Source organism: Natrix helvetica (assembly GCF_964273705.1).
Source record: "Natrix helvetica genome assembly, chromosome: 2".
Lineage (NCBI taxonomy): Eukaryota > Metazoa > Chordata > Lepidosauria > Squamata > Natricidae > Natrix > Natrix helvetica.
Window position 1 is genome coordinate 99,411,471 of NC_138552.1, and position 72,089 is coordinate 99,483,559.

A 72,089-nucleotide genomic window follows, 5' to 3' on the forward strand; every position below is an offset into this window, starting at 1 on the left:
CATAATTAATAATTCTTACAGCCGCCTCTAGCTGTCACCATTCAATTAACTTTCGTTTTCCTTAGGTATTCAGCTGTAAATTAATACTTGCAAATGTTTCTTTCTAAGTTGCTCGAAATTAAAACTTTGACATTTAAGTAGTTCAGGTTATGTAAACTGGCTTAAAGATTGTTAATAGTTAGGGTTGTTTCAGCCGTTCCGCCTTTATTGCCCCAGCTATCAGCAGGTAATTAGCTTTCGTTTTCTGTAGGTTTTCAGCTATAAATCAACGCCATTTTGAATCCTTTGTTCTAAGCCCACGCCTCTCGAACTCAGCAGTAGTGTTCTTTTTAAAGAGATTTCTTTTTTTTTTTTTTTTTTCTTCCCCCAATTAAAACTTAAAATACTTGCAAAAGTCTTGCTTCCTTCTTGGGATGTTAAGATGTTAAGATGTTAAGGCTGTTCCCGGCGACTGGTTCTGCTTTTTTAGCAGAGGTTATCAAAAAGGCAGGAGAATACAACAACTGCGAAGGGGGGCAAACCTCGTCAGACTCCGGACTCCGGAGGGTACACAAGGGCTCAACCCAGCAGCTGAATCTCTCCCTCATAAATTCCAAGAATTTACGAGTGTCCGAGGTGTTAAAGATCGTAAAAAAACACCTCTAACTGTCTCTTGATCTGACAGGCTAAAAAAAAGCCTGCCATCGGCACCGGGAACAAACCGGAAGCCCATTATATGCAGTTCTTAACCTAGAAGGGAAATATTTGTTTCTCTGCACTCTACAGAACAGGTAGAGAAGTGAAATTATACACCATTAGTTGGAGCTGTCATTTTCCACTCTGTTATCACAAAAAAAATTAACCCTGCTTTCTATATTGCTGATGCTGCATTCATCTCTATTACAATCTTGTTTTATAGTCTAAAAGATAATTTAGCTCTCCATAACCATTAATTTTAATGGGATGGCCACTTACCCAATTACCAGATTAGATGTGGGATTGATACAAGAAATAACTTGTTAAAACGGTCCTTTTGGAGGGTGGATGGGGAGGTTCATTAAGACTAAGAAAGATGGAGCGGTAAAGGTGAGGAGGCAAGAAGAAGAAAGGAATAGCCTGGCCAAGACTCAATACTAAAGCAGAAATCAGGTTTATTAGAAACCAACATATGTGTTTGATTGCTCCATTGCTACAGTTTTGTCCGTCTTGCCAATGGCAGTCCCTGGATTGCAGATCATATGTTGTTTTCAGTCATAAAAAGTTTGGACGATGGGATCAGACCAATAGCACTTAGATTTATATACCGCTTTACAGTGTGTTACAGCCCTCTCTAAGCAGTTTACAGAGTCAGCATATTGCCCCCAACAATCTGGGTCCTCATTTTACTCACCTCAGAAGGATGGAAGGCTGAGTCAATCTTGAGTCTGGTGAGATTTGAACTGCCAAATTGCAGGCAGCCGGCAGTCAGCAGAAGTAGCCTGCAATACTGCACTCTAACCCCTGTGCCACTATGGCTCCTAGGGTCTAACTTGCTTTTCTCACCAGCCAGCTGATAGATGGGGCAAAAAGATCCTTGGTTTCTATCAATAGAAATAAAGAAAAAGCTTCACTGATTTCTCTTTCCTGCCAATATTTATCCTCCTTTCCCCAACTTGATCAACTCATTGGCAAAAGAAAGTAGCAATCCTGAGCAGAGGTGAGACAAGCTTAAAGTAAGTGAGATGATGTTTTCTTTTCATTCCCAGAGATTGTGCTCAAAAGTCTCTGTTTTCCACAGTGGGAAACCAGGAATGTGTGAACAGGTTACTGAAGGGGAGGCTTACGTGCATTCATTCCCCTACCATCCACCCACACATCCATTCTGTCTAAGTTTGCTGGAGAAGGTAAAGAACAAAAAATGTGGATGACTGTGTATTGTAGGTTGTCCATGCTTGTCTTGTGACACAGACATATAATAGTATATACAGCCTCTACTCTAGAAAATAATGAAACAATTGGGCCAAAATATTTGTTCATCCCTCAGCTAAATAAACTAAGGATACTGGGATTTACAAACCAGAGGTTAAAAATAGAATTTAGTCCAAGTAAAGCAACAAGAGTTGCTATTAAAAGACTGCTAGAAGGGCAGAAATAATAGTAGGATATAAAATGCTCCAGTAAAACGTTCATTGTGTTATTGTAAAATTGACATAATAATCATTACAGAACATTGTATACAGGCCTGGTAAAAAGAACACACTGGAAGAATTTATGCAATATCTTATCCAGCAAAAAATCCATGGTGAAGCTTCCTTGATGTAGAATAACCAATGTAACTATTCATATTAGCTCCAAGAGCATAGTGATGACCCGGTGTTTGGAAACCGTTGGGGTCTGGATGGGGGACAACAGACTCAAGCTCAACCCCTCCAAGACTGAGTGGCTGTGGCTACCAGCACCCCGGTTCAGTCAGTTGATTCCATCGCTGACCATAGGGGGCGAGCAATTGCCCCCTGTGGAACGGGCGCACAATTTGGGCGTCCTCCTAGATGCCCGGCTGTCAATGGATGACCATGTGGCAGCCGTGGCAAGGGGGGCATTCCAGCAGGTTCGCCTGGTGCGCCAATTGCGCCCCCTACTGGACCGGGATGCCCTACGCACGGTCACTCATGCACTGGTGACGTCTCGGCTGGACTACTGCAATGCCCTCTACATGGGGCTTCCCTTGGGACGCGCTCGAAGACTGCAGCTAGTCCAGAACGCAGCCGCGCGGGCTATTTTTGGGAGTACTAGGTACTCCCATGTAACACCGCTCCTGCGCGAGCTGCACTGGCTGCCTGTGGTCTTTCGGGTGCGTTTCAAGGTGTTAATCACCATCTTTAAAGCGCTCCATGGCTCAGGACCTAGGTACTTTCGGGATCGCATCCTACCACACACTTCCCTGCGACCGATTCGCTCTCACAGGGAGGGGCTCCTCCGGGTGCCGTCCACTAGGCAGTGCCAACGGGCGACACCTAGGAGTAGAGCCTTCTCTGTGATGGGCCCAACCCTCTGGAATGACCTCCCCCCCGATATCAGAACCACCACCGACTTTCTCTCCTTTCGACGAAAACTGAAGACTCACCTGTTCCGTTTAGCCGGCCTGGACCATTCATAACCTTATTATACCTCTTGGCAGATATATTTTAATTGGGTAATTTTAATTGGGTATTTTTAGGATTGTTGATATACTGTTTTTATCTGCTTTACCTGTACAGTGTTGTATTGCCTCCTCTTCTATGTTTTTATGTTTGCATGTTTGTAGTCTATTTTATCTATTCATTTGACTGTACACCGCCCCGAGTCCCTTTGGGGAGAGGGGGCAGTATAAAAATCGAAATAAAGGAAAGGAAAGGAAGTATTAGCTCCAAGAGCATAGTCAGATGGATGTGTTCACATACTATCTTCCTGTTCCACTATCAAGCTTTTTTCTGTCTCAGGAACAAGGCTGTCATGTGGTGTTGTCCTTACAGTTTTATTGCAGAATAAGTTAAGGAAAGGGAGTAGATTCCCCCGACTTCCATCACTCTGAGTGTTACCTGCTGACAGAGAAAACATCAACCAGTCACTTACTTTAAAGTGTGATGGAGGCTATGGGTAAACTGCCTGGGATAAAAATCTCAAACTGCTTGACGGCTAAGTTGCTCTGATAGTAGTAGTATTTAGACATATACTGCTTTACAATGCTTGTCTAAGCAGTTTACAGAGTCCACATATTGTCCTTCAAAAATCTGGGTCCTCATTTTACTGACCTTAGAAGGATGGAAGGCTGAGTCAACCTTGAGCCACTCAGAATCGAACTCCTGGCACTGAGCAATGATCTAGCATGTATTCTAACCAGTGCACCACTGCCATCACTTGGGTTTCTTTCCGAATATGAGGTTAGCGCTCTTTTGAAAGAGTGCTAAACTTATATTAAATGCAAGACTGACTGGCTCATAGGTAACAGTTGGACAGGAGGGATTGCAAGAAGCTCTTACTTCCTTTACCCATACCCTTCCTTCACATCTGCAACCTGTTAGCCCAGCAGGCATGAAGTAGGCAGACAGTAGATGTGAAGTAGATATAAAGTCAACCTGTTAGTCTAGAAGGCATGAAGTAAGGTAAAGTAAGAAAGGGTGATCACTAATAAGCAAGCTGTTATTTATTTATTTATTTAACATATGGTATATCATACATGGACAAGCAATATATATTAACTTTTCATCTAGATTAGTAGAACACAATAAAATATAAATGCTTAAAAGATCTATGTTTAAATACCAATATCTAGGCCATCTAACCATTAACAGATACTGGACCGGTATATGCCCACTGTTTACAGACAGTCAGGGTGTGATCTACAGTTTGACATGGGACCCCACAACAAGCCATATCTTTAGGTATCTACTCTAAACAGAATTCTACATAAGAGATCATTTTCTATTGCTTATGGAGAATAGCATTAGACCAGCACCACCTCTGTGGGTATATTGGAAAGCCATTAAGACCTGGTGATTCCCTAAGGTGTTTTTTCAAATGGCAACTGGACTTTGTTTTTCCTTGAAGATGTTTCACTTCTCATCCAAGAAGTTTCTTCAGTTCTCCAGTCAGAAAACTGAAGAACTCCCAAACATTTTTTAAAAGATCACCAAGAACTGACAAGCACATTAGAAGAAACTGTCAATCATTATTTGGGCAGCTGCTTCTGTGGAAGTAAGGTATGACCACATCATCAGTCACATGGTTGATGAAGGATTCTAATGTCCACAGCAAAAACAGTGTCTGGAGAAGGGGAAAAGTTCTCCTTTAAAACTGGAATAGCTAAAGAGAATTTCAAGATCCTTCAACTGTGAACTGGGGACGAAGCAAGCAAAGCCAACATCATGAAAACTTTGAATTTAAACATAGTTTGTGAAGCATGTTTGTGATTCAGTTGGAGGGACATGAGGAAACCATCCCAAGATCTCTTTTGGAGCCCAAACTAGATGTTCAAAAAGAGTTATTTTTTTAAAAAATGCAGTACAGGGGAAATCAGACATCGGGGCATCTAAACAGTAATTGGATGGCCATTTTTAAGTTGTTACCTTCTATGCCATTCTGATCTAGACTGAGAACCTTGTATGTACAAGATGCTTTTAGACTACAAATCATGCTATTGTTCATCTACTCTGACCCTGAAAAAAAGTGGGCCCGATTTTGTTTAGCCCATTCAATATATTATTCCATTCCTTCTCAGAAAGGAAAAAAAAAATATGTCCATGACCACAGACATTCTGCGACATAATGATACTTACTGATAATAAGATGTTGGGTACTGCGTGATACACAAATTATCACCTGTGGGTTTTCCTCTGATGACTACCCACCTGAATAGGAGTTTAAATTCATGCAAGAGGGGACAGATACCATTCAGAAGGGTTACAGCTACCGAAGGAAGAGCTTTAACGAAACTCTAGGCACCAACCTGTTGTTCTGTTTATATCTGCAAGAGAATTGTGGGGTAAGAGTCAAGTTTGATAACTGTGAATAATGATGCTTATAAGATACTAGAGGGAAATAAAAACAAATTTCTGATTCCTTCGTACAGATACCGTCTTGAAATATGAAGATTATAATTTTACTTCTTTCTCTTTTGGGGCTGACATTCTCCATACCAGTAAGTTACCTTTTAAATTTGTGCATGTGTTTCTTTTGGTGGTGTACCTTCTTAGCAAGCTGAAAGTGTATTATGTATTTCATAAAGCACAGAGCCAAGTTTCACCCTGATGCCAAACAGAATTGTTCTCTGTAAATCTAAGCTTGCACCAGCACCAAATCCCTCCCCATCTTTCAAAATTTGAGATTTTAATTTGTATAAAATAATTTGGTTCTTTATCTGATCTTACCTATTCTTATTAGGTAGCAAAATCTCATGCATTAACAGCTGTAAAAATGTCCAATTACAAACATTTCTAAATAGAATTTCAGTTTTCTTGAGGCTATTCTGGGGTAATTTTGTTCTCCACACATCCTAGGGAGAGAACTACAGATGTCTTTATTTTACATTGTTGTAGGAAGGAGAACTAGGAGCAAGGCATGTGCTGAATTTTAAGCTTTGTCAAGATTTTGTGGGTGTTTACAAAGATGTTTGGAGGAGGAAGTTTGCAATTGTTTCTCTTTCAGTTTGTTTTTCAGATAGCTTGTCTGCCCAGAAGGCATAGATAGATAGATAGATAGATAGATAGATAGATAGATAGATAGATAGATAGATAGATAGATAGATAGATAGATAGATAGATAGATAGATAGATATGCCTTCTGGGCAGCCTGGAACAATCTTAACCACTTGGGTTAACGTGTATAAAATCATCCCCCACCTTCTCTTTTGAAGGAGATATGAGGAAATCACACTCTTATAGTCAACTAGATCCCTTAGATTTCACATGTGAAAGGTCTGGTGCATTGAGAAATATCTAAACAATGATAATACTCCACTATTTGTGCAATGTCTGTGCATGGGCTTATGTACATGTTCAGAGATTGAAAGTAATATAATATTCTGCTGGCTGAATTGAAAATGAGAACAAAAATAATATATTACCTTCACTGGAGGTTTCAAAAAGAGACTGGACAACAATTTGTCTGAAATGGTTTAGGGTCTTTCTGCTTGAGCAGGGAGTGTGGACTAGAAGATCTCTGAGGCCCCTTCCAATTGTTCTATGTTCTGACAGGTTTCAGTATTCTAGGACTGTACTTCTTCTTGTGTTTTTATTTTGTTGAAATAAAGCTAGGGGAGGGGAGAGGAATAAAGAGAAGTTGAGAGGAAAAAGAGAGACTGAATCAGAGCCTCCCTATCTTCCCTTTTAATGTTTTAAGTGCCCTGGAGCAAGCCTAAGAAACTGAAAAAAAATATCTGAAGGGCTTTAAACTTATTTAACATCCTTTAAGGAAGTGATCAAACATATTTATATATTGAGCATTGACTCTATTACAAACACAGAGAGAAGTGTGAACTAGAACAGAAACAAAATACATAATATTAAGCAGAACTATAACCAAGGGGGAGATAGAGAGAAGGAGAAAGATGGTAAAAAGGAAAGAGAGAAAAGGAGAGACACAGAGAGGGAGAAAAAATGGTTAGTGATAAAAGAAACCAATAGCAGACAATATCCATATGCTGAGAAAACATCAAACGTGTGAGTGCATAGAAGATACCAGGAGTTGAGCAAAACTCAATTGAACTCCCAGGTAACCTGACTTTCTTTATTCTATATATTTGTAGGACTAGATCAGTGTTCCCCAATTTTCTTTTCTCAAAGAAAAAAGTTTAAAGCTTTGTAGGTTCACTTTAAGTTGGCCTCCAAGATGTCTCCCATCTTTGTGGCTATGTAAAGTGAGGCCACGAGAAGCAGAGTTGGTTCTTAGCAGCTGCTCTGATCAAATGTTAACTGAAGCAAATGGATGAAAGGAAAATAGATAATGGCCTGGGAAAGGAAATTATCTTATTTCTCACAGCAATTTACACCTTAGTGCCTTTCCTGAGCACTATTTTAGGAAAATAATCAAAAGAATAGTTAGAGCAAAGAGCCTCTCTAGCCATGAATTTTGGTGTCTTTCAAACTGGTGATTGTCTTAGGGTTGGAAATCCCAGGAGAATTTCTCAGTACTACATTAAAATGTTTTGGTGATGTGTTGGCAATTTAACAGTTGAGGAAAGCTGTGAATAGTTAAGACTCTATGATTCTCTTTTACCTCCGTGCTTTTAAAGAACCACCAGAAAAGGAGTGGACACTCATTGAGAAATGAATCATATGTTATGTTAATGTTTCTCTGGCAACCAAGACAACCTTAATATCGCTGGGAATGTGCAAATAACTCCCCAGAGTATTTATATGTATGGTATAACGAAGTGCCTGGTACACAATGTATATCATATATTTTTGCACTCAAAGAATGTAAATGAGGGTTGACTTCTCTGTTTGATTCATTGTGGGTGGTTAATGGAAATCTTATTTTTGTAGCTCCCTAGCCTTGGACAAAGCTGTGAGAATGGTGTAGTATTGTTCCTCCTAGGTGATACAGACCATACTTCTAACACTGAAGTGTTAGAAGGAGTCTTTTTAAGAGGCTACTGCAGCAAATCTTAGTTTGAATAATGACTTAGGTGGAGACTAAATTGCATAAGATTAAGACATATTGGTATGCTTCATTCAGAATTTATGTTCTTTCTCCTCAGATCAACCACATTGGTGGGATTCTGGCTACAAGCAGCAGCAAAGAAGTAAATATCGTAGGGGTGACAATGGGGGGAGGGGGAGGCTGCAGGCCTGTTTGTTGCCAAAACAATGTGTGTGTTTGCATGATCATCCATCGCAGGTTCTGAATTGTTTAATTATCTACAAAATGTTGACACAGTATTATGAGGCCTAGGTTCCTCTACTTTGGTTCTGAGCTGCTAGTTTCCTTAGCCACCTTCCCTGCTTTGGCTCACCTTATCTCTTGTTATTGGCCAAACAAAAGAGTAATGGAGACCCTCATCAGATCTGGGACCTTTTTTTCTCAAATCAGAGTTAAATCAGTGCTCTGAAGGAACCAAGCGAATGATCCAAAGTTACAAGATGAATTGGTAAAGCTCTGCCAAAAATTTTCCCCACTTCTCCTTTGTGGTTCCCTGCTTCCCCTTGTCTTTGCAATACGCCATTCTGAAGCAGATGAATCAGGAATGGAGGCAGCTGTATTGCTGCCATGGAGAAGGCAGAGGGGTAATAGCATTTAGACTTATATACCACGTCACAGTGCTTTACAGCCTTCTCTAAACTATTTAAAGAGTCAGCGTACTGCCCCCTAACAATCCGGCTCCTCATTTTCCGAACTCGGAAGGATGGAAGGCTGAGTCCACCTTGAGCCTGCGGAGATTTGAACTGCCAAATTGCAGGCAGCCGGTAGTCAACAGAAGTAGCCTGCAGTACTGCACTCTAACCACTGCAGCGCCATGGCTCTTGAGTAGCTACAAAAAGGCCAAAACTAATCCAGGACAATTTGGTGCTTCAGGCAGAATATTTCCATAGAATTTTTATCAACTTTCTCACAAATTACTCAAACGTGTCATCCATTCAGAAGTTCAGGGTAATCTTGAAGTACATTAGAAGGGAGCATATATCAGTGTAACAAGACACTTATTTCAATGGGACTTACCCCACATGAATATAAATGCCCCATGAACCAGATCCTCCTACCTCCCACCAATTCTCCACCCATTCTTATAAAGTCATGCCGCTACTCACTGGTTCAATTTATCTTATGATAGAGCTGTCTCCAGACATGGCATTACTTTCCATTATTTCCACCCTTTCTCTTTTAAGATACCCTCTGTTCTATCCACGGAAGGACAAGAGGGGGGGGAAAGGTTAAAAAATAAATAATTGTGACTGCAATCTTATAAATCAGCCTTCTCCAAGGTGGCAATCTCCAGATGTTGTCAACGGCAACTTTCCAAGCATGCAATTAAATCAGTATTGCAATGAGCGTTTTGGTTGGGAAGGTTTTGGAATTAGAGGCCCACACAGGTGGAACATGTCATATTGGGAAAGACGGATGTACGGTGCTGTCTTTGGCATGTTTACTCAAAAGTAAATCTTTATATGTTCAATGGAGTAATTTTAGACTTCCAGCATTAATCCCATAGCTGTTCCTGGAATGTAAGCAGCTGGCGAGCAAAACTGCAGCCAGAATAAGCATATGCAGAACTTCAGGATTTTTTTTTTTCACGTCCTGGAAAAAAATATTTAATTCATTTGTTATAATTACTGTTGAAAATTCTGTATAATCAAAGGCATTGATCAAAACTATTGTCCTTTAAGAATTTTTTAAAATCATGCTGTCTGTGTTCTATTGCATTTAAATTTCCCTGTAGAATTGTCTAAAGTGAGAAGGTCAAGGGAAAAAAATCCACTACTATTCTGCTAACATAATAGATAATTTTCCATAAAAAGGAGCTGTTAAGTATATATGTGCATAGTAAACAGCTCCAGCACAAGAAAATCTGCAAATAATTATATATCTTAGCAGGCAGCTAACCTACAGTGGTCTGATTATGATGAAATATTAAATCATTGTATGAAAAACTATCTGTGATTTATTTCCCAGATATTACGCCTGTTGCAAAGGTATATAGCCATCGGTAATACTCCACAGCAAGCTCAGGTACTGCCGTTTTTATTTCTCTTAATGGAAACACGTTGGTTAAAAAAAGGTCACATTTTAAGTGTCTTGCGCTGCAATTGTTCTGATATATAGTGCTATAAAATAATAACAATTCTATTTATGATATGAAGCCAAATAATACATTCTGAATAAATAAAAATAAGTAAACATTAAAGAAACCAAAGTGAACTAGGAAACAATGGGATAAAAGCAATACAAAAAATAAATAAAAATGAGATAAAGCATTCTTTCCCATGTGAGCCAAGGATGTTTTACCAGGTGTTGGAAGGGCGTGGACAAAATGGAGTTGGATTGCGACCTGATTGGACCATGTGATGGACATGTGACCTGGGAGCAACAATTTTGGGTTTTGATTTGGGTGGGTAAAACTCTGGGTCCTTCAGAGTCAGGTTTTCACCAGCTGGGCCAAATTGACATCCCAAATGAAATTGTGCTTTGAGGAAACTCTTGGCCTCAGAGTTTCAATTGATTTGGGGTTGTCACTTGGAACCCTGACACATGGTTGGCTGGAAAATTCTGGGTGTTGAAGTCCACAAGTTTTAATGTTGATAAGGTTGGACACCCGTGGCCTAGAATCTAAAGTAGCAAAAGCATCCATAGAAGGAAAGCCTGATTCCGAATGGAACAAGAATGTTCTGAGATTCAGGAAAAATGATAGAACAACACTTGGAGGAAGAGGAGCCTCAGAAAGGCCAAATCCTCCTGGCCTACAATGTAGTTTACATTTGCCAGAATCACCTTTGAGGTTCTCTCACTTCCTCCCCTCTCTGCTGTTTACAAATGGAGAAGACGTCCAAGCCAAAGGACTTTCCAGTTGCAAATGATGCCTCTGAGTCCCAAGCATTTTCTATTGTGCCGAAGGGAGAAATTCACTGGGAGCAGGGAGGATAGTGTTTCCCGGTCTCAATCTGCAAACTTTCTCTTTTCTCTGGAATATGCTCCTTCCCCCCGCTTTTCTATTTGCCATAAATGCTTGCATATCCAGAGGGTTTCTGAAATGAATGAGTGGTCCATTATTACCATTAAATCAGGAAAATTCCTAGGGTTTAATCCTTGCTTCAAGTTGCAGCAATTAGTGCTTATGTGAACTACTTCAATGTTGTTAGAATTTTTTTATAATGCTGCTAGCCAATAACCCAGTGTTGCACGGGTATTCCCCCTATTTATAGGGGGGAAATGTCCAGAGTAAATATAATTTCTAATATTGGATTTTTTCCCTTACCTGAGGGAGCCCCCTTGTGGAATACTGTGAAGCTGTTACCATGGCACTACACTGCACTGTACAGTAGAAGTCATTTTACGGCAGTACAGTAGAAGCCATTTTAAGGCACAGCAGGCTGTATTGTAACAGAACACCTCCCCCAAGGAGTGTTAGGGTTTCTTATCCCCACAGTATTTGTTTCCAGAGAGTACGTCATCTGTGTACCAAGTTTGGTTGAAATTGCTTGAGTACGTCATCTGTGTACCAAGTTTGGTTGAAATTGCTTGAGAGTTATGCTGGAACATACATACATACCTACAACATACAGAGAGAGAGAGAGAGAGAGGAAGAGAGAGAGAGGGAGAGAGAAGGCATATATATATATTTTCTTGTCCTCTGTGTGTGTGTGTGTTTTGTAGATTTTCACGGGTGTAGGTATGCTGGTCTTGTTGTATTCGGGTCTTTTCCCGTGTAAGATTGAGATTGTCTTGGCAACATTTCAGCGAGGTCTCACTCGCCATCTTCAGGCTGGGTTTTGGGCTTAAAGTGTGATCGGAGCTGCCATCTTTCTTGGTTCTGGAGATGAGGGTCTTGGCTACAGAATTGATTTGTGCAGGGTGGTGATGGAATTGTGCGTTTCAGTAGAGGTTGGTGTGTGTTTTTTTCCAGTATATGGTGTGTCCTAGGGAGCTATTGGGTTTTTTTGTAGATTAGGATGTCCAGAAAGAGAAGTTGGTTGTTTGCTTCTATTTCCATGGTGAATTGTATTTTGGGGTGTAGGCTGTTGAGATGTGTGAGGAAGTTGTCCAGTTTTTCTTTCCCGTGTAGCCAAATCACAAAAGTGTCATCAACATATCTAAGACAGTGTTTGGATTTGTGTTCGGATTTATCTAAGGCGTTAGTTTCAAAATGTTCCATGTATAAGTTTGCAATGATGGGTGAGAGGGGTGATCCCATGGGTGCTCCTTCTATCTATTTGTATCTTTGTCCATTATGGATGAAGTATGTGTTGGTTAGGCAGTGGTTGGTCAGGTCCAGGATGTGTTTAGGGGGGTTGTGTTTCTTCTGGATACCTGTCAACTTATATATATGCTGGTCTTGTTGTGTTCAGGTCTTTTCCCGTGTAAGATTGAGATTGTCTTGGCAATGTTTCAGCAAGGTCTCACTCACCATCTTCAGCCTAGTGTTTTGCGCTTAAAGCGTGGTCAGAACTGCCATCCCTCTATAAACCTTGGTGGGGTGGGTGTGGAGTGCTGGCCCCATTTGCTGGCCCTAAGTGGAAATGGATAATCTCAATCTTACATGAGAAAAGACCTGAATACAACAAGACCAGCATACCTACACCCGTGAAAATATATGATATATATATATATATATGTATGTATGTATGTATGTATGTATGTATGTATGTATGTATGTATATATATATATATATATATATATATATATATATATATATATATATATATATATATATATATATATATATATATATATATATATATATATATATATATATATATATATACACATACATACATACATACACACATATACACCTGAGCTTCTCATTATCTTGTGTATATATATACACCTGAGCTTCTCATTATCTTTCCTTTTTCCTTGGATTTTGCATCAATCCCCAGCCCGACTAACAAATCTCTTCATATAATTATGGCTGACAGAGGGTGGTGTAGTGAAAGAGCTGTTTCCTTTAACTTCACTGAAATTTAACCACTGACACCATTTGTAGCATTTTGGTAATATTCTTTGTAAGATGCTCTATTCCTGGAGTTTCTTACAACTGAACATCTTGTTGAATATTGAAAGTCTTATGTACAAAGATACTACTGGTCTCAGACTAAGAGAGAGAGAATGAAAATAGTCTTTGAAATCATGTTGGCAAAGGCAGTTGCTATAATGTATAATTCTAATAAGAATTAAAAATACAGGTCAGAATCAGGACTTTGGGATGGAAGTAGGCTTTTTGTTCTCCAAGAAGATTCTTTTCTTTTAGAATGTAAATAATCACAAAATCTTACCCTAAGCCTTTCAATTAATTTAAATTAAATTTCAGTATCTAACCAAGCATGGTATGGTGGTTAAGATGTTGGATTAAGTTCAAGAATTAATATAAAAATTCGAATCCACTTTTAGCCATAGAATTTCCATCTGTAATTTTGGAAATTTCCACCCGTAATTTCACCATCTCTGAATCCAACTTTTCTGATGATCAGCTGTGACGTGCAATTTATATTAGCTAGAAAGCAGGATTCTCTGAATCCAACTTTCCTGACAAGGTTATTGATGATAATACAATTAAATTGATGATACAACTAAAAAAGGAAGTGCAATGCATATTTCTTTGGGTGCTGAAGACTTAAGTATAAATGTAACAAATAAAAGTATTCACTGTATTCCTTTCAAATTGTAGTCTCGGCAAAGAGCTGTACTGCCTCCAGCAAAGCTGGTTCCAGATCCAAACCTACCAGGAAATCAGCCTCCAAATATGGTAAGCTGAAAAAAATTAATGTTCATTATCTTTTGAATAGCACTAAAAGAGAAAACCAAAACTCAGCATCCGTTGGCTGCTATCTGGGCTCTGCCTCTTCTTAAAATCCTCTTCTTAGTTAGAAGTGGGCCGAAACCTAGGAATTCAGAACTCCATTGACCAATGACTTTGGGGTTTGGCATGAGAAAAATCCCCAAAATGCCTAGTTTGATTCTGTTGGTGTGTCACATAGATCCTGCCAAATAAAAGAGAAACTTTTTTTTTAATTTCCCAATCTAGGCCACTCTGCATTTGGCGGGAATGTAGAGACGGGACCTTATATAGATGCCGAAGTCTTGTCTTCAACCCTAGCACCACTGCCACTCAAAAAGACCACCTCACACCATTCCCCAAGGCAGAATTGTCCCTGTGGTTCAGGGACAATCCTTGCCCAGCATCTGCCATGCAATGCTTACCACTCCAGGCTGTGTTGTTTTTGTGTTGACATGCTCTTTATGGCCTACCCTAACCTTCTCTGGATTGCATGAGGTCTTTGTTCTTGAAGGGCTTTGGAGAATGATCTTCCACAGCCTCTGCAGTCTCCAAAAACTGTGCAAAAACACAGGCTGTTTTCATATGATTTTCAGAGACTCCAGAGGCTATATGGGAGCACACATCCCATTCTCATACAGGCTCAGAAAATTGTGTAAGAATAGGGCATGCTTTCAAGAATAATTGCTGTCAGGTGTTAGTGAATGCAGGCATGTCACCCAAAAGGTGGCATGTTACCTTTGACACACACACACATATGTCATAGATTTGCCATTGATTTTGGTCTGAAATAAAGAATGAAAAAAGATTAGCAGGAACAACTAGAGTATTGAATGCATAGAGAGATCCCAGCTGCCTACACCAGAGAAGGAAGCTGAGGGAAACAGTTAAAGATATCTTTCTTCTGGCTTCTTGCTACTATCAGTTTTGTTGAATTGACAGCAGAAAAATGAACTGGACTAAAAATAGTTGGCAAAACTGATCAAGTGTATCGGTTTTCTCCCTTTCTGCTATACAAAGGGTGGGTGGGCGGGCCTCTGAATATAAGAATGATAACGTAACAATCAGTGGCAATTCCTCATTTTTTATTCACCACAACAAGCAGGGATGAAATGCTATCAGTTCGAGCGAACCGGTATTTCCGATGATCAGCTGTGACACGCAATTTAGATTAGCTAGAATCGTCGGATTTCTTGCTTTGTAGCTAATCTAAATTGCGTGGCACAGCAGATCCCCCCCCCCCCCCCGCTGTTCTACTTACCTTTGCAGACTCGGAAGGCTTCAAAGTGTTCCTTTTTTAGTGCACACGCTTTGCACATGTGTGCGCAAAGCACTTGCTCAGTAGCAGACTTACTAAACCGGTAGCAGACTTCAGATGATTTCACCGCTGACCACAAGGCTATGGTTGTCATACCAAATCAGAAGATGATATTTATAATTCAGTGGAGAATTTTCTAAAGTCAAAGGGTTTTTTAAAAATTCCATTAATATTCTACAAATATTATAAATTATTTTCTATCAAAAGATGCTGTCCTCCAAGCTTAAGTGTATATGTGCATGGTAAACAGCTCAAGCACAAGATCTGCAAATAATTATATCTCTTAGTAGGCAGCTAACTTTCAGCAGTCTGATTATGATGAAGGATTAAAATCATTTTGTGAAAAACTATCATTCATTTCCCAGATATTACTCTGCAGATATGCTTTCTATCCCTGAACATCAAAGTGCAAAGTATGAACAACTGTTGCACTAACGCCAGATCTAGCAATTATTTTTTATGCCTTCAGGCTCAGGTTGCTAGAAGTGATTCCAATTGAACTGAATAGCCATGCACAGAATTGCATTAAAACTCTTGCAAGAATCCGTTTTAAAAACCCATCCATTCTTTGTATTACAGAACTTTCCTGTCATCAGCCTACCACAGAATCAGATGTTCCCGATAGATATGAATTACGTAAGTCATTTTCTGCACTAAGCAAGTGTACCATTGTATATGTTTTGTTTTACAGATCAGATGACTGGCCGATCTGGGCTGCAAAGATCCCAACAAACTGGATGGCAGCAAAAAATAAATTTGTGCTGCTAATGGTCATATAGATTTGTGTAACCCAGATCTGATAGCCTTACATATAATCTTTCTTGGCAATGGTTCAGCCATTTTCATTTCTCCATGAGAATGTTACTTCTCCATCAGGAGTTAAATTCAGATGGGTTCACCCAAACCGGTACTAAAAATGCTACCCGTTTGCCTGAACCGGTAGTAAAAAAAATGCTACCGGTTCAGGTGAACCGTTTTTTCTGATGATCAGCTGTGACGTGCAATTTATATTAGCTAGAAAGCAGGATTTCCTGCTTTCTAGCTAATACAAATTGCGTGGCACAGCGGATTCCTCCACTTGCTGTTCGCTTACCTTTGCAGGCACGCTCTGCGCACGCATGCTCATATTGCTACCAAACAGGTAGCAAAGGCAAGTGGATTTCATTGCTGTTCCCCATGATATAGACTTTTTATATCAAGTTTGTCATGAGTGAGCTGAAGGGGAAGGGTAGAGGTAGAGATAGAAGTAGAGGTAGGGAAAGGAGAGGAGAGGAAAGTAAAAATTCCTGAGCATTCTGCTTTCAGTATCTTTAAAAAAAATCAGAATGTTTTTCTATCTTTTCAATATTAGCAAAATTCTCCAAACTTGTCTGAGAGGGCTGGTTCTAAATTCACCCAGTTTTATGCATCCACCTACTAGAGAAATTCATTTTGGAACATTGCAGGACATTGCTGGTTTCTTACTGCTTCTGCAAATCAAAGAACTAAAACTCTCTCAGCCAGAAAATCAGAATGGGATCATTTCTTGAAGAAAAACTGAACGCCACAAGCAGAGAAGAGTCTTTAGCAATATCTAACAGTAGATGCTCTGAGTACTTAGCCAGCAATTGTGACTGCAGAGCATGGCAATTACTACAAAATGATGGAGAATCTCTTCAGCATTTATGAGAGCTCAGATAGTAGGTATTGTGCAACCTGTGGAGTCTTTTTTTTTGAATAGGATCCTTCTTATAGGCAACATCCAGCATGTAATGAATTTTCAATAAAGAAGAGAGGTTTGAATAAGGGAACTATTTTCCCCACTGTCATCTTTGGAAATCTAAGTAATATTGGACTTCCACTCTTGTATGATTCTGTTTTAGTATCTGCACTGCTTCTCAGGGACAATTGAAAGGATTATTATTTGCAAAGGTTTGGGACAAAAGCTGCCTAGAAACATTCTGTTTGTCTTTCTGTTTACCTACCTAACATCTCTCTACAATAGGGGTGTCAAACTCACATCGTCACGGTGGCATCACGTGATGTATCGGACTTTCCCCCCCTTCACTAAACCAGGCATGGGCATGACGCATCTGGCACGCAGGCCTGATCTATAGTATCATATTTGAGAACTGCCCATCTCTGAGTGGCGTACAATAAAATATCAAAAGCATAAAAACAGTAAATAAAATTCAAAAGAGGCAAGAAACAAGGTGATATTTCTTCTCACATTAAGCCTCTTGCCTTCTTAGAGTCAAAGCACGAGTCCCCACGCTCCGTTTTGACACTTTTGAAGGCGAGAAGACAAAAGGATGCCTTAGTGGTTATGCCCTGTTTGTAAAACTGCATCTCAGGTGGCATCCAGGATGAATTTTTATGCGGGACCCTTCCAGTTCTATTGCTTTAGAATCTGTAAGGTTTGGTTTCATAATAATTTTAATAATGTAAAATTTAATAATATAATAGATTATAATGCTTCTAAAAGGCCTGAAGTACCAGGTTGGGGACAAATCCTCCAGGAGAAGATCTATTGATGTGGTTGCTAAGCGTCAACATTGACTTGATGGCATATAATCAATCGATGAATGATAATAAGGGGGGGAAATCAATCAATATATCCTGTTAACATAGATGGGGGGGATTCTGATATAAGAAAGGCCATGATAATAAAAATACAAGCAGAACACTGGAAGTGATATATTTCCACAGGAGTTGAAAAAAGTAGTTAAAAGAGCAGCCATGATGTTAGAATACCCAACTGGAATTAATTCCCAAGGTCTAGGTGGATTAAAATAATTGCCTTGCCAGAGCAAAAAAAGGAGGACTTTTTACAATGAGCCAGCCAACTGAGAAAATGAATTCAGAGAGTGAGCTTTTGTAGTTTCCCATTTAGTTCCCAACTAAAGGGTACTAATAGTACTAAATGGCTCTTAAACCACACTTTCATTCAAGTAGCAATTTTTTTCCAGCTGTACCCTAAGAGCCCCCATCTCCAATCTCCAGGATTTATTGTCAGGGATGGTTAGAATGTGAACCTAATAACATCTGGAAGATCACAGGATTCTTGCATTGTTTTGTTGGTAGAATATGTAAGTCTTCAGAAGTTGCAGAATAGCCAAAGGGCTAACTTTGGTGCCAAAATCCTGACACTTTGCCAAACATCAGTGACATGCGTGAATGGGAAGCCCTACACATCCTGCTCAGGATTATGGTCAGGCCTGAGGAGAGGGGGGTGCAGACGGGTACATTGTTCCGGGGCCATGGAGCTCAAAGGGGGTCCATGAAGAGGAATCTTTTTTAAAAATTTTTACAAAACCAATTTTTTAAAAAGAAAAACAATATTGGATATATACTTCATACTCTATACTTTGTGTGTATAGCGAAAGTGCCTTGCAGCCTTGTTTGATATAACCTTTATGGTCGTGCATTCCCTTCTGCACTCCATTTTGAGCCTACTAGGCTTCCCTGCAGTACAATTATGACATCATTGATTTGTGTCCATGTGTAGGTGAGGGGGCCCATATTAGCCTTGTTCCGGCACTTACCAAACCCCTTGGCGGCCCTGATGATGGTGGTAAAACCGTTGCCCCTTTCTTGTGCTATATTTGACGCTAGAAAGAAACAAAAATATTTTGGTTGAAGATTTTAATCGTGTCACCCAATGCAAAGGAAGCTGCTTTCTTTCTTTCCGTATTTCTTTCTAATCATGTTCTAATCCATTTGCCATGCAGCTTTCTACTCTCCTAGGAATATTATCCACAATGCAAACATTGCCTATAGTTGGTGGGGGAATGACGGTACCACAGCAGCTACCGCCAGGGCAAGCAGTAAGTATTTTATAACTAAGAATCCATGCTGGCTAATATCCTTATCTGTTTCCACTGTTCATCTTTCCCCATTTTAGAAACTAAGCAATCATAGGAAGCGAATATGCTTACCTTCCAGACTTAGATATTGGATAGTAAACATAAATAACTTCTTAATTCCCCTAAATCAGCTTCTGTGATCATCTGTATATGTGGTGTATATTCACACACTATTACTCTCGACATTCCAAAGGTGGTTTTTCAGGAGGCAACTGGACTTTCTATTTTTTTCTCTGAAGACATTTCACTCCTCATCCAAGAAGCTTCTTCAGAGCTGAAGAAGCTTCTTGGATGAGAAGCGAAACATCTCATTTCCCCCCAGAGATGGCTGGAGCTGGTAGGAATTGGAGTCAAACAAATTGGAGGGCACCTGATGGGAGAAAGCTTCATCCCAGTATAACCACAGAAGAATAGTACCAGCTGCTTCACACAAAGTTGAGGTGCAAGAGAATGAGGTTTACACGAGCATTATGGGAAGGAAGTCCAAGCAGAATCATCATACTGGCTACATTGATTTTGTCAACATAAATATGTTTGTGGAAAGTGTAACTTAAAGTGAATCTAAAGAAAGGCTGTCTAATGATCCAAAGCAGAGGTGGGTTGCTACCGGTTTGTACTGGTTCGGGCGAACTGGTAGTGGAAATTGCAACTGGGTCACCGAACCAGTAGGGACGGCAGGCTCGCCATGCCCCTGAATCAGTTCCCCGGTTGCTGCGGCATGTTTTGTTGACATGTGTAATGTTCTGCGCATGCGCAGACCTATTTATAGGCAACTGCATGCGCGTGCACCAGTGGTGGGTTTCAATTTTTTTTAGAACTTCTTCTGTGGGTGTGGCCTGCTTTGTGGGAGTGGCTTGCCAGCCATGTGACTGGGTGGGAGTGGCTTGCCAGCCATGTCACTGAGTGGGAGTGACAGCAGTCATGTGACTGGGTGGGCATGGCCAATTTGTAAAATGTGGTGAAACTCACTTAACAACGCTCTTGCTTAGTAACCAAAATGTTGGCTCAGAAACTCTGGCATTTGAAGCACGCAAGTCTTAAAGCTGTCAAGTTACAAGACCCTTGCAACCCTAAGCCTTTAGGGAAAAAAATCCCAGGGATGTTCAAACTTGACAGCTTTAAGACTTGTGGACTTCAACTCCCAGAATTCCTCCTCTTGCTCTTCATCTTGATGATGTGGCAGACGGGTGAAGGGAGGGAGCTGGAGCCAGTTCTAAACGGCACTGTAGATTTGTGGAACCCCTTCTATAGAAGAGGTTAGAACTGGCAGGAACCCACCCCTGACGTGCACTGAATTGGCAGTAACTCCAGCAGAAACCCACCCCTGATCCAAAGGATTGCAAGGTAGGAATAGAAGCATGTTTTACAAGTACTGAATAGCTGAAGAGCTAAATGACACACTATCCCAAAAGCCAATTCCTTCTTCAGTCTTACCTGTAGTTAACTAAAGGCATAACATATATGCAATTACTATTACTTGTCTTGCAGATGCTGCCAATTATAGTTACACAGATGGGACCACAGGTAAGAAGTGAGACAGAAAGTCTGTTTGAGATTTTCAGGCTCGTCTTCTTCTTCTTCTTCTTTTGCATAATGAATAGTTTTGCTTTTTTTTTTGAAGTGGATGTCTGGCTTGTTTTCGCTGGAACAGCAGTGCTTATTCAGTCCTTTATTGGGAATGCCCATAGCCTGAAGTGGGCTTGGCTAAATTGTGAAATCTGTTTCCCTTAAAGATCATGTAATTCAACCCTTTTCCAATGAAAGAAAAACGGATCGAATTGTGATCCTGGTCACTGCTATCCAGCCATTCTTGCAATTTGGCGCTTTGCCATGCCCAAGCTCTCAATTCCTCAGCATCTGCAAGTGGATCTAGGAAAGCAACCTCTCTGAAACATCTGAAGCAACCAACTTTTTAAAAACCTTAATGGGACTGAATGAAATGGAATAGTGGCGTGGCTTAGTATCAAACAACTTTCTCCCACATTCCTACCAGAAGTGGGTTGCTCTCGGTTTGGCGAACCGGTGGTGGCATTTTTGCCTGGGTAGCAGAACCAGCAGTGACCCAGGCTTGCCATGCCCCCAAACCAGTTCTCTCACTGCCGCTGATGTCATTGCCATGTTGTTTTTAGTGACTGCGCATGCACAGTTCACTGTAAATTGTTCTGAGCATGCATGAAGAACAATTTACATTGAACAGCGCACGCAGGCTCAGCGTGTTGTGCACATGTTGTGAACCGGTAGTAAAACCGGCAGCAACCCACCACTGATTCCTACCATGTGTGAAACGCACTTGGGAAGAGTAGGCAATGGCCTTCTTTTCTCCAGGAGCATATCTGGCAGCGTATCTTTTTCCAGGAGGGTCAGGACTCTGTTAAAAATGAGGAACTGGGGCACCTTTAATGGTGTTGCTAATAGGCTTGACTGAAGTGGAAGTCCATTTCATATCTTGGTTTCACAGGAAATGGGTTTATCTATCTTTCACTAATCCACTTCAAAGCAGTATTGAACTAACATGTTTGTGCTCTTTGGACTAATCTCATGAAATCACAGCAGTGACAACTATTTAGCACTATCCAAAACTATTCTTGTTTTTTATATAAAAAAATAAGAGGATGTAGGTTCTTTTAGGAAAGGCATTTGGACTCTTAAGGACCACAGAGCACTTCCAGAGGGTCCTTCAACTATGCAAATAATTGGCCCTTTTGTGGGAGGTTTTAATGGAAAAAGTGATTCAGAAGTTTTGGTTTTGAGGCACAACTTCTGCTTAAGAGCCCTTGGTGCAGTGGTTAGGCGGCAGTATTGCAGGCTAATTCTGCTGGCTGCCAAGGATTCAATGCTCACCGGGTCAAGGTTGACTCAGCCTTCCATCCTTCTGAGGTTGGTAAAATGAAGTCCCAGATTATTGAGGGCAAAAGGCTGACTCTGCAAACCTCTTAGAGAGGGCTGTAAAACACTGTGTAGCAATAGCCTTAGTGTTATTGCTATTGCTTTCTTAGAAAAAATCAGAATAAGGCATAATCCAACAAAAGGGCCAAAAATCTTAGCCTAACTCACACTGGGATAGTTTGTAGGATGTGGATGTGGGAGAGTTGTGTGTAACTACAGATTGCTCTCCCCCAGACAACATCCATGAGAAGGGGATGTGAAAAAGTACAGAGAAGGAAAAACCCTTTTCAAAATATGAGCTTGTGGAACGGATAGCAAGTGAGGAGGAAATAAATTAAGATTTCCCTGTCTTGATTATGTTTAGTATAAAAGTGAAGAGAAACAAACCGTCAGGCTTTCAATATCCTGTTAACATTTCTTATAATAATAAAGGTGTGCATTTCTTGTAGTGTCTGTTTCCAGACCTAGCCTATCGCAAAGGTCTTATTGAAGAGGTGTGTATGTGTGTGAAAAGATCTGCAGGATGGTGGGCTTGGCTCCATTATTAAAGGCATAGAACTTTGATCACTATTCCATGCCCATAATCCTGTAGATTTTGGAACATCTATGGATACTCCTGTATCTATTGTAATAAGACTGTGCGTCGTCGTTATCATCATCATCATCATCATCATCATCATCATCATCATCATCATCATCATCATCATCATCATTTTTGTAAACCTTTTAGAAATCATTGCTCCATGCCTTTAATGTTGATTTATTCCATTCTGCTCCCTCAAACCTGCATTTTCTGATTGGTGTTCTAGGGTGCAGTGCTCAGCTCTGAGGAAATGGTAAATAATTTACTAACATATTTCTATTTTTACGGGATCGTTCAGAATCATCACCAGCCCAATTCCGAACCATCCAGAATGTGTGATAGATTTACAGCTTCTAAGCCTTTCTTCACAGGGTCAGACAAAATGCCATTAGGGGACCAAGGGCCTCACCAATTCACAGGATATTTCATTTGGGTTCTTATCAAAAAAATTAGGCCTTCCTTCCTGGTCTGCTTTAGAGTTTATACTACAGTTTGAAGTGACAAAACAGGAAGACAAAAGATGATACAGATCTGTATACAATTTTACAGAAGCTAATTTGGATAGATGGATGTAAATCTAGAAACGATTGCTGCAACTTTGGCTGCTCATTTAAAAGTACTATACATGACCAAGACTTGTTCCATATCTTACAGGGTCTTGCTATGTCCTTGCATGGTTCTCTGTCTTGAGAATTTTCATTTAGACTGAGAAGCCCTGTGGAGAATATTTTCAATAAGATTGTTATCCTATTGAAGTAGGGCTAGGGTTCAGGATTTAAAAATATGGTTAGGCTACGGAATCCAGCATTCTGTTTTCCAGGATGCGAAATTCCTTGCATTTTTATGGAGGTGTTGAAAACAAGAAATACTACTTTACATTCTCTCTCTTTTTATTCTTTTCTCTTTCGTCTTTCTCTATAATGTCCAAAGTGCTCCATGAGTTATTTTAATTTTTTGATGCATATTCTCTTATTTTCTTTTTGCCTTGGCAGTCACCTTCACAATTTTTCACTGGGCTTCTCATTCCTGGCATGCAAGGAGCTATGTTCCCTTCAGGCCAAGCTGAACCCCCTCCTGAAGGTCAAGATGGATTTCTTCCAGTGGGCCAGGCCAATCCTGAAGGCACGGCAGCAGGCATCCAGAAGGTCTTCCCCACAGTCACTGATGGACTGAGTGAGATTCCAGGCGAATTGTACCCAACTCCCTCTGGCTTCAGACAGCCAGATGCTGGTACAAGTGGCGTGTTTGTAGAACCAACTGCGGACATCAATATGGAACCAAGTGAGCTTCGGGAACCACCCACCTCTCTTGTAAAATTCGATATGGGTAACATGCAGAGTCCTCACAATCTCTCTCAACCACTTGTGAGAGGAGACAGCCCCATACCCCTGAACACTGCGGCTAGTAAGCCTCTGAATGTGCCCTGATCTATGGGCGACAGCAGCTCTTCAATTCAGGCTAGAAGTGGCAAGAAGCCCTTTTTATTTTGGGTTTAAGAAAATAAAACATGATTTCTTCAAAAGATGTGGGCATTTTTCGGATCAGACATCCAGCATTATCTAATTCCAGTGTCAAATATTAATAATCTGGAATTTTTATTTTATGAGGAAAAAGTTTCTTAGCTTCACATTTATTCCTTAGCAACGTATCTGGCCAGTTTAGTACTCTACGTAACCATTGCTATAAAGTAGTTTTCTCCAAACTAGTATCTTTCAGTTACTATATACTAAGTGCCTGAACCTACATTGTTTTTAAAAACGTTAAATAACACTCTGAGCACAAAGGCAGAACTGTCTGCTCTAGACATGTGTGAAAGAGGATGTGGCATCATTTAAAAAAAATGAGTAGCAAATAGTCCATCTTCCCATGCTTCCCAACCCCTTTCCAGATCATGTCAAGTACTGGAGTGCATCTCAATATTTCAACATGCTTCTTCCTTGTGCACTCCCACTACTATTTTACTTCTACTTTGGGGGGGGGGGTCCTCTGGGCAAATTTCAAAATAGGGAATTTGACACTTTCAATGGCAATGAGAGAGATTATATTCCTCCTTCCCCCCAGATCAAATGGATTAGTACAGCTATGCAATTATTTTTCCAGCTAGATATATAACCTGGAACAAAACTTTATGTACTGTAATTTCTTTTTTAAAATGAATTCTATTAACACCATCAAATAATTAGATGTTGTTAATTCAATCACTTCGTTATATTCTGTGGTTTGATCTGATGGGGGATATTATGCCATCAATTTTCTGTTTTTTCCCTTGAGAATCTAGGGAATGCTATATGTGCCATGCTATACATATTTTACATTTTTCTGAGAATGCATTATGAACATTCTATCAATAAAGGTATTTTCCAATGCCGTTACAATATCTTGGAATTTTCTGTTTTATTCCCTTTTATGGTTACAATCATTATACTTTCCCCCTGAATTATTTATCTAATGATAGTATAGGACAGACAGCTGGCACCAAGGGGTGTGTGTGTGTGTGTATCAGGGGTGAGCTCCTGCCAGTTCTAACCTCTTCTATAGAAGAAGTTCCACAAATCTACCGTGCCGTTTAGAACCGGTTCCGGCTCCCTCCCCCGCCCATTGGCACCACGCTTGCCCTGCTCGCAGCTCACTGATTGGCTGGCTCACCAATCACCCTGCCCACCTCTAAGAGTCCTATCTAAACCTTAAAGTCTCAAAGCTGTCAAGTTTGAACATCCCTGGGACTTTTTTTTCTAAAGGGTTAGGGGTGCGAGGGTCTTGTAACTTGACAGCTTTAAGACTTGTGTGCTTCAAATGCCAGAGTTTCTGAGCCAACAATTTGGTTACTAAGCAAGAGCGTTGTTAAGTGAGTTTCACCACATTTTACAAGTTGGCCATGCCCACCCAGTTACATGACTGCCAAGCCACTCCCACTCGGTCACATGGCTGGCAAACAACTTCCACCCAGTCACATGGCTGGCAAGCCACTCCCACAAAGCAGGCCACACCTACAGAAGAGGTTCTAAAAATTTTTGAAACCCACCACTGGTGTGTATGTATGAATGAATGAATGAATGAATGAATGTATGTATGTATGTATGTATGTATGTATGTATGTATGTATGTATGTAATTCTTTATTCTCTGTTTATAGCTGCCCACCTAAATCAATGAAACTGGGTGGCTTACAGTTCAAAAAATAGATTACAACTAAAGCACTAAAACATTTAAAAACAACAATGAACAATAAAAACATCCACAATAAATAACAGTAGCTGTGATACCAGTTAATCATAAAGTCAGGAAATGGGGCCCTTGACATACTCAGCACCTCAGGTTGGTGGACATAACCAGGTTTTGTGGCAATATAATGATATTACATTATTACAGTATAAGAATATTACAATACAACATACTAACACGGTTTTGCTACAACTCCTACCATAAAATTTTTGCCAACATCTGTGACAATGTCAACTGACCATTTCATCATAGCAAACATATCTGCTTGAAACACCATCTGGTTCTGAGCCTCACCACCCATGGCCACAGGATGGCATAATATAATGAAGCCAAGGCAGCACTTGGGCTGGGTAATTTCAATAGCAGTTAACAATAGCATTTAGGCTTATGTACCGCTTCACAGTGCTTGTTGTGGTCCACTGGTGGCCTGCGGAGCTGGCAGCAGAATCAGAGAGTGAGGAGGTTGGGGGGGGGGGACATGGGCCAGTCCTGGAGTCTGGGGAAGGCTCGGACGAGGGCTCTGTGTTGGAGGCAGAGAGGGGGCCAGAGCCATCTGGGAGTTATGTGCTGTCTCCGGAGCCTCCGGAGTCTGACATCAGCGAGGCAGAAGAACAAGGGTAGCCTGTTCCCAGTGTGCGCATACACAGAACTGCCAGAGAACAGTTATGACAAAAAGGGCGACTCGGGAGTAAGGCTTGGAGATAATTGGCCCCTCCCATAAGAAATAAAAGAGGAGAAAATGGACATGAGCCTTTGCAGGAAGCAACTTTGTTTGTTCTGCTCAGTTTAAACTTTGAAGCTCTGTTTTGATTCTGTGTTCCGTTTGGCCTTGCAAAACTAATTGGCAGTTAGGTCTCTGGCAGCATTTCAAGGAAGATAAAGGTGGGTGCTTATCAGCCTTACCCTGAAGGACTGTGGCAGACTTCAGTCGGACTCTTCACAAACTGTTGGTGACTCATTACAGGCTGTGAATGAACATAATTCACAGCCGTTTAAATAAAAAGAGGGTTTTTGGGACTAAGTGTGTGATTTTTACTGTCTCATGAAGTTTAGGTCAGAACAGTGCTTTATAACCCTCTCTAAGTGGTTTACAGAGTCAGCATATTGCCCCCAAACATCTGAGTCCTCATTTTACCAACTTCCGAAGGTTGAGTCAACCTTGAGCCGGTCAGGATTCAGCTCCTGGCAGTGGGCAGAGTTAGCCTGCAATAGTGCATTCTAATCACTGTGCCATCACTGCTCAGGATGCATTGGCCAACAATATTCTCTGTGGAAGTTGTAAAGCAATGTTAATCTTATTGTGGCAATTCCCTATAATATGCTGACCTTGATCACAGAATTTCACATACAAATTACATCCTATATTCTTTTCAGTAGAAGATTTGACTCAGTCTTCCTTTGATACTGCATTTTCATTTGGCTGATCCTAAGTCAAAGTCAACTTCATCAAGCAAAATTGGTTGGGTGCCAGAAGCTGTCTATAAGGCTTATATTCCTTCTTCCTTTCCCTTTCTCCCTCCCCTTCTGTCTCTATAAAAGGCCATCCTTAATAATGTTCCAGAACTCTTGGGCTCTATTAGAAGGTGATAAGTCACTCTCCACAAATATTAAGACTGTCGATAGATTTGCCTCACCATTGTGTGCATGGTGGAAGGCTTCCATCATTGCAACAACATTGCAACTATTCTTCCTATCAGCCTTAAACCCCTGGATTTGTTCTGAGAAGGTTCCCAATAAGGGCTTCCCCCCACTTCCCTGGAGTTCTTTAGTAAGTTGTCTAGTCAGGACAAGCTCTTACGGGAAATGTCTTGAAGATATTAATCCTTTGAAGGATTATATGTTTCTGGATTGTGTGAGGATTATTTTAAGGAGAAGTTTCCCTTTAAAAAAATGCAGGCTTAGCATTAAACACATAAATAATGCACTTATTTGGGAAATGCTCTAAGTAACCACTTGAATAAGCACTCTGAATTTCAAATAAAACCAGCAAAATCACCTTAATTTTATTTGCAAGTTATGGGCATCATCGGATTCTAGAACCTAAATAGAATTTATATATTCTAAATATTTATTTAGATGTTCTTACATAGTAGTTTACTTGTCTCCTTTTGCCAAAGCAGAAAACCTGCTTCTTAGGGAAGATAATATATTGTCTTGTCCAATTAAAGAGTACATTTCTCCCCTGATATTGAATACTTTCTGGTTTTCTAGTGCATCTTACTTTGTGCAAGGCTGTTCAACTTAATATGCAATCATTACATTATCATTTAAGACAAGCAGCTACCTTGTAGCATAAACTTTCTTAGAGATATTGGATAGAGCGGTCCCTAGTATGCAGGTCATATAAAGTATAATGAATGTCCATCACCATCTTTGTTATGCGTTGCCCCATATAACAGTATAAATCTGTACCACTAGTATTCATCAGACCACATGAATTAGACATATGTTGAAAGAGACATATGTTTAATTCTTTTTCAAGGGTATTCTTCTCGTCTTATTTTTCTCCATATCAACCCTGAGGTAGGTTGGCCCAAACTCACCCAGCCAGATTTCATGCCTGAAGTGGGACTAGAACAGGGGTCAGCAACCTTAAACACTCAAAGAGCCACAAAGGTCCTAACTGAAAGTTTCCTGTTCAATTCTGGACCTGATAAAATCTCCTCCTAGTGCGGCATCCTTTTTCCTCTGCTGACCAGAAGTCCGGTTCCCCCACCATAGTCTCCTTCTAGCAGGGAGTCCTTTTTCCTCTACCTGTCGTAACCAAAAGTCCTAACCATAACCCTATCAATTGAGGAGCCGACAGCCAACAGGGAGCTGCAGCAGAGGGATGAAAGAGCCACATGCGGCTCTAGAGCCACAGGTTGATGATCCCTGGCCTAGAACTCACACACTCCTGTTTTCTAGCTTGGTACCTTAACCCCAGACCAAACTAATTCATCCCACATATGCCAACATAACATTATGGCAGTAACTAAGCACATATGCATATCAGTATTTCGGTCTAGTAAGGATAGATAGCTTTTGCTGTCAAGCTACACTGATGCAGCACAGAAAGAAAACAAGAAGGAAAAGAAAAGTAAGCTTCAGCCTTCCTATAATGATTTGTGGGTTGTTTAGATCAGGGATCCTCAAGCCTTGGGCCATGGATCAGCACTAGTCTGTGACCTGTTAGGAACCAGGCCACACAGTTGGAAGTGAGGAGTAGGTGAACGAGCAAAGCTTCATTTGCAGCTGCTCTCCAGTGCTAGCATCAATACCTCAGCTCCATCTCAGATCATCAGGCATTAGATTCTCATAGGAGCATGAACCCTACTGTAAACTGCTGGTGTGAGGGGTCTAGGTTATGTGTTTCTCCCCACCCCCCACCCCCCACCCGATCCATAGAAAAATTGTCTTCCACCACACTGGTTCCTGGTGCCAAAAAGTTTGGGGATAGCTGGTCTAGAAAGTCTAGACTATTCTACCACCTCCATATCCTGTTTTTCTGCTTCTCTTCTGCACAGAGAGAGAACTAGTAGCCTCAGTGAGGAGGAAAGAAGATCCTCAATCCAATTGGTTTCTTTTATGAGGGAGATAGTAGCTGATCACTTGTATGCTTCTTTCTCACAAGCAATTCTGTGCTGTATTCATCCAGTTCGCCATCTCACCATCTGTCTGCTCCTGCTCCCCTTTATTCTCCTCTGATTTCCCCCAATCTCACATTTATTCTACAAGTCACATTACTCAGCCTCCAGCCATATGTTTCCAAAGGAACAATATAGTGTTTAGGTGAAGGAGAATAGCACAATTTAATAACAGACAACTTCTCTTGGAAGCAGGAAATTCCCGAGCAACCCCAGTTGCCAGGTTTGTCCCCTTCGTTTTTGACTGATCTTTGAATTCTTTTCATTCTTCTTTCCTAAACTCATTTCATTTGTGGAACCTATCAAATATTGGCAGATTATGGCGTTTTATAAACTGCCTGGAATATAATGTTTCCTGGAATTCAAATGCAAGTGATTCTAAGGCCTTTGTAATGCTAAATATGATTTCCAATTTGCTCCAATACTCCCATCTGGTCTGTCTGAGAACCATTTACATGTGTTGGGTACCCATGAGATATCTCCTGGGTAAATGCTAATATTCTAACTTGTTAATAGCAGCTCTTCATCTTTAGAAGCTTTGCTGTTTATAATTAATACTTGCTTCACCATGTCCCCTGGCTAATCAATATTGATTAGAAAAATCAAAAGTGCAGCTGAATCTAGTGTGATCTTTATTTATTTTTTAAAATAAATTGCTCCTCTTTAGGAACTTGCTAACATGCTGTATCTAGTATGCAGAATTACAAGGAAATGTGCAAATGAACTAATCTAGTGGTTAAATTATTTCCATTTCAAAGCCAAAAGGAATGTTTCTGTGAATCTTATGTTGGTGGAGGATGAGATTTTTTACATAGCTATAGTAATAATGAGCATTTTAACTGCTAGCCATAATTGTTTGATGACCCACTCATGCTTTTAACTAAGGTTTGCCAATGGAAAGTTATGCATAGTGGATATAAAGAGGACAAGGAGAAACTATTTCCCCTTTCTCAAAATATTAAACCAGAAGATATTCAATAAAACTGAGTACTGGAAGAATCAGAACAGACAAAAGGATTTTTTTTACACAATGCATAATTAAATTTTGGAATCTGAAAATAATGAACTATTAGCAATAAAATATAATTTTGATATCTAATGTAAAATACTTTATTTGAATGTTAGAGGTTCAGAAAGTATCCAAGTGTTTGTGATTATTCACTCCTTCATAAATAGACGAGAGAATTTGCTCCTTTATTTTTTCTCCCCCTCCTCCAAAGTCCATTTATTTGCCTGCTATTGTGAACGCATCACTGGTCTTTTCAAAGTGGGCTGTCAAGTAAGAGGAAGATCAAATGAGAATCTAAATGAATTCATTCTATGGACTTGACATCATTGAATGACTGTCCACCAGGAAGAACTTTACAAATTCTTGCAGTTGCCTTGTAGGGGAGATTTATTTATAAAATAAATAAATAAAAACCTTAAAACATTTGAATGAAGCTGATACCTGGTAAGGATTCTGAGAATTTTCCATGAATATGGCAAACATGGAGGAACAACATATTAATATGCAGTTGCATACCATGAAATATTGGTCTCATCCAGAGAATATATTTTGAGTATTTGTCATTTTTGGAATGGCTGCTAAGATCAAAACATGAATTGGCCTTTGTTCTAGGCCAATTTCTGTGATTTTGTAACATAAAACATAGTTATACATTTAAGTTGAACATAATGAATGTATTGAAGATGGCTATATTTAAATTGATTTTTACTCATCTATTATTTACTGTGAATGTTTTAATGATTTATATGGTTGCATGCCTTAATTATACAGGTAGTCCTTAACTTACAATCACCATCAAGTCCAAAATTTTCTATTGCTAAACGAAAAACAGTTAAGGGAGTTTTGCCCCATTTTATGATCTTTCTTATCATAGTTGTTAAGTGACTCACTGACGTTTTACATTAGTAACACAGTTGTTAAGTGAATCTGGCTTCTCCATTGACTTTTCCTGTCGAAATGTCAAAAAAGATTATCGCGTGTCCCTGGGACACTGTAGCCACCATAAATTTGAGTCAATTGCCAAGCATCTGAATTTTTTTTTTTTAAATAAATGTTATTAATTTTCTATTGTTTACCTTTGTTAGTGCTTAATAAACATTGTGTTTGTGTATTTAATTTGCTTAACAATACTGATTACATTCTTAATCTCCACCCCTTTTTTCCAAAAACCTCTTAAAATAAATTCCATGTTTGATAATATTCTGTATCTTCTTTCTGTTTAATCTTCAATGCAAGTCTACCCATTTCTGCACAAACATCTTCCTAATTATCTTTTCATCTCAAGGTGTTTCTTCATTTTTCCAATATTGTGTGAATATAATCCTTGCTGCGTCTAAGACATGCAGTATTAAATATATAGTTTGCTTATCACGTTTTTCTGGTATTATGCCTTAATAGAAACAGTTCAGGTTTAAAATCTACATTTCTTCCTATCATCTTTTCTAACCAAAGACATGCCCCTGGGACATTGTAGCCACCATAAATTTGAGTCAATTGCCAAGCATCTGAATTTTAATCATGTGACCACAGGGACGCTGCAATGGTCATAAGGGTGAAAATGGCCATAAGTCACTTTTCTTGATGCCGTTGCAACTTTGGATTGTCACTAAATGAACTGTTGTAAGTTGAGGGCTACCTGTAACCAATATCTATCTATCTATCTATCTATCTATCTATCTATCTATCTATCTATCTATCTATCATCTATCTATCATTATCTATCTATAAATGGCTGTGTGTATGTGTGTGTATGTTCCAGCATAACTCTGGAACGCCTCCAGCAATTTCAACCAAACTTACTCTCTGGATAAAAATACTGTGGGTGCTAACTCCTAACACCCCTCAGGGTGTGTGTTCTGTTAAAATGCAGTCTGTTGTGTCTTTAAATGACTTCTACTGTACTGCTGCAAAATGGCTTCTAATGTACAGCGCAGTGGAGTTGCCATGGTAATGGCTTCACAGTACTCTACAAGGGGATCTCCTCTGGTAAGGGGGAAAATCCAACATTAGAAAATACGTTTGGTCCAAACATTTCCCCCTATAAATAAATGCCTGGGCAAAACCGGGTTATCGGCTAGTGATATATAAGAATATATAAGACAAGACAATAACAAATAATCAAATGGTATGTTTGTGCGTTAGCGTGGCAATATTCTGTTCCTACTTTCCATTGAATTGATGCCCCACAGGAATAAACTACACATAGGATCATAAGAGGTGTGCATTGGCATAAGCTTTCCATCACTTTCCACTTCCACCTTGCCACTTTCCATCGAAATTTAGGTGGTGGGAATAGAGTTCATTCCAAACCGAGTGAGTACAAAGTGGGGGCTGAAGATTTTTATGAAAAGCAATTGGAATATGTTATGATTTCATCTCTCAGCCAGCATCTCACTTATTTCCAGGGATTTTTCAGCTGAAGTCAGACAGCCGCAAACGCCACAAGTTATTCAGAATGTTCCATTGTCTAGCCAGTCCCTTACCTGACTTGCTGTGCTATACAGACAAACCGATAGTTTTCTAACCACCATAGATCATCCTTGTTTGTAACTGCAAGCTGTGCAACATCCATTACAAGCAATTTCACCTTGTGCTCCCTGTCGGCTCCCATTTTAATTACAGTTGGTTGGATGAAATATTGCCAAAGCTGCAGAAATCCTTAGCTCATCATTCTGATCTGAGACACTACTTCAGTTTATATAGAATGCAGCCTTCTAAAAAGTTACCCAGAGATTAAGACAAGCAGACATTCTGTCCTAATTCAGATATTCACAGGGGTTCAGCAGTTTCTATAACTTCCATAATGAATATAAGAGCCATTCAGATGGCAGAGAAACACAACCCAAAGCTTGTGATGGCTCATTTCCAGTTTGTGGAAGACACACTGGTTGTGTATCTTAGAATCCTAACACTGGCTTCTTTTGATAATTATCAAAAGATATCAAGTGGCCAGGACACTCTCAGCCTATTTGTTGTGGATTTCCTATAGAGCTGACACTTCCCCAGTCAAATAGTTTAGGATAAATCTTTGTTTATAGTTCATTTTGCATTCAAGATTGACTGAAAGCAAATTGATCAGATCTTGCTAGACTCTTCCCTTGCCATTGCTCCTTCTTCAGTCACATAACGGGAGCCAATAATATGGATATTGTGTTCACCCAAGTATTTTTAAAGCATGTTTCCCATGGGTGGGTGACCTGCTATGGGGAACCACCCATTTATGAGGGCCCCAGGATGCAGTCTGAGAAGAAAAAAATCAAATGTATTCTTTTGTATCCCACCTTTTATTATTTTTCAAATAACCCAAGGCAGCAAACATATCCAACACACCTTCTTCCTCCTATTTGCCCCATAACAACAACCCTACAAGGTGGGTGGGACTGAGAGAGAGGGGGGAGGGAGGGAGGGAGAGAGGGAGACTGGACCAAGGTCACCCAGCTCTCTTTCACAGCTAAGGTAGGACTAGAACTCACAGACTCCCAATTTCTAGACTGGTGCCTTAATCACTAGAACAAACTGGCTCTCCGCTAAAACAAACTAATCAGGTGGCACTAAAGATCACCAGAGTGAAACTCTGGAAGATGATATCAATTCCTCCATGATCTGAAAGCTCTAAAGGTCTTAGATTTTTTTAAAAGTGTATTTCTTAAAGCCTTTATAGTTGTTATCATTATAAATGTTTGTGAGCTACCCAATTAATTCTCACAATGTTGTACTATGAATCAGGGGTGGGTTCCGGCAGGCATTACTGCCGGTTCACTCACGTGTGCAATTAAAATTGTTCTGCGCTTGCACAGAACTCAAAAACAAGATGGCGCCGCCTATGGCGCCACCTGGAAAACCAGTTTGGGCATATGGCAGGCCTGGGTCACTGCCAGTTCCAGCGACCCAGGCCGCCAAACGACTACTGGTTCAGCCAAACTGGTAGGAGCCCACCAGTGCTATGATTTCTACAAGTCCTTTCTAATTTATGAGCACCATAATAGTTGGATTAATAGAAAGATCAGACGATTATGAGATTCACCATCCCAGATCTTCTAGATTTCAGTTTTCAAGTTTATTTGGCACTTTTGAGGTGTTTTTTGAGAATCTGGCTATGAGAGAAAGTAATTTACACATTAACTCTTTAATAAAAATATGAAATATAAAAGCCAACCCAATCAAACCACATTGGAGGACAAGAACCTGATTGTTTGGTTGTCTCTTCTGATATATAGTACAAAGTTTAGGAAAAGAAAAATAGTGCTATAAAAGGAGTTTAATTTACTTATTGAAACAGAATTATTTATCAGTCACACTACTTATTGAAATCAAAATTAACTTTCAAAGTTTCAAGCCATAGTAAAGCAGTTTTTAAAAGTTTTATTCATTTTTCTGCATGTATTTTTCAAACTTACTTGCCAGAAATATCCGTCTTTGGACTACTATATTCCAGAAAAGAAAAGAAAAATGTAGTAATTTCTGAGGATGTATCATCTTACATCTTGACTTTAAAAGTATTTTGGTAAGAGTTTTAGATAAATTGCATTTATACTTCTGCAACTTATCTTTAAGCAGGAGGAATCCGAATGATCTTGGAATCAGTACTTTGGAATAACTAAAGAACTGGATTGGAAATAGAGAAATATTGGACCCATTTCTCATATTGGATTATTGCATATAATGGGGATTTGAAACCAGCTGCTCTTTCAAACCAATGCACATTGTAGGGTTGAAGGATGATGAAGATTAAAACGAGAGGGTTCACCAATATATACTGTCTTGACCTCCTAATGAAAGGCAGAATATAAGTGCAGCAAAAAATTAATTAACAGACATAAGGCTAAAAAAACCTGAGGATTTTAGGATTAGATTTTAGAAATAAAGTCATAATTGACTGGCTAGCTCCACCTTTTAACATTTTTTAAAATTATGGCTTGCCTCTTTTAAATGTTATATAGCAACAGTACTTAGACTTATATACTGCTTTACAGTGCTTTTACAGCCCTCTCTAAGCAGTTTACAAAGTCAGTCTATTGCCCCCAACAATCTGGGTCCTCATTTTACCCACCTCGGCAGGATGGAAGGCTGAGTCAACCTTGAGCCTGGTGAGATTCAATCTGCCAAACTGTTGGCAGCCAGTGATCAACAGAAGTTGCCTGCAGTACTGCATTCTATCCACTGCGCTACTGCAGCTCTATATATTGTTTTTATGTCTTTAATATTTTATTGGACATTACCCCGGCTCCCTCTATGAGGGAGATGGATGGTATTAAAATAAATGAAATATATAAATAAAATAAATAAAAATAAATAATACTGGGGCTATTTCACATAGCATACTCAACACTTGTTTATTGCTACAAGTGACAAATCATGATTGAGAAATAAGTGCCTTGATCACGGTATCTTTTTTTGACAGGTAAGTATAGAAAAAAGTACAGCAGCTAATTATTACATTTAATTCTATCATATCACTGAATGTTGTTCACATATGCCTTGATTTTGATATCTTAATATTCAATTCTCTTTGCATTATACAACTATCTATTATTTGCTACAAATCATTCAGGCTCTTAGCCAACAGTGAGATATTCCCTGCGCACAAGAGTACACGAATATCCATATCCCCAGCACTTCTCTAATACCACTCCACTTTTACATTTATCCACCAAAACATTAAACAATCAAGTGAATATCATACATTTGTGTCTTATACCCTGCTCAGGGTTTAACCATTTGCTAGACATTTATTGTCACTCATGTTTGATTTCCATTGTACATTATTCTTGATGCGATGAAATGTGGCGAAGAGGTAGATTGCCAACAGGGTGCATTCTTAGAGGCATAAGAAACATCTCAGTCCAGAAATTGTGAGCTCAGTGTGAAGGAAAGAGAGTGAAGACATCACCTTCCTATTTGTTCACAGAGTATATTGTAGAAGCAGATAGTAGAGTCTTCAGTCTGGTAAGATTTTGTCTATAGGAATCAAATAAAACAAAGTCAGCTTAGAAGAATTGCCACATGACATTCTTGGTTTGGGCATGACCCTTATACATCCAGCAACTAAACTTCACCATTTCTTGCTTTCTTTAATTACATTCTTTGCAATTATCCATTCCTTTTTAGAAATACAATGCAGCCACCATTCAATTAACTAAGGTTGCAAGGCCGACACCCAACAGCCTCTTCATCAGATTCTAACAGCTTTGAGATAAAATCTTGACTATATTGCTGAATTGACCCAGGCTTAAGAAATACAAATTCAAAAGAAGGGGACGATAGAAAATGTGGTGGCTGGATGGACTCACTGAAGCAGTCATTGTGAGCTTAAATAGACTCCAGAGGATGGTACAGGACAGGAAGTCCATGGGGTCATGATGGGTCGGACACGACTTCGCAACTAACAACAAGAAATACAACTTGGTAGCATCAGCATACCGATGGACCTGAAACTCTGTTGTCAGATGAGCAACAGCTTCATTTAGATGGTAAATAGGAGAGGCACAGAGACTGACCATGGCAAAAGGGGAACCACTGCAGCACTGGGCCCACTGCTCCTAATCCTTGAACTCAGTCCAGAAGGATACTATAGTTGATGATATCCAGCACTGTAGTTTGCATCACATCGATCTCAGCAACATCAAGACCATCTACAACAGGGCTGTCAAACTCACAGCCTGGGCCAGAGATGTCACACGCTGGCCACACCCTGTTTAGCAAAGGGGAAAATAGTTGCAATGCATCACTGTGATGACGCGAGTTTGACACCCCTGATATACAAGTACAATCAATGCAGTATCTTTGTTATAACCAGGCATGAAAGCAGACTAGAAAGGATATATCAGTAATGGCAAACCGCTACCCCCATAATTTAATGCCTCCCCTGTGTCATACCCCCTGCATATGCTCACGTGACCCCCCTCCCTCAACTGCCCTGTGCATGCACGCATGGCTTTCTTGGAGCCTGGGGAGGGTGAAAATGGCCTCCCCTGCCCCTTGGAGGCCCTCTGGAAGTTGGAAACAGTCCATTTTCCAACTACCAGTGGGCCCAATAGGTCCATTTTGTGCCCTCCCCAGGCTCCAGAGGCTTTCTAGGAGCTTGGGGAGGGCAAAAATGGTCTTCCCTGCTGCCCGGAGACCCTCTGGAGGCCACAAATCACCCATTTTCCAACTTCCAGGCTCCAGAGACTTTCTAGTCTGTTCCTGAACTTCCGATTTTGGCATTGGGTGGTTTTTCACTTCCAGAGGATGAAAAACGGCTGAAAATCAAGCCCAAAAATCGGTTGGCCAGTGTGCGCATGCGCTTTGGAGCTGACAGGGCAATGCCTCCCATGCCCTCAGAAATGGCTCTGTGTGCCACCTGTGGCACGCATGCCATATGTTTGCCATCACAGGGATATAGACTTCTTTCAGGAATCTCTGAAACCTGACCACCAGACTGGAGACTGATCAGAAATTGTTTAACGTTGCTATAACTAATGATAGTTGAGGAGGGGGGTACACCATTGCTGCCTTCAGAGCCACAGGACTACCCCTCATTCATATTTCTCCTGGCACAAACTCTGTTACTGAACCATGACCTAACAGGCAGTTATTTTACTGGCTAATTCTTCTAGAGATGCTGGGCGCCTACATGTGAAATTCTAGCCTTTGGGGGATTTATGAAAAATGTACCACCTCTGTCAGCAGGTAGAGGACTATCTTGAGACATGGTGTCATAAGCAGACTATCACCCTGTTGTTTTGTTGCACATTCTGTTCTGATGCTCATGTTTTATCTGCTAGAAAATGGTTTCTTTAAATACAGGCCTACGAAGCCAATTATAAATAATAAGATGTTACAGCTACAGGTTTTGTGAGACACAGAAAGAATGGGTGGGATGAAGTGAGAAGTATGTAATTCTCTTGCCCTCTACCTTGATTTGATTGGCTAACCAGTCTTTTCAATCAGGTTTATATTCTAGAATGGGAGAAAGAAGCTCTTGTCCCTGTGAAAGCTTTATTTTGTGAAGATTTCTTGAATTGCTCAGCAAGTGTTGGGAGGAAATTTCCAGACGCTTTGAAGGTAATATTTGTTTCACTATTCTGTGTTGGACAAGCTTGGTTTTACAATCTTGTCACTGGTGGGCTTCTACCTCTTTAAAACCTCTCAGAAACGAGGATATTTCCTTTCTTCAATCACTGCAGCAATTGAAAACACGGCACTTCCAGAATTTTCAGCTGCCACAAGTTAAAAATGTACAGAAACAACCCAGGGATCTATGGCAAAGCATCAGTTTGTATGTTGATCTTAAAGGAGTCCCAAATAACTCTATTGTTTGCTGCAAAGATTATCATGATTACTGAAACGTGATCCACAAGAAAGCTTGCTAGCATTAAGACTGAAGTCCAACAGTATATCAAAGAATTGCCAAATTCTTTGCTTCTACTGTGAGTGAATTTGGGGATAATTTGGCTTTGTCCGGAAACCCTCCAAATAGTGAAACATAGCAATTTTACATGGGAGACTTTGATTTGGTTAGATTAATTCATTCATATGAAAAACCTTGAGGTCGTCTGGATCACTGCAACCCAACCATGGTAGGCGTAATTGTTGTTATTATCGTTTTTTATATTTGCAGCTTGTGAAACTCAAAAGATTTTTCTTTTCTTTTTGCTGCTAGCTTAATAATGTCTGAGAGACACTGCTACAGGGCAGAAAAGAAAAGAAATCCTAGGTACAGGATGAACATGGCACGATTAGGTTGATTTTATCCAAAATAACATGTCTGTATCTTGAAGTTCATTATCTGTATTAAAAGGCCTGGAAAATGAACCAGAATTATTTTTTTACAGCACAACTGAATTGTACGGAGGCAATAAGCTCAGCAGAAGTGGGGACAGTTGTCTGTTGATGGGGAAAATAAAGGGAAATCACCATTCTTGCTAATAACTTAAAGGAGGTGACCATCCATTATGGAAGGAATGGTGCTGTCACTGGGATAAGCCTAGTGGTAGAAAACCAGGAGTCCATTTTGAAAAGGGACCACTAGTTTTAATAGAGATGCCACATCTCATTTTGAAGTTAAGTCAAGCACATTATCATTTAAAGAGCTTTTCCTTGCATTCACCTACGCCAGTTCTTTTCATGCCGAATCCTCCTGCTTTCATTAAATTCCAGAACCAGAGGTGGTATTCAGCCAGTTTGAACTGGTTCTCACCCGAACCGGTAGCGGAAATCCCAAGTGGGCCTGCCCATCCACCCCGGCTATATGCTATCCTATTTAGGCACTTTTTGAGGCCAGGCGCATGTGAGGAAGATGTGTGCGTGAGCAAAGCGCATGCATGGAAGGCTAGGCGCACACGCAGAAGGTGGGCGGGTGCGCGCGGGACAAACCAATGGTAACAAAATGTGAGACCCCCTCTGTCCAGAACCACACTTGAGACCATCTTAAAGATACACTGTATTCCTGTTTCATTCCTGTTAAACTGTGCTTTCCTCCTTACTCTGACACAGATTTTGCTTCAGATACAATCTGTTAATGATTCTGTTAATGATACAGTGAGATGACTTTTTTGTGTGGTTGGATTAGCCCAGGGGTGTCCAAATTTGGGAACTTTAAGACTTGTGGACTTCAACTCCCAGAATTCCCCAGCCAGCATGGCTGGCTGGGGAATTCTGGGAGTTGAAGTCCACAAGTCTTAAAGTTCCCAAGTTTGGACACCCCTGGATTAGCCCATCACGTACTTTAGGCTAGTACTCATACAGTCCGGATACCAGTAGTGCCAGGCAATGGCTCCTGAACGATTCTACCTTGGGCAGTAGGAGTGTCTATTTACAGACAGAATAGAATACAGAATAATAGAGTTGAAAGAGACTTTGGAGGTCTTCTAGTCCAACCCCCTGCTCAAGCAGGATTATTTCCATCAGCTTCTCTGTTCCTTGCTACTTACAAGTCTCTCAGCAATTTTTAAGCTTTGAGATCTGAGACAGACTAAACATCTACTGACTTATTGTTTCAGCTGTTATTAAGATGCACACTTAGCGCTATTTCAGACTAAAACTATCCCAACATAGAGCTAAGCCATGTCCAAAAAGACATTTATTATCAGCTGATTGTCAATCTTCCTTTAAACAAACCTACACAGGAAACGTGTGCAAAATCAGACCAGGTTTTCACAATTGGGTAAACCTGTGCTGGAAGAGTGAGTAGAGAGAAAGAAGGTTGGGGAATCCACTACAGGTAGTCTTCAACTTACAACAGTTCATTTAGTGAATGTTCGAAATTACAACAGCAATGAAAAAATTGACTTTTTCACACTTATGGCCGTTGCAGCATGTCCCTGGTCACATGAGTTACATTCAGATGCTTGACAACTGGTTGCAGTCTCCCAGCATCATGTGATCAACTTTTGTGACGTTCTGACACACAAAGTCAATGGGGAAGCCAGATTAATTTAACAATCATGGCTTGTGTGATATGCTGTCGCTTGGGAGGTGGGGGTGATTTTATTATATTAATTTATCTGATTCTTTTATTAGTTTTGTTGTTCTTTTACTGTGGTTTTAAATTACGTAAGCCGCCTTGAGTTGCCATGGGTGAATCGGTGGCAATATAAATTTAATAAATAATAAATAAATAAATATTACTAATTTAACAACTGCAGTGATTCCCTTAACAAATGTGGCAAGAAAAGTCGTAAAAAGGGGGCAAAATTCATTAAACAAATTTATCATATAGCAACATAAATTCTGGGCTCAATTGTGGTCATAAATCGAGGATTACCTGTAAGTATGCCCTACACCTATTGCTCTACAATAAGGGTATTAGATTATACAACATTAGTAAATTAATGTCTGGGCAATACTGCATAAGATAAGGATAGCATAATTTGCCAGCACTGTGGTAGTGGAGGGCAGCGGTTGCTGCAGAGCAGCCAATGTTATGCTGGTCTAATTTTCTACCAGCTTAAGGACTGGTGGATAACATTTGGCACTCAGCTTTGAGGAAGAAATAATTAAGAAGGCCAGTTTGGTCTAGTGGTTAAGGCACCAGGATAGAAAGCTGGAGACCTGAGTTCAAGTCCTACCTTTGCCATGAAAGCCAACTGGGTGACTTTGGCCTAGTCACTCTCTCTCTCTCTCTCTCAGCCCAAGTCAGGGTTAAGGAGGGGATACAAATCAATAAAAATTAAGTTCAAAGGCCCATCTTCAGAAATAGCTTCGTTTGCACGATACAGATCCATATCTGTGATTGCACTAAGGTCAACAGGCAGCTGTGTGGTCACTTCTCGTTCCCTTCTCTGCCACCTCCAATCACTTTCTGGCAGTGAGTGAAGGACACCTTGGAAGACTTTCCTAAAGGCCTGGTGTGTTTGCATCAGTGTTGGAAGGAAGCATGCCCAGAGCATGCCTGTCCTGGTTTAATTGTTTTTCTTCTTAAGGTCATGGCAATCATTTTATCACCGGTATTGAGGTGACTACAAAGACAAATCTTCCTCTGTAGAGTACCTGCTTTCTTAGGTCTAATATCCCTCAGTAACATTATGGGACATAATAATCCTGCTTTATCTTCTAAGGTTGTTGTTAAGGCGATGAGAAGCTAATATAACTGATGGCTGTGAATATTAAAACTGACCTACTGCGAACATTGCTTTTTTCTATCCAGGGCACTTGCCCTCCACTAAATACTTAAAACATTTTTGATGGACATCAGAAATGCACTAACTGAGCTACCCCGAACTTGCCATTCAACTGCAATTTTTAATGTGACAGAATTATTAATGCAGTTAAGAATTTTAATGTGGAAGAATAGTTGATGGGACCAAATCATCATCCATCCTACTATCAAACTAGCAGTAAGAATGGGAGAAATAATAATAGGATGTTTGTATATTGGTGATTTTGCTGTTTCATTATATACAGTATTTTGTCTTTTTTTTCCCTCCTTGCAGGATTTCATCACCCTCTACAGATCCTTCTAGTCCTTTTATGGGCTACATTCCAATTATGAAACAATGGACATTTGTCATATGCCTTTTAGGAACATGTTCTGCTTTGCCGGTAATTCTTACAACTTTATCTGAAACAATTACTTATACAGAATAAAGTTAAAATGAATCAGTTTCTTTAAAAAAAACAAACAGAAATATATTATGTGGTCAACCATTTTGTACAAAATTGTGTTTCTCAACTTTGACAACTTTAAAATGTGTGAATTCCCAGAATTCCCTAGTCAGCATGCTGGCTGGGGAATTCTGGGAGTTGAAATCCTCATCTCATAAAATTGCCATGGTTGAGAAATAGTGTGCTAGGAGATCATTTTTTTAAAAAAAATATCCAATCTACTAATTTCCAAATATAGTTCCCAAATCCTAGCTTTGGGTTCTTTTTCATATCAAAATTACAGTTTATAACCATGGTTTTAAAAAAACTGTTTTAAAAGGCACTTTACGGCAATGTCCTGCTCCTTTGAACTTCTAGCATTAATTGTGGTTTTTGTATTTCCTGTAATGGGGAATTCTACTTCAGAATAGTTTATTTGAAATTTTCATCTATTGTTTTCAATATGTAAAGCAAGTCCTCATTTTCTAAATCTGCTTTACCTTCCTAATGGTTTTAATTAAAGATCCACTGAGAAGGCTGGAGAATCTCTAGTCCAGTGGTTCTCAACCTGTGGGTCGGGACCCCTTTGGGGGTCGAATGACCCTTTCACAGGGGTCGCCTAAGACCATCAGAAAACACATATTTTCAAAAAAATATGGAAAACATAAAATAATGTTATGGTTGGAGATCACCACAACATGAGGAACTGTATTAAAGGGTCACAGCATTAGGAAGGCTGTAGTCTAAAATATTTTGTCCCAGTGATGGAGACCTGAAGCCCTATACTTTAAAAATCCAGAGTTCATCTTGATGTTTGGTAATTTAAACCGAGCCAGTGGAGTGCTGGCTTTTGCTTTTTGTGCCCCACAAATTACTCTAGATTGCTGAAATATGACAGCGGTTTCCTCCACTAACCGAGGAGGAGGAAGAATAACAAAGAAGAAATCACATTCAATGTCATACCCCAATCCTCCAATGAGGTCATCATGTCATCACCCAGCCCACCACAGCAGTTCTCAGTAATAGTATTAATATCCTCCCGATCCGAATTGGACCGAGCACAGGTACGAGCCCATTTAAGGACGTACCTAGTGGCATTGAGAACGGCCAAACGTCGATATTGTGCCGCTCTCATTGCATCCGCAGAGAACCGCCCTGCCGCCCTGTTTCGGGTGTCCCGCTCCCTTCTGTTCCAGAGGCCGCGGGAGGCCCCTCTACAGGGTAGAGCAGAGGAGTTTGGGAAATATCTGCTGGATAAAGTCGCTCAAATCCGGAAGGATTGGGTCCCCTTCAGTGGCCCAGTCGAGACGCCAGTGGCGAGTCTTGAGAAACCTTTTTGGGAGGAGTTTGACTTGGTTGCCATCGAGGATTTGGACAGATTGCGTGGACGACTGCGACCTACCACATGTTTGCTGGACCCGTGTCCCTCCTGGCTTGTACTGGCTTCCTGGGAGGTTACACGCGACTGGCTCCTGGGCCTAGTGAACGCTTCGTTGGGTGAGGGGTCTCTCCCGGCCGCCTTGAAAGAGGCGGTGGTGAGACCCTTGCTCAAGAAGCCTTCCCTGGACCCTACGGAGCTGGCCAATTATCGTCCTGTCTCCAACCTTCCCTTTTTGGCGAAGGTTGTAGAGAGTGTGGTGGCTTCTCAGTTCCCACGACATCTGGAGGAGAATGATTATCTAGACCCGCGCCAGTCCGGCTTTCGCCCTGGGCACAGCACTGAGACGGCCTTGGTGGCGTTGGTAGACGATCTCTGGAGGGCCAGAGATAGGGGTTGCTCCTCTATCCTGGTCCTATTAGACCTCTCGGCGGCTTTTGATACCATCGACCATGGTATCCTGTTGCACCGACTGGAGGGGTTGGGGGTCCGGGGCACCGTTTTGCGGTGGTTCGGCTCCTACCTCTCCGGCCGGACGCAACGTGTGTTGGCAGGGGGGCAGAGGTCGACCCTAAGCCCCCTTACTTGTGGGGTGCCACAGGGGTCGGTCCTCTCGCCGCTCCTGTTCAACACATACATGAAGCCGCTGGGTGAGATCATCCGTGGTTTCGGGGTGGGATATCATCTGTACGCTGATGATACTCAGCTGTACATTTCCACCCCGAACCACCCCAACGAGGCCATCGAAGTGATGTCCCGGTGTGTGGAAGCCGTACGGGTCTGGATGGATGACAACCGACTCAGGCTCAACCCTTCCAAGACGGAGTGGCTGTGGGTTCCGGCCCCCCGGTTCAACCAGATAATTCCATCTCTGGCCATTGGGGGCATTCAACTTGCCCCCGTGGAGCGGGTGCGCAATTTGGGCGTCCTCCTGGATGCCAGGCTGTCCATGGATGAACATGTGACAGCCGTGGCCAGGGGGGCGTTTCACCAGGTTCGCCTGGTGCGCCAATTGCGCCCCCTATTGGACCGGGACGCCTTACGCACAGTCACCCATGCGCTGGTGACGTCTCGCCTTGACTACTGTAACGCTCTCTACATGGGGCTTCCCTTGAAATGCACTCGGAGACTGCAGTTGGTCCAGAATGCGGCCGCGCGGGTGATTATGGGGAGTACCAAGTACTCCCATGTGACACCTCTCCTGCGCGAGCTGCACTGGCTTCCTGTGGTCTATCGAGTGCGTTTCAAGGTTTTGATTACGATCTTTAAAGCGCTCCATGGCTCAGGACCTAGTTACCTGCGGGATCGTATTCTGCCCCATACATCCCTACGACCCATCCGCTCGCACAGAGAGGGACTTCTCCAGGTGCCGTCTACCAGACAGTGCCATGGGGCGGCGCCTAGGAGCAGAGCCTTCTCTGTGGCGGGCCCAGCCCTGTGGAATGACCTCCCCCCGGATATTAGGACTACTACTGACCTCCGCTCCTTCCGTGTCAAGCTCAAGACCCACCTTTTCCAAATAGCTGGCCTGGCTCGACCATAACTTAGTAATGCTCCTGATGGTTTTTTTTTTTTTTTTTAATTTGGTAATTTTATTAGGGGATTTTAAATTGTATTTTTAACTGTCTTTCACTTAAGTCCATCCTCCTCCATGCACATATGTATATGTCTCTGTTCTTTTTTATATATGTTTGTCTTATGTGTATTTTTTATCTGTTTGATTGTACGCCGCCCCGAGTCCTTCGGGAGAGGGTTGCGGCTAATCAAATAAAATTATTATTATTATTATTATTATTATTATTATTATTATTATTATTATTATTATTATTATTATTATTATTATTATTATTATTATTATTTTAAACGGTTTCACCTCTGGTCTCATAAACTATTCTTAATCTTGCATATCTATAGATACTGCCTCGTCATTCTGGTCTTCCTGGAATGGGTAGTATAAGCCTTGAGGTATGTATTTGTGTGTCTATATATCTCTGTCTCTATCTCTATCTATCTATTTCCAAAGATTTACACACACATGCACACACACGTATGTATGTATGTATGTATGTATGTCTGTATGTATGTTGCATTTGTGCTGATAAATAAATAAAGGGAGACTAGTATAGATCTATTTCAAGCTATTTAGCTCTCATCAGCTAGCCATATCCTTACTAGGATTCGAACCTGGGCTGTTTTTACATATTAGGCAATTGTATTAGCCTGTAAGCCACAAGTTCTTCTCCCTTATCAGCTGAGCCAAGGAAATAATTAAGTGTTATGTCAAAACACCTGGTATGCGGTATGCTCCCTCCCATATTTGGGCATATCAGGTGCTTTGACATAACAGTTAATTATTTCCTTGGCTCAGCTAATAAGGGAGAAGAACTTGTGGCTTACAGGCTAATACAATACAATACAATACAATACAATACAATAGTAGAGTTGGAAGGGACCTTGGAGGTCTTCTAGTCCAACCCCCTGCCTAGGCAGGAAACCCTATACCGTTTCAGACAAATAGCTATCCAACATCTTCTTAAAGACTTCCAGTGTTGGGGCATTCACAACTTCTGGAGGCAAGCTGTTCCACTGATTAATTGTTCTCACTGTCAGGAAATTTCTCCTCAGTTCTAAGTTGCTTCTCTCCTTGATTAGTTTCCACCCATTGCTTCTTGTTCTACCCTCAGGTGCTTTGGAGAATAGTTTGACTCCCTCTTCTTTGTGGCAACCTCTGAGATATTGGAATAATGCTATCATGTCTCCCCTAGTCCTTCTTTCTCTTAAGCTAAACATACCCAGTTCCTGCAACCGTTCTTCATATGTTTTAGTCTCCAGTCCCCTAATCATCTTTGTTGCTCTTCTCTGCACTCTTTCTAGAGTCTCCACATCTTTTTTACATCGTGGCGACCAGAACTGAATGCAGTATTCCAAGTGTGGCCTTACCAAGGCATTATAAAGTGGTATTAACACTTCACGTGATCTTGATTCTATCCCTCTGTTGATGCAGCCTAGAACTGTGTTGGCTTTTTTGGCAGCTGCTGCACACTGCTGGCTCATATTTAAATGGTTGTCCACTAGGACTCCAAGATCCCTTTCACAGTTACTACTACTGAGTAAGGTATCACCTATACTGTACCTGTGCATTCCGTTTTTGTTGCCTAAATGTAGAACCTTACTCTTTTCACCATTGAATTTCATTTTATTAGATAGTGCCCAATGTTCAAGTTTGTCAAGATCCTTCTGTATCTTAAGCCTATCTTCTGGAGTGTTGGCTATTCCTGCCAGCTTGGTATCATCTGCAAATTTGATGAGTTCCCCATTTATTCCCTCATCCAAATCATTGATGAAGATGTTGAAGAGTACTGGGCCTAAAACAGAGCCTTGGGGTACTCCACTGCATACTTCCCTCCATGTAGATGCAGTTCCATTGAGAACTACACGTTGAGTGCGGTTGGTCAGCCAGTTACCAATCCATCTGGTGGTGATGCTGTCTAACCCACATTCTTCTACTTTATCTAGTAGTAGGTTATGGTCTACCTTATCAAAAGCCTTACTGAAGTCCAAGTAAACTATATCAACGGCATTCCTCTGGTCCACTAATTTTGTCACATTATCAAAGAATGCAATAAGATTAGTCTGGCATGATCTGTTTTTGACAAATCCATGTTGGCTTTTGGCTATTACTTTGTTTGCTTCTAGGTGTTCGCAAATTCGTTGCTTGATTATTTTTTCCAGAATCTTTCCTGGTATTGAGGTTAGGCTGATAGGTCTGTAGTTTCCTGGATCTAATTTTTTCCCTTTTTTGAAGATGGGAACCACATCAGCTCTTTTCCAGTCCTCTGGTAGTTCCCCGGTGTTCCAGGATCTCTGAAAGATATAATTCAGTGGTTCTGAGATCTCGTCTGCTAGTTCCTTCAGAACTCTGGGGTTCTGCTAGTTCCTTCAGAACTCTGCCTAATATGTAAAAACAGCCCAGGTTCGAATCCCAGTAAGGGTATGGCTAGCTGATGAGAGCTAACTAGCTTGAAATAGATCTATACTAGTCTCCCTTTATTTATTTATCAGCACAAATGCAACAAAAATGTTTTTTTTTTGCCTGGAAGTCTCCTAGGGTGGAGCTGAAAGGCAAAAGGGAAGTAGTATGCTCCCTCCCATATTTGGCATACCAGGTGCTTTGACATAATAATCATATTCCAAGACTCCTTACAACCTCCCCCCCCCAAACTAAATCTAGTTTCCTTCCCTTCAGCATATTTTGGAAATAAACGCATTCACATTAGTTGTGCAAATCATATCTGTTCTCTAAAGCTACTACATTACTTCACAGTTTTCATGTGTGATAACTTAGAATGGGAGTTTCCCAATCTGAGTATAAACACTTAGGGCTTTTGGCATTGCACTTGAAGCTGCCTGACTCCAAAGAATAACCTGGTTGGGAATAGAGCTCTTTCCTCTTTGGCTTGGAATTGGTTGGGTATCTGTTTGCCTGTGATTGGCGGATTTCTCAGTTTCTTTACTCCTCCCTCCTGTGCAAAGAAAGAAAGCAACAACTGCCTTTTCTTTTCTATTTGTTGAGTCCTTGAGGACCTGTGATTTACTTTATAGCTTCTTTGGGTTGACTCCTCATCTTTGACACTTTCATCTGTTATGCCTAATGGTTATGCCCAGTGGTGGGATTCAATTTTTCTTACTACCAGTTCTGTGGGCATGGCTTGGTGGGCATGGCTTGGTGGACTTGGCAGGGGAAGGATACTGTAAAATCTCCATCTCCTCCCCACTCCAGGGGAAGGATACTGGAAAATCTCCATTTCCTCCTGATCAGCTGGGACTCGGGAAGAAGAGAATAGATGGGGACGGGGCCAGTCGGGGTGTTATTTACCAGTTCTCTGAACTACTCAAAATTTCCACTACCGGTTCTCCAGAATGGGTCAGAACCTGATGAATACCGCCTCTGCTTATGCCTAACAGTTCAAAAAGGAACACTATTTTACCTGTCTTCGTGAAGGAAGGAAGGAAGGAAGGAAGGAAGGAAGGAAGGAAGACCAGTGAAATGGAAAAAAGAATAGATTTGGGGGTTGAAGTCACTTCGGAAGGGGCAGACAACCAGGCACCCAGCAGCCCAAGACCAAAGAGCTGTAGAAGGCAACAGCCAGTGACCAAGAAGAAGAGATATTTCCCTACAGTGAAATGAAGCATAGCAGGCAAAGTAGGCAGAGCCATTTTTGCTCAGGCAAGTTGGAAAATATTACTTTCAATGCCTAGTATAAAATGGAGAATATCTTCACAGTTGGTTGAAGGGGCAGTTGAGGACAATGCCATGCATTCTTGCCCTCAAGAAATGGCTACATGGCCTTTACAGTATGTGGACTAGGACAATTTAGTTGTACTGGTCCACCTTTGTTTTCTCCAAAGTAAACATTTTGGAAGTAATTTTCACATAGAAGGACCGATTGCAATACCTCTGTATGAATAACTCTGCTCCCTCAACACCCACCTTTTGAATCAGTTTTGTCAAACAGCTGAAAGAGTTTTTCTTCCCTTTTTTATACAGTAAATGTAAAGGCAGGGGCATCCATACAAATGAGTTGGCATTAGATTCAGGACAGACAAAAGAAAGTGAATCTTCACAGAGTCCATAATTAACTCCTTGTGGCTGCAAAGAACTGAGATGCCTTGTAAAAGGAGATTGGATGGATGTAATAGAATTTGTGTAGATGGGATTGTGATCAGACACTTCTGTTCCAGAGGCAATACAATTCTGAATAGAAGCTGCATTAGGTGGAGAGTGAGTGGAGGCTATTGTTTTTAACTACTCTTTGTGAGCTCCGTGAAAAGATGTGTAAACATTGCAAAATAGAAAATACTGATTACAATAACACTGAGGATTTTAAATATTGCCTTACAGGGTATGAGACAGCTGGGTGGACCAAATGTGCCCAAGGTACTCCCTCAGGTAATCACAGTTATGCCACATATCCTCTTTGCAGAAAAATATATTAATGGTGATGAGAATAAGCTGATGATGATATTCTAGACTTATTCTATTTATTGACTTACTTACATCCAAAGCAAGGAACCTTTGACTTTAGAAAGAATTGGAATTGATTAACTGTCCTGAAATGATCATTGATTAGGGAATTAGGACCAAACCTCGCAAAATTTTAAAAATGCAAGAGGCTTCTCATCCCTAGCTTATCTTGATTGGTAAACCTAGTCTTGACCAAGTTCACAATCAAACTGAATATTTACTTTACTTATTGAGCAAAATGAAATGACTGTGTTTTGATGTATAATTATTTTAATTGGGTTCAATAAGAGATGCTTCTCAATAAACAAGTTACAGATTGCGTTCTCAAGAAATCCTACCCTGTTTCCCTGAAAATATGACCTCCTTGGATAATAAGGCCAATCGGACTTTTGAGTGCATGCGCTAAAATAAGCCCTCCCTGAAAATATTGCAACACAGCAACAGCCATCAGGTGACCACGCTCGCCTCCTCCTGCACCTCAAAAATAAAATGACCTCCCTGAAAATAAGGCCAAGTGCTTATTTCAGGGGTCAAAAGAAAATAAGTCTTATTTTCTGGGAACCATGGTATCCATGTTCCTTATTCCCTATTAAATCTCTATGGGAGTTCAGTGGCTAATAAGTTTAAAATAATAACAATAAAGTGTAGATAAGTCAGAAGTATTCTATTGCTTTCTTAGATATGCAGCTCAGTTTAATACTCCACATTCAATAGAAAGTATTACTAGACTCAGTAACTCTTACTGTCAAGCAACTCTGCAATGTAGTTTGATTTTAATCATAACCTAACTCAATCACACTGATTATTAAAAACCCTTCACTTATTTATATAGTGATCCTGAAGGCACTCTGGAATGATTATGCTATTGTTGTGTTAAATATCTTGCAGTCAACTTCTAGGGTGTTTGTTAAACTGACTGTAGATAATATTTATTGAAAGGGTTCCAAGCTGACTTCATTTGTTTCCTTATTGAGGCTTGTGTGTTGTCAAGAGGCAGAATGATTAATAAATAGATATGTAGTGCCTCTTCCTTCTCTTCGGCCCTTTTTTCTCTAGCTAAATTTATGGATCTATTGTCAGAGAAAGGAATTTGGTATATATATTTATATACCATTTATAAAGGAATCAAGTGGAAAATCTATCACAACATCTATCTATTATGAATTAATTCTGATTGGAAATATTGGCTTGAATTTAACTCCTGTTCTAACTTGTTAGCCTCTGAATTATAGTTTCAGAATAAATGTATTTAATCATGCCACTTTTAGTATGGCCAGACTTACAGCTATGCTGATCCATTTAATTCGATGTGGATGCACAATTTCTTACCGTCGCATTCATCATTTTACTTGATACGACAAAGACCTCAACATGAAACCCAACAGGTAAGAAATTTAAGCTGTTATCGCCCCAGAAACATTACAGTATTGAAGCAGAACTCTTCTTTTTGGCTTTCTAGATATTTTTCCCTAGACTGTTTTTTCTTCTGGATATGCTGAGATTACAACTTTAAGAATTCCATGCCACCCATTATGGTCCTCCATGGGAACTATAATTTCCTGGATCTTCTGTGGAGATACTCAGTCATCCAGATCATGGTTGTCCCAAAAGTCCTTTATTTTCAAAGGGCAACTGGACTTTGTTTTTCCTTGAAGATGTTTTGCTTCTCATCCAAGAAGCTTTTTCAGTTCATTTGAAGAAGCATCTGGGGTGAGAAGCAATACATCTTCAAGGAAAAACAAAAACCAGTTGCCTTTTGAAAAAGGACCTTTGGAAATTTCCTGGATTCTCAGCAGCATCTTCTGCATGAAATAGGTGACATCAGTCTCAGTCCAGTCCCCCAGAATGGCTATATGGCATGGCCAATCACAAAACTTCCATTTACTAAAATTCTAAGAGATATTGAATCTACTCCTTTGGCCCAACTTTCCCAAATGCTTTCTATCACTTCTATCAGTATGTATTTATCTTTATCCTGGGCTTGTAGTTCACAAAGCACTGAGTTGCAGTTCCCTTCTTATTCAATGTCTAGGAAAAGCTTTGAAATCATACATAACAGGAATCATTTTTCAAAATTGTCTATGGAGGTTCTCATTCATCCAGGTCAGGGTTGTCCCAAAGATGCTTTTATTTTAAAGGCAACTTTCTGGTTTTACTTTAAGACATTTTGCTTCTCACCCAAGAAGCTTCTTCAGTTCTGGAACTTCACCTGTTAGTTAGAACTAAAGAAGTTTCTCGGATGAGAAGCAAATGCCTTAAAGAAAAATTAGAAAGTCCCATTGCCTTTAAAATAAAAGCATCTTCAAAATTGATGAAATGCTGGATGTTGACATTTTTCTCTGCAACATGGTGGCTTCCTGAGTCATGCTTGTATTAAAAGAATCAACAATAATAATTGGGTGAGGCATGGCACAAAGTTAGGAAACTTTGATGGCCCTGAGAATTGAGCATCCTGATCTGGGTGGCAAACAAATGTATTACAGTATGGCATTTCGTAATCCAGAAATTCATTTGTCAGATTCGTTGTTCATGCAACATTTCGGTATGCCTGAAAATGGCTCATTCATGATTTTTAACCTTTCTCTTCTGGTTATTCATCTTTTATCACTCCATAGTATGAATACACAATGCCAGTGCACCCTCCTCCATTGCCATCTCAAACACCCATTCTGCTCCAACAACCTGGGATACAAGAGAATCCTCATTACCATTATGCACATTTCCTTCCTACAAGGCAAGTCCAAATGCAACCTTATGATGTCCAGCCGCCATTTCATCCAAAACAGTTTCCTCCATCGGAAGGAAACCAGCCAGATGTTCAACAACAGCTATCATTGGACAGGCAGGCTCAACAGGTCAGTTTTGACAAGCAATTGAGATACTTCTAATATGAGTGCAAAATCTCTGCATCTCCAGCGCAGGCAGTCCTCGATGTAAGACTGCAATTGGGTCCATAATTATGGTTGTAAGTCATTATGGTTGTAAGACAAGGCATCACATAGCCGGATCTGAAGTTTTGGCATTTTCTATGGCAGCTGTGAAGCGAATTCATTTTAGTGAGTGTTTTTTTGCCAGAATCTGGAAATAAATAGAAGATGGCAAAAAGAAAAGTTGAAAATCACATTCACTTGACTGTGGGACACTAGAAATGGTCTTAAAGGTGATCCAGTTGTCAAGTGCCAAATGATGAGACCATGGGGAGAGGGAGGCCATCGCAATCTCAAAATTGGGTCATAAATAGCTTTTTGGGGAGGTATCTGTTATAATTTTGGTTGGTCACTAAGCAATTAGTTTTAAGTTGAGGATTATCTGTGATTGAATCATTAAGCACTAATCTTTGGCATGGAGATTATAAAGAATATGAAGGCACAAGATTAACTAAGGCTGAATGAAGCATTCAATTCTGATTGTTTTCACTTTTTCCATGTTACATAGTTTGCAGGGGAGGGGGAAACAGTCTAAAATGTGTATGCATTTTAATGCACATTTCTCATTTTTATTTGCCTTGTTTTTATCCACATATAAAGTTTTTTTCTTTTACAAAGAGCCTTTCCTGATATAATATATTTTGGATTTTTAATTTAATTAATATGTGCATTTTCCAGCAGACTTTACGTATTTACTAAATAAATGATATAGATTCTTTGGAATATAAATTGACTGATGTAGATTCTTTGAATGTGATCTTGCAACAATTTATTTCAAATCTACATTTGAAAAATTCCCTAGTTTAAAAATCCAACCTCCTAAATAAATGTGGTTCATTTATATATCAGTTTCTGAATTTCTCTGTAAGATACAAATAAATATTTCTTCTAGATTTTAAGCCTCTTCCAAGAATTTAAACACTTATTAAACATAACACAATTATATTTAGATTGAAAGCTTTGCTTAGTTTAGTCTTTATTTTCTACATGTTGTCAAGCTAATGATATCAAATGTTTTCTTTTATTAACTATAGTTACCTGCCATACAAGATTATTCAGGGACATTGGGCCAAGTAAGTATATATTAACTATGAGAATTATAACAGAGATAAACTTCTTGACCAAACAATTACTTAGAAACAGACACAGGAACACACACACACACACACACACACACACACGGTCAAAGAGTGCCATATGTTCTTTAGAATTTTTTTTTCTGTTTTAAGGCAGTATGTATTGTAATCACTCATATTTTTCCTGATAATCCATTCAACTTTTTCTTTCTTTTTGCAAAGATCTACCCTGGCTTATTTGGAACCCAACAAAACACAGCCCAACAACCACAGCAAAGATCTGTAAGTTAGTTCCCTGACTAAAATCTTATTGTTAACTGTTAATGCAGTTGAATTTCCATCACTGGAATTCCATTTCCATCTTAACACACAAATGTAGACATACTTATTTGCAAATTAGCTTTTGCTTCAAATCTTTCAGTTCTCCGAAGTGCAAACAAATTTACGAAGCAACTTTCCCCAAAATTATGGTCCTCCCCTTGAAAGAACTTGATCCAAGAGTTTATTAAATGATTAAGAGATTCCAACATAATCCTGATACTTTCCCGGTTCTTATGGATTCCTGCAAAAATGGCATAATCTTAATAATGAGAACCAGTTGACTAAGCAGTTAAGGCTAGAAACAGGGAGACTGTGAATTCTAGTCCCACTTTAGTCATGAAAATCAGCTGGGTGACCTTGGTCCAGTTTTTCTCTTTCACCCAATCCACCTCATAGGGTTGTTTTGTGGGGACAATAGGAAGAGAGGAGGCATACTAGATAAGTTAGCTGCCCTGAGTTATTTATAAAAATAATAAAGGCAGAATATAAATTAAAATAAATAGGGAGGGAATTCCTTAAGAATATTTATATGATTCCTGTTAAAGCCAGGATGTGGATAAAGATAAGTCATTGTTCTGGCTAAAAAAGCATGTTCCTTTCCAGTCTATTTTTATAAAGATTAAAACAAAACAAACATCTTAAAATCAGTTTAATTTTTTCTTTTCTTTTTGTTTAGATCTATCCTAATTTGCAATATATGTCTTATGTAGCAAACAAAGGAGTAAGTACTTAACATTAATCTACCCCAAATGAAAACCTTCAGACTTATCATGTTTGGGATAAATTTCTGGTTATTTTGTATAAAATACCGCATGGAAATAGTGGGAACCAGTTGATTACAATAAGAGATCATTAACAGAGTTTTAGAATTTCAACATTGTCTTTTTAATTATTGTTCACAATGTTTATTACATTTATAATTTTACATAATATAGTCACTATTATTGTTTTTCCGTTAACTACTTTGTTATTAATATAGTTTATAGATGACAAACTAACAATTTGATGTAGATGTAGTAGTTTAACAGTTTAAAATTCTTTTACCCTATTTTGCAAGGGGTGACAAACCAACATTGCTGCATTATACTAATCAGCATTCTTTTGGTTTTAAAAAAATATTTTAAGCTTTGAATAAACAAAAACATTGAATCAAAAAATAAAGGAAACAGTGCGAATCAGCGCCATCACAACTGAACTTTGAGCACCTAGAGTTAGATCTAAGGAATAGATGAAATCTCCATTGAGAAAGTTTTCTTAAGGGTAACAAATCATTTCCCCACATTCCCCATAGGAATGGAAAGGATTATATGAATCTTAAACTTGGCCCAACTCTGCAGTTTCCTTCCCATCTGTTAATCTGCTTCTGTGAGATTCCATTTATTATTTTGTAAGTCACACTAAAAATGAGCAAAAAATAAAAAGAAGTGACTTAGTCATAGGTCACATTTTTCTCAACATAGGCACAGACCCACCTAAAATCTATTTACAATAATAACGGTACTAATTTACAGATGTGTGTTAAGAGAGTTGTCTATATTCTTCCTGAGACACGGAATACTACATGTGAATTTAAATTCCCATAATTTTTCTGGCCAGCATATCCATTGTTCAGAATTCTGGAAATTAATTCATACATTTAGAAGTTGCTCAGGTTGGGGAAACCTGTAATACACGACCTACATATTAATATATCAACAAGTTTGAATCCAGTTGTTTATGGCAACGGTAATGATTGTTATCCAAGTTATTGTGGCCACTGGAAGGCTCAGATTTCAGATTTTTAATTTACAACTTTTAAAATGGAGAACAGTTACCACAATATTTAAGTTTTTTCCCCCAAACATAACATTAAATATTTCAAAAGAAAAAAAATGTTTTAAAAGCATTGATGTTGTTGTTGGCAATACAGGAATATGCACTATTATATGTAACAAAACATTGGATTCTGAAAAATTAGGACTCTGTTGATATTAGACTGGCATGTTTCATTCCTGATATGTGGTTTGCTTATTTACATGTTCCACAGGTTCCCACCAGATTAGGAATAGTAAGCTCAGAAGAAATGCAGGTATGTTGTGGACATCGTAATAGCAATAGCACTTAGACTTATATACTGCTTCACAGTGCTTTACAGCCCTATTTAAGCGGATTACAGAGTCAACATATTGCCCCCAACAATCTGGGTCCTCATAATCTTAATAGAAATTCATTAAAAATTGACTTTCTCTTTAAATAAAGCCAATCATACAACCCAAGGCTGAGAAATGGATGGGCAGATCAAGCTTCAAGGTTTTAGTCTTAGTAGCATGAACATAAAGTATAGTGAAGGGAGGGGAAGATATTATGGCAAAAGATAAATATTTAAATGGGAAGAATTCTGAAAAGCAAAGATAGATAGTCTTTTGCTCCAAAGTGGTGAGGACTTTATGCAACATAAACTTGGAGATCCTTGAAGAATGGCCTCTGTCCTTCACCTTTCAAAGATTCTCTGAGGGCACTTTATAAATATGAAATATTTCCATGGACAGCATTGATAAGAAAACTTTTATAAGACAACTATTTCCTTGGCATATGTAAGATCAAGTACTGATAAACATTATTACATTACACCAATTTCTGCAGAATTTAGCACATGCTCATTTCTTCTAATGAAATTGATGGAATCCAAAGTATTTGTTGCCTTGGAATGGATGGAGAATGGAGGGATGGAGAAGGGAGGGAGGGAGGGATGGTTTGATGGATATAATGATCCAGAAGTTTAGAGATTATTTGTAAGAAAGTGATTTGCAACCTATGGAATTTTCGCAATCCGTTTACAAATAAAGGAATAATAAATGAAAAATGATGTAAACATAGTCAAGATGAAAAAAGTCCAGAATGTATTTATTTATGCAATTTATCTACCCTCTCAATCTTCATGAATTCTAGGCAGCTTATAGATATTACAATAACAATAAAATTATATTGGTTAATATTGAATAAAAATATACACATCCATAAAACAAACAAACAAACACAAACACACACACACACATATGGTATATAGAATCACTCTCCAAAACTTTCTGATAAAAAAGGCATGCTTTTACCATCATGACGATGGGAACCATACTTGCTTGAAGGAGAAAATATTCCATAGTAAAGGAGAAAACCCCTAACATTTATAACTTGTAAGACACTTGGAATCACCTTATATAGGAGATGGGCGGCATAAAAATTTAATAAACAAAAAAAACACTGGGACTCTCCTGATACCTCCTGGAATGTGGGAATACTTTAGTAGGCATTCTGTAGCCCAGTGACTCTCAATCTTAGAAAAGTTCAGATGAGTGGGCTTCCATTCCCCCCCCCCCATTCAAATCCTGAAAGTCTCCAGGCACTGGCAGAGGACTTCTCCTGCATTTTCCATTGGGTTCAGGATGGAGCTGTAGAACTAGGTATCATCATTGATGATACCTCATCATTGATAATAGCTCATCCTGAACAGGTGATGAATTCTCCCAGCAGTTTCAAGTGGATGGTTCATAGACTGAAGCACCCCTGAAGCACTCTATAGATGTGCATCTGAGAGGCTAGCTTCTCCCCTCTCTGTTGTTATTTTTAACTATTATATTCACTGCTATAATGTTCTGCCTGATCAAAAGACTCCCGAAGTTTAATGATGTTGAGCAGCATGTTACCTAATGTGGGAATAAGGATTGCACAATTGACTTTACTTGTTCACAGAAACAGCAGGGCTGCATTCATTCATGCGATTGTTTCTCGGGATAGGACTTGGCTGAGCTCCAGATGAATCCAGATTTTGATATTGATTTTTGCTCTCCTTTTTTTTTTTTTTTTTTTGGCTCTTTTGATGCTTCCACCATTCTTATTCTTAAAATTCTCAATGATCTACTACAACTTTCCTGCTGCTGCTGCTGCTGCTGCTACTACTACTACTACTACTACTACTACTACTACTACTACTACTGTGTCCCCCGCCAAACAAACTCAACTCTTAATTGATTGATGGCCCAACTTCAATCCATCTCCCCATACCTATGTCATCTGTCATTTATCCTCTAAGGCAGGGGTGTCCAAACTTGGGAACTTTAAGACTTGTGGACTTCAACTCCCAGAATTCCCCAGCCAGCATGGCTGGCTGGGGAATTCTGGGAGTTGAAGTCCACAAGTCTTAAAGTTCCCAAGTTTGGACAGCCCTCTGCTCTAAGGCTTCAGTGTCATCACAGTATTTATTTTCTGGGACATTTCCCACTGCATAAAAAAAGAGTTTAGATTTTCATTCCTCAAGTTTGCATTTAGGACAGCTTGCTAAGCGCCCAAAGCCAACACTTTCCACTCACATCACCATCTCTCTCCATACGTTTGTCATCCAGATCTTCAGAGGGTTCATAGTCATTCATGTACTGTCGTTGTTTTTTTCCAGGGTGGAGGATTTGGCGCACCGGCCTATCAGGCAACAGGCCCCCATGGCTTTCCCATGGATGCCAGATTTGGAAATATGCCACTGAACAGAGGCCAACCAGGAGATTACACAGTCGAAGATGATCAGCTGGGCATTACAGAACAGCCTGAAGTTCCAAAAGGAGCCAACCTAGGGCCCAACCCTCCGGACAGAGGGAATAATGTTATCCCTGTAGATATCAACCCAAGGGTTGCCTTGCCCAATGCCAACAACAACAATGTGTTAAACCCTGCTGGTCAGAGTAAAGGGCAGCCAAATGTGCCTCAAGCCACTGCCTTGCCTCCAGCAACTCCTGATAGCTTCATCCCTTTAGAGGCAACTAGCACTCCCATGCCTTTGGATCCTACCATGTTTCCTGACTCCTTTTACTCAACCAGTGCAGGAAATGAGGCTGGCCAGCCACAAGTCAGTCAAAGCAGCTGGCATTTGCAAGAGCCCTGAGAACCCTTGAAGAACATGTGCTGCTTGTTTACTCTTTAGCGATTCCTTGGGCTTGAGTCAATGAGAGCCAAAACAGCCAATGGATGTACTGTAGCTTATTGCAGGGATGCCACGGGTTAGGGTTAGGGTTAGGGTTAGGGTTAGGATGGATGCCATGTTTTTTTAAATATTTCATTTTTGAGAAAGCCTCTTTTGGAGGCACCAGATGTTTAATGTTAAACACTAAATTAGTTTCCTATTTGCTTAAGCCAGGGGTGTCCAAACTTGGGAACTTTAAGACTTGTGGACTTCAACTCCCAGAATTCCCCAGCCAGCTGGCTGGGGAATTCTGGGAGTTGAAGTCCACAAGTCTTAAAGTTCCCAAGTTTGGACACCCCTGGCTTAAGTGATCCATTGCCTGTTTAAGCTCTCTAGCTTTTTTGTGCTTTAGGTCCTTGCCTGACTCATATTTTTATTGCAAATTATTTATGAACCCTTTAGCTTTAGATTCTATTCAAGACTTATAAACAGGCTCACTGATGTGGAGGTTGCCTCTCTTACTTCTGATTAGATGGCTCACTGTATCCAGTTGTTTAGGCAGCATGAAATAAACTTTTATTTAATCACATTACGGATTCTTGTGGCTTCGTTTCCCCCCCCCCAAAAAAATAATAATAATAATAATGACATGAAAGAAGATTATGCAAAACCTGTTTCCAAACTAATCGGAAGCTATTTCTTTCCGTATTTCCCCTTTTCAATACCCTCCATCCTGTACCTTTTTCACAAAATATGTACGTTCAAGTAACATATGTACATTTTTTAAAATCTGGGTTAAGTTATGATTCTTTGGAAACTGAACCAGTGACCATACAACAGAGTAAATTGCTTACTCTTAGAAAAGAGGGCTGTAGGTGTAAAAGAGTTCCAAAGGTACTTTTTCAAGAGGCGACTGGACTTTGTTTTTCCTTGAAGAAGTTTCACTTCTCATCCAGTTCAGTTCAGTTCTGAACTGAAAAAGCTTCTTGGGTGAGCAGTTCAAGGAAAAACAAAGTCCAGTTGCCTTTTGAAAAAGCACCTCTGGGACATCCATGACCTGGATGACTAAGAATCTCCATGGAAATTTAGGTGTGGGAAGATGTAGCCTCATAACCCTTCTGGTTGCAGCTATGGGATCCTCTTCTGCTTTGCTGCTCTGTCATCTTTATGGGCAATTTTCATTTAGTAAATGCCTCATTTAGCAACCGTTCAAAGTTACAACAATGATGAAAAAGGAACTTTGTGATTGATCCTCACATTTATGACCTTCACAAGCCCTGTAAAGCAACGGAGATTGTAAGCACAGTTGCAGTTTTTCTTGGCAACCACTCTGCTTAATGAACAAGTTGCCAGTCCTAATTGCAGTCACCAAATGAGGACCACCTGTACTTCAACCCCATTAATGCTAAAAATAAAATATACGCATCATACTATTAATGAGAAAATAGATGGGTATGTGGTGGGGGCAGAAACCAAAAGGAGGAATTTTCACGGTATGCTACATGACACCCAAAATATGGTAGGAAGAAAGTATATTAGACCTAAAACTGGCAGATTTATTTCCTACCCAGATAGCCCCTATCTTCTGCGCTGCTGATAGAAACATAGCATCACTATGGAGCTGGTAACTCCCTACAATGGATTTTTTTAAAAAATATGCTTTGAATTGCTCTATTCATTTTCTTACTTGAAAAACGGAGACACCAAGTCTTGTGCAACAAAATGACCTCTTGACACATCCCCAGCTTTCCCCCCCTCTGGATAGATGAGCTCTGCCCTTAATATCTAGTTTTATAACTGGAATGTAAAGACTGATATTACAAAGCTCCAAAGCTGCTGCCCTTCTCAGAATTTAGCATCAGAGCTATCGCAACATCTCTTATGTCTTCTATTTCCAATAACATCCAGGCAAATGCCTCTGCAAAGCCAAGACATAAAAATTACAGCCATTCCTCATTTTGCTCCAGCATCTGATATTGAGCTCCAAGCCATACATCACATTAGTCCTATATTTCAAACATGGGTTATCATAAAGAAAATAGTAAATATGGGTCATGGTCTGGAGCATTCCTTTGATCTAGAGTGGGGCTGTTGAAAGGTCAGCTTCTCCCAGTTGCTTTTGGCCTCTGAAGATATATTTGCTGTAAGTGATCATTTTATCCCCTAACTAATTGTAGTCTTCCAGATTGGGGAAGGAAGGACAATATGCCATGAGTCATGAATATGATTTGCATGGTTTTTGTTAGATTCGGGCAATGAGAGAACAGACTGCGGACGCGTAGTGACTTATCAGCTCTTTATTAGTAGTAGTAGTGATCCAGCTTGCTCTGTGGCCAGAGGGTTCCCCTTTTATAGGAATCGGGTACGCCTCTCGACCAATCAGAACGATACCTGTTTCCCGCCGTAGCGACGGACCAGAGAGGAGACTTGCTATGATATATGCTAATATCTAACACCCCTCCCCTCTTAGACGGAGCATTCCAGTTTGTTACATAGTCCTTAAGATAAGTGGGTGTTTGCCTTACACGGGTGGAACGCCGCAGTTCTGGTTGATTAGGAGTGGTTTCAGGATCGGTTGCTTTTTCTGTTTCGCGTTCGGGGGTCTGCTGGCTCTCGTTGCTTTGGCTTTGTTCGGTTCCGCCTTCGACCTCTTGTTCTACCCTGGGCTCACAGGTGTCCTGATTCTCTGCGTTGGGGCTCTCGGATGGCTGACCTTGTGCTGGCAGATAGTTTTTGTCTGCAGCCCGTAGGTCTGAGTGTGTCATGCGACCTCGTAGTTGATCGATGTGCCTTTTCCAATTTCGTCCATCTTCAAGCTCTAGCAAGTATGATCGTGGACCCGTGATGCCAATGACCCTTGCCGGCATCCACAATGTTCCCCCTGCATAGTTGTGGGCGTATACTGAATCCCCTATGCTAAAATTCCGAATTTTGATTGTAGAGTCTGGGGGCGATGTGGCAGAGTAATTTGGGTGAAGACGGTCCAGGTGAGATGGTAGACGGCGGCCCATGAGTAATTCAGCGGGGCTCCTACCCGTCGTTGCGCTGGGGGTAATATGCTGTATTAGGAGGTAATGGTCAATGCGTGTTTGCCAATCACCTGGACCCATCCTAGCGAGGGCCTCTTTTGCGGATCGCACCATGCTCTCCGCCTGTCCGTTTGAAGCCGGATGGAATGGCGCGACGAGGGCATGCCGAATTCCCTGACCTGCTAAGTATGTTTCGAATTGCATGGCCGTGAATTGGGGCCCATTATCGGAGACCAGGAGGTCGGGCAGGCCATGAGTGGCAAAAAGTCGCCGTAGAACCTTAATGACTGCCTCTGCCGTGGTTGAAGTCATTAGGACTACTTCTAGCCATTTGGAGTATGCATCCACAACTATAAGGAAGGTCTGACCTTGGACTGGCCCTGCGAAATCGATGTGTATTCGCGACCAGGGTGCTTTAGGCTTCTCCCATTCAGCGGCGGGCGCTTCCGGGGGTCCTGGTCTCGATTCTTGGCATGGATCACAAGTGGCCACCCATTCCTCTATTTCTTTGTCCATGTTGGGCCACCAAACATAACTTCTTGCTAACGCCTTCATTCTAACGATCCCCGGATGCCCCACATGTAATGCTTCTAATACATTTCTACGTAACGCATAAGGAATAACAACTCGATCCCCCCACAATAAACAACCTTGCAACACTGAAAGCTCATCTCGTTTCCCCCAAAATAACTTGAATTCCGGGCCCACGTTTCCTTTCGGCCAACCCCTCCAAACCCAGGTTTGAACTTGCTTTATTATATTCTCCCTAGCAGAGAATCTGGCAACGTCGCAAGAAGAAACCGGTCCTGAGTCCAAACAGTCAATTAACAATACCGGTACCTCGGGAGTGGGGTCTGGCAAGAGATCCGGAAGTGGGCAACGGCTGAGTGCGTCTGCATGTCCTAGAGTGGAGCCCGGTCAATGAATTAATTTTTATGAGTACGCGGCCAGGAAAACAGTCCACCTGGTCATGCGTGGAGAAAGGGAGACTGGTGTGGGGCGGTTTCCCGCCAACAGTCCTAACAGCGGTTTATGATCTGTAATCAGTTCAAAGTCGCGGCCGTAGAGGTATTCGTGGAAACGTTTTACTCCAGCAACAGCAGCTAACGCTTCCCTGTCCATCTGGCTGTAATTCCTCTCGGCTGATGAAAGAGTCCTGGAGTAGAAGGCGATGGGTGCTTCGTTCCCGTTTGGCATCCTGTGGCTCAGGACTGTGCCGACTCCGAATGGGGATGCGTCGCAGGTCAATACCAGCGGTAGCATCTGGCTGTATTGCACTAGCAGCGAGTCGGTGGTGAGCAGGTGCTTTACTGCAGCAAAAGCTGCTGCTTTGGATCGTCCCCATCTCCATGTTGCGTTCCTCTGGAGTAGTCGATGTAATGGCTCAGCAACGGTCGCCTTCTGTCTCAGAAAAATGCTGTAGAAGTTAAGTAGTCCGAGGAAGGCTTGCAACTCGGTCTGATTTCATGGTGTGGGGGCATCCTGGATCGCCTTAATTTTCTTTGAAGTGGGGTGTATTCCATGACCATCAATTCTATATCCCAGGAATTCTACGCTAGGCACGTTGATTTGGCATTTCTCTTTTTTGAGGCGGAGACCCTTCTCTCTGATTCTGGCCAAAACAGTTCTGACTCTTTTTAATAGTTGCTCCTCGTTTGCAGCAGACACCAAGATGTCGTCGAAATATGGGACGACTCCCGGTATCCCTTGCAAAAGCCGTTCCATGACGCTCTGGAACAGACCTGGAGCAATACTCACACCAAATTGTAGCCGGTTGCATTTGAATGCTCCTCTGTGCGTCACTATAGTTTGGGCCTCCGCTGTGGCGCTATCCACGGGCAACTGCTGGTAAGCTTGTGCCATGTCTAATTTTGCAAATATCTTTCCTGGCCCCAACGAGTGCAATAAGTGTTGCACCACTGGCACAGGATATGCGCTTTGTTGTAGTGCGACATTAATTGTGCATTTATAGTCCGCGCAGATGCGGACGGACCCATCTGGTTTAACTGGGGTCACAATGGGAGTTTCCCAGCGCGCGTGATCCACCGGCTCAAGGATTCCTTGCTCTACTAACTTATCGATCTCTTTATCTATTTTTGGGCGGAGTGCAAAAGGCACTCGTCTCGGTTTAAGTCGGATTGGCGCCAATTTGGGGTCTAAATTGAATGAGATTGGTTTACCCACATACTTACCAAGACCGGGGCTGAACACATCCTCGAACTCCTTAAAAATCTGTTCAGCGCTGCTGTTCTCCACGGCGTTGATCCCGGTGACTTCTAAACCCAAGGCTTCAAACCAATCTAGTCCCAGAAGGTTCTGTAATGGAGCGCTGGCGATGGTCACGGGCAGCTGGGCTACGATGTCCTTGAAGCGAATTTGGAACGTGCCTTGGCCCACGATGGGGACTCGGTTCCCCTGGTAGTCTCGTAGCAGGATGTCTGGTGCGCGCAGTTGGCTCTTTTTGAGGCTAGGGATAGCCTTTTTCATGGATGCCCATGAAATGATCGTCAGGGACGATCCTGTGTCAACTTCCAGCTCGCAAGGAGAGCCCTCCAAGAGGACTGTGACTTTCAGTTTTTTAGGCCACTTGGTGCGGACCTGACTTATTGTGGTGAGATAGGTTCGCAATTCCTCTCTCTGGGTCAACTCTATCTCCGCATCCGCATCCTGACAATACTCTTGTTGAGCGTCTTGGTAGAACGCTCTCTCAGCTCTTTGTGTGTAATCTCTCTGGGAATACGCCCTTTCAGCTCTATGGGAATTGTCTCTCTGGGTAAACACTTGTGGATTTCTCTCTCAGCGCCCTTTTTGATTTCGCCAAGCCCCTGGGTTGGGCTTCTGTTGGCGGTACATTGGAGGCTGCCGTGAGGAGGCAGGGACTTCGCTCCTGCACACTCGTGCGATGTGCCCAAGTTTGTTGCAGTGTGAACAAACAACGTTCCTGAACCGACAGGTAGACCGGGGGTGATTCCCTCCGCAGCTTGCGCAGGGCGGCAAACGGAATCCGGGTCTCCCCCCAGGCCTCATGTGACTGCTCCGCATCAGGTGACTGTCCTCGAACTCGGGATCCTCGTAACCTGGATCGGTGTCCTCGTAGTGTACTCTGGTGTGTCTGGGTGCTGGTTGGCTTATGTTGAACCCGCGTTGTATTGTTTCCGACGATCTTTCTGCTGACTCGGATGCTCTTGCTTCGTTGAATGCTATTTGGAGGGTTAAATTCGGATTGGCCAATAGTTTTTTCTGTAGCGAAATGTCCTTTAACCCACACACAAGTCTTGCCAGGATTTGCTCGTCCAGATCCCTGAACTCGCAATGAGTCGCTGCTTTACGTAGAGCTGCAACATATTGGTTGATTGATTCTCCCGCCTTCTGGTTCCGCGTGTTGAATTCCTGGCAGCAAACGTGGCGGGAAGGTTTTGGCGCGTAATGAGTCTGTAGCGCCTGTTGCAACGCCGTCCATGATACCGCTTGTATCGGAGTAGGCTTGGAGAGGTCTCTGGCCGTGTTGAAAACTTCTCGCCCACAGTAGCTCAGGAAGATATTCTTCTTTCGGGCATCGGTTATCCCCGTGTATTCGTTCGCTTCGAGAAAACACTCGAAACGAATCATGTAAGCCTCCCATTCGTCGTTCATCGGGTCGAATGGAGCAGGGGGAGTGTGCATGGCCATCTTCTCTTCTCTTCGTTTGAATTTGCCGCGCTGCGGTGTCCTGAGATGGCTGCCGGAATTACTGCCGAATTCCTGGGCTGGATCGAATCCTGGGATTCTGAAGTGGCTTTCTTCGTCCTATCTGTCTCTCGATCCCACCTTCGTCGCCAATGTTAGATTCGGGCAACGAGAGAACAGACTGCGGACGCGTAGTGACTTATCAGCTCCTTATTAGTAGTAGTAGTGATCCAGCTTGCTCTGTGGCCAGAGGGTTCCCCTTTTATAGGAATCGGGTACGCCTCTCGACCAATCAGAACGATACCTGTTTCCTGCCGTAGCGACGGACCAGAGAGGAGACTTGCTACGATATATGCTAATATCTAACAGTTTTCCTTTTTTACTTCTGAACCCAAAGAGAAATTATTTCTATGTCATTTTGAAGCAGGGAAAAGAAATAACAATGATATCAAATAGCAAGCATGTGTTGTTGAATTCAAGATCAGGCAGGGAAGCAGAAGAGTTGAATGTAGAAGGGCAATCCAAAACCAAGACTTAGGTCATTGCAGTGTGAGAAACAGAAATAATCTCTTTTGAACTAGCAGGACCAGAATGGAAGGAAGCCAGTTTCTACCCTTATTTTAAGGAAACTGAATGATGGAACAAGAAGGTGTTCGACTCTCAGATCCCTGGAGGAATCAATTCTTAATTAAAGGAACGATGTTGATCCCTGAAGCAATTTACTCTGAAATATCCTACTGCCTCAAATATTTATGTAAATGGAAGGAAAGGATTATGCCATCTAAAGAAGGATCCTTTTCTACATTCATAGTGGCTCCCACACAGACATCCCATATATTCTATATGGGAACCAGTGTGAAAGTGGCAAAGGAGCATAAATGCTTCCGTCAGGTTTTTCCTTTATTTGGCTCAAAAACATATGGGATGGAGGTTGCTCCTAAGATGGGCCAAGCACACAGGTCCCAGGTCTTGGTTGCTACTAATGTATGTTTCTGAGTCCCAAGCTATAGTTATTTTTTAATTTTGATTAATTTCTGATCCCTTCTTTATTTTTCCAAGTTAAATTAAATTGGTAAAGAAAAGGAAATAAGCAGGAGAATTAAGCATTATTGGACAGTGTGTTATCTTTTTTTTTCTATTGATGGAAGTTTTGTGAATATTTTTTACTTTTTAAAGTGAACGTTTCGGATTTTCTTCTTCTATTTCTTTTTTTAATCTATGGATTATTTTTTTCCTTTACTTTTACAATACTGGTTGGGATGGATTTTTTTTCTTTTCATTTGGTTTCATTTAAGAACGTTATTTCTTTTAAGCCTCAAACATAAAGAAGATTTAAAAGGTACATAAAGAGGGTAGTAATCTTAGAGGGGAAAAAAGTTACACTGCCACTTGGAGGTTGGAGGTTGAGACCTGGAAACATTGCTTTTTCTTTTTTCCTTTTGATCATTTTGACCTTGCACTTCAAAGGCTTCAGCTTATTTATAAAGAAGAGCATGGACTGTTTACGCAGGTGCTCTCTGGATGCTTGTTGCTAGCTGGAAAGAAGTGATAACAAAGATTTGTTTTTAAACTAGAGTGGCAGTGTTTATTAATTGGAAGGCTAACACAACTTCAAAAAGAAACCATAACATTAGAACAGATTATGTCTGGAATTCAAAAATTATTAGAAACAACAGAGAGAATTGAGAAGAGATTAGAAAATATTGAAAATATAAACTTTAATGTGGCAAAACCTGATGGAACAATGGACGATACTCAGCAAATAGAAGATATTCAGCAAATGGAAAAAGTGGAGGCTGAAGTCCTAAAAATCCAGGGGAAAATGAAGAAAGAGGCAAGATAACCATGGATATTGACAGTGATTTGAATGTGGTTGGAGATGGAAAGAGTGGAACAAGGAAAGGGAAGATAGATGGAAAGGTGCTTTACTACAGATTTCAAGGTATAGAAGAAGTAAAAAGAGAAGAATGGATGGACTTAAGGAGATAAATTTTGACAAAAACACTACTGATAACCAAAGATAAACTGATTAAGGAAGCTGTTGGAGGGTTTCGAGATTTTACAAGATATGTAATAAGCAACAAGCTGTGAAGAGAAGTCCAAACAAATTTGATTAAGGAAATAACCAGAAGACCAATTCCACAAATGGCAAAAGAAATAGGACTACACTATTACTGGAAAGACACAGGTTGGGATATAAAAATTAATAATAAAACACTAATTAAATTTAGTTAAAATTAGAGCATTATGTTAAAAATGTAGTGATAATGATAAAATTAGGTAAATAATTGATAATGATAACAATGTATACATATGTATTGGTTTGATAAGGGGAAATTTGGTATATATTTTTAAATGGTGAAAAAAGGGGAAAAATTAAGTTAAACATAGTCAAACTATTGTTAAATAAATGACTGATAATGATAATAATGTAATAATTTGTATTGATAGGATAAAAGGGAAAATTTGATATAAATTGTAAACAATGATTAAGAAAAGAGGTTTAAAATTTTTGTTAAAATTAGAGCATTTTGTTAAAAATGTAGTGTTAATGGATAAAGTTAGATAAATAATTGATAATGATAACAATGTATACATATGATTAAGAAAAGAGGTTTAAAATTTTTGTTATTAAACATAAGTAATTTTTATTTTGAATGTGTTATAAAGGTATAATGTGGTTGGATGATATTGAAAATAGATAAGGGAATGCCACTATGTGGTTTTGTTTTAAATTTTGGAATGTTTGGTATAAAGGGACGTTAAAACAACTATAGTCATATGAAGGATGTGATGATTATATATATATATATATATATATATATATATCTATCTATCTATCTATCTATCTATCTATCTATCTATCTATCTATCTATCTATCTATCTTTGGTTGTTCGGGTTTTCTCCCGCGTAGAATTGGAAGTATCTTCACGACGTTTCGATGAAGTCTCATTCATCATCTTCAGGCTGGTGCTTCCGGCTTGGTGCTTCCAGGAGCAAAGCCGGAAGCACCAGCCTGAAGATGATGAATGAGACTTCATCGAAACGTCGTGAAGATACTTCCAATTCTACGCGGGAGAAAACCCGAACAACCAAAGACATACATACAAACACCCGCGAAAACCTCAGAAAACAAATATATATATATATATATATATATATATATATATATATATATATATATATATATATATATATATATATATATATATATATATATATATATATATATATATATATATATATATATATATATATATATATATATATATATATATATATATATATATATATATGCTGGTTTTGTTGTATTCGGGTCTTCTCCCGTGTAGGATTGAGATTGTCTTTGCAACGTTTCAGCGAGATCGCACTCGCCATCTTCAGGCTGTGGTCTTAAAGTGTGATCGGAGCTGCCAATAAACTCCAAAGACTAAAAGAACACCAGAAACAAACCCCTCCCCCCTCACAGCCACACATGAAACAAACAGTGCATAACATCTCAGATAAGATCCTCACCAAAGCTGAAACCAATGTCCTTGCCAGAGGATTCAATTTTGCAGTCGCTCCCAAACACATCCCCACTGAAACCATTATATGCGGAGTTGAAACCAGCCTGACCAAAATCAACCCCGATGACGCTAACAGAATCAGACTCGAAGTCACCAACATCCTCTGCACCAGCAAGTCCCCCAAAAGCAACTTACCCAAAGAGGAACAGAGAGCACTACTTAACCTAAAAGAAGACACTAGCATAATAATCCTTCCAGCAGACAAGGGGAATGCCGCGGTGGTCATGAACACATCTGACTACCAAACCAAATTAACCAACCTACTCCAAGACTCCACTTACAAACCCCTAAGCACGGATCCCACCACCTACTTAGAAAAAACCACCAGATCCAAAATAAAAGCCTCCCCCATCAGCGAAGAGATCCAGCAAAGAATCATTCCCAGAGAAAAATCATCCAGATGCCCTAAGCTCTATGGTCTCCCCAAGATACACAAAGAAGGAACCCCACTCAGACCCATAGTCAGCTCCATAGGCTCACCTCTACAAAACCTAGCCAAATTTCTCGCCAAACAACTACAGCCCTATGCAGACTCCATCACCTCACACATAAAAAACTCATTCCAGTTCATAGAGATCATAAAGAAACAAAACTTACAGCCCAGCGACCTACTCGTGAGCTTCGATGTCATATCCCTCTTCACCCAAGTACCAATCAAAGAAGCCTTGACAGCTATCCAAAACAAATACAACCCCCCCAAACATATCCTAGATCTGACCAACCACTGCCTATCCAACACATACTTCATCTATAACGGACAAAAATACAAACAAATAGAAGGAGCAACCATGGGATCACCCCTCTGACCTGTCATTGCTAACCACTACATGGAACACTTTGAAACCCAAGCTCTAGAAAAATCCGATCACAAACCCAAACTCTGGCTCAGATACGTAGACGACACCTTCATAATCTGGCCACATGGGAAAGATAAACTGGACAACTTCCTCACACACCTCAACAACCTACACCCCAAAATACAGTTCACCATGGAAACAGAAGCCATTAACCAACTCCCCTTCCTGGATGTCTTAGTCTATAAGAAATCCAATGGATCTCTAGGACACACCATCTACCAGAAGAAAACACACACAAACCGCTATTTGCACACACTGTCACACCACCACCCAGCACAGATCAACTCTGTAGCCAAGACACTCATCTCCAGAACAAAACGCTTAGCTGACGAACAACACCTCAAAACCGAACTACACCCTCTCACCAACATACTAACATCCAATGGATTCCAAAGAAACAATATAACTAACCTAATCCAAAAAGAAAATCCCACTAAAATCCAAGAAAACGGCAAAGCCCTCCTCCCATACATAAAAGGCACCACAGACAGAATCAGCAAGATCCTCCACAAACACAACATCAAGACAGCATTCTACACAAACCAAAAAATATCCACCATCCTAAGAAACCTCAAAGACAAAATAGAGTTAGAAAATCAAGGAGTATATGAAATCCCATGCACCACCTGCCCCGCCACATACATCGGACAAACCAGCAAAAGAATAAAGGCACGCATTGAAGAACACAAAAACTCAGTCAGAAAGGAGGAACCAACTTCTTCCCTGGTCCAGCACCTCGGAGCCACAGGACATGATATAGACTTTAAAAAGACCAGAACTATTGCCAAAATTGAACACTTTAACAACAGAATAATCAGAGAAGCTATTGAGATAGAAAAACAACCACACAGCATGAATAAACGAGATGATACCTCCCGCCTACCAGCCATTTGGAAACCCGCCCTCACTGACAAACGAGTCCCTAACACAAAGAATGATACCAGACCCACACTCACGAAAACCACACAGGATGTCACTATCACACATCCACACAAAAAGCAAGCCCAAACCCACACCGATGATGACCACAAACCAGAAGCCAGACCACAGCTGCATTATTAGCCACTTTAAACCCCTCCAATCCATACATGAAGCAAACTGATGCCCACCACTGAGATGTGGCATGACCACAAATGCGAAGCCAAACAACAGTAACACAGCTCACCAGCTCAAATCCCTCTGCAACTCAGACTAACACAAGCACAACCAGGCCCCCACCCAAACAGAACACGCCCCCATCCAATCAGAGCACAGCCAAACTCCCATCCAATCAGAGCACAGCCAAGCCCCCGACCAATCAGAATACACCTCCACCCAATCAGAATGCAGCCAAGCTCCCACCCAATCAGCACAAACCCCCACTGGCAGTTAAAAAGAGGAACCGGCTGAGATCTCACATTGCTCCTGGAAGCACCAAGCCGGAAGCACCAGCCTGAAGATGATGAATGAGACTTCATCGAAACGTCGTGAAGATACTTCCAATTCTACGCGGGAGAAAACCTGAACAACCAAAGCCGTACATACAAACACCCGCAAAAACCTCAGAAAACAAACGTGTGTGTGTGTGTGTGTGTGTGTGTGTGTGTGTGTGTGTGATGTAAAATAGATAATTTGATATGAATCAGAGATGATGACTGTGGAAGGGATGCATGAAAGTTCTTTGTAATCAATTGACATACTTTCTACAATTTGTAATGGAGGATGATTTTGTTTGTTTTTATTCAAAAAAATAAAAAAATAATAATACAAAAAAATATCCACCTAATCTGTGGGCAGAGAAATTAGCTGGTTGATTTCTTGGAAATTTCCTAAGGGAAGGAGAGGTTTTCCAAACACA

The 72,089-nt window shown here is 40.5% G+C and overlaps 2 protein-coding genes across 5 annotated transcripts; both read left to right on the forward strand.

The window, feature by feature from the left end:
• Positions 1–7,742: 7,742 nt before the first annotated feature.
• Positions 7,743–24,875, forward strand: AMTN (amelotin). Of its 4 annotated transcripts, none has more exons than XM_081940009.1 (9): positions 7,743–7,857; positions 8,195–8,239; positions 10,105–10,161; positions 13,818–13,895; positions 15,823–15,879; positions 18,954–19,049; positions 20,577–20,612; positions 22,784–22,810; positions 23,550–24,875. In XM_081940009.1, exons 1-9 carry the CDS (start codon positions 7,855–7,857, stop codon positions 23,982–23,984), a joined length of 834 nt encoding a protein of 277 aa, XP_081796135.1. In that variant the 5' UTR covers positions 7,743–7,854; the 3' UTR covers positions 23,985–24,875. The 4 variants fall into 4 exon arrangements, with proteins under 4 accessions (XP_081796135.1, XP_081796133.1, XP_081796132.1 ...); XM_081940007.1 differs by having other exon boundaries at positions 7,760–7,874; XM_081940006.1 differs by having other exon boundaries at positions 7,766–7,883.
• Positions 24,876–42,365: 17,490 nt separating this feature from the next.
• AMBN (ameloblastin) lies at positions 42,366–59,112 on the forward strand (the record flags this gene model as incomplete). Its single annotated transcript, XM_081940060.1, has 10 exons — positions 42,366–42,437; positions 45,772–45,822; positions 49,760–49,807; positions 51,151–51,267; positions 52,498–52,737; positions 53,844–53,882; positions 54,108–54,167; positions 54,883–54,927; positions 56,233–56,274; positions 58,633–59,112. The coding sequence occupies 10 exons, from the start codon at positions 42,366–42,368 to the stop codon at positions 59,110–59,112; spliced, it is 1,194 nt and encodes a 397-aa protein (XP_081796186.1).
• Between the last annotated feature and the right edge of the window lie 12,977 nt (positions 59,113–72,089).

Coding starts and splice junctions, on each gene's coding strand:
- AMTN (XM_081940006.1), top strand. CDS start 7,851: ATGTATGGTATAACGAAGTGCCTGGTACACAAT. Junction 8,240..10,104: donor CTACAAGCAGCAGCAAAGAA/GTAAATATCGTA, acceptor TTTATTTCCCAG/ATATTACGCCTGTTGCAAAG. Junction 15,880..18,953: donor TCCCGATAGATATGAATTAC/GTAAGTCATTTT, acceptor TTTGCCATGCAG/CTTTCTACTCTCCTAGGAAT.